Here is a 72,089-nt window from a genome sequence, read left to right on the forward strand (position 1 = left end):
CCCTTTGGCTTGTACCTCTTCTCCTTCAGTGCCCATGATTCTTATGTTTGGTCTTTGGAGACTGAATGCTCATAACTGCCACTGATTTGACCAAAGAGTCTTTGATTCTATATTTACTTGAGAGTTGTTCTTTGCTCCATTTTAGAAGTCTGAAGTCTGAGTACAAACTAGTGTTTTTGTGTAAAGATTAAGAGGAATTGTGCATACCTATATGTCAGGAATATACTCAGAGTTTATAGGGCCCCAGGCAAAATTTCATTTCATAAGATTCCTGTTTTGTAGCTAAGTTGGTTTTAAAATATATTATAGAATGCTTGTGCATATATAAGAATTTCTTGATGAAGTTTTAATGGATAGAGAAGTATTTTTATTTTTTGTTTGTTGTCTAATCAGTGCTTGCAAAGATTCTATGTCATGTCAGGAACCAAATGTTTTTGTACACATTCAGATGTCATCTCTTCATGGTCTTTATTGTCAACCACACCCTTCCAGGTTAATTTTATAGCCCCAAGATGAGTAAAAGATGGCACTACTCTTATCACTCATATTATCATAGCATTTAAAAACCCATTTGTAAGAAAGTACAATTGATCTTCCATTTGAATTCCTTAATATGATTTATTTAATGATGGTTACATCATTGTTTACATTGCTTCATCATCCTTGGTGTTGCTCATGATTATGACTTCTGGGGATCTGCAGGATTTACTAGGCTTTGTTGATGATCATCTTAGATGCAAATGATACACAAAGTATACCGGAAAGAGTAAGAAGTAATTACTTTTGTGGTTTTATTATGTTAACTGTTCAGCTTTTTATAACATAAAGTTTGAATAACACATCTTTCAACTACATCTTCTCTTGAACTCTTTAGTTAATAATCATTACTCATTTGAGAATGTAATATTTTATAATGCTGATCACATCCTTATCTTCCATACACTGCCACCAATGGGGAGAAAAGACATGAAGCCCATAAAGTACAAAGAATGTCATGGACTTGGTAATGTACTAGGTCATCACATTGACCCAAAGCAAGGGAAGGCTACAATCAGAAAGATCTATTGTCCCTGAAGAGCAGAATTCTCAATAGCTCTTGTAGGCAATAAGTTTAGCTATCTCAGTGATTTCTTGACACCTGGCACTGAACATGTGCACCGCAGGTGCACAAGGCAAAGGACAACTGCTGCCACACTCATTACCTTCAGGTGCTGTGCAGAGGTGGCATCATGGTGGGAATACAGGGGAATGATTATTAATGATGGACTCACTTATGAAGTTCAAATGCAAGTTGAAAGTGGACTTCAGTAGCCCATAGTCCCTAAATTAGTTAACTGAGAGTTATCCCAAACCAAATTGTTAGCACCACTTTGGTATTCCATTTCATGTGCACCATGAAAGACATACTATACCACCATGCCAGCCAATGGAATTATCTGCTTTCCAGGCTACCTTCATGTAACCAACTCCCAAAAACTAAGCTTTAGAGATTCTTAAGACATCTGGTCAACCCCATGTACAGAGCAGAGAGTTAGAGAACATCCTGAAGTGAAGGTTATTTAGAGGAAAGTACTCCAAAATTGAGGAGGGGAGGGTGGACAGACTGAGTAGTGCCCTGGGCAAGGACCTTACTTGCCTGAGTCTAAAGCCAGTAGTCTATTCATCAAAGCTCTTAGATTGACTAGCCCTTTGCATTAGGCAAGAAATTGAGACCTTAATTCTGAGTTTGTTCTTTGCCATATGTTGAAACCAATACCTCCCAGTGTTGAGCAGACTGGATTGAGCAAATGAACAGCCAACAGGGATTTGACAGGGAGGCTCATTAAGACATCTCTGATTATAAGAACAGATGAGTTTCTTGAGGTATAATGCTTATTAAGCCTTGATACACGGGTTTCAGTCTCAGGCTGTTATCATAGGTAAAAGAGCAAAGTCTGTGATACTAATTTTAAAAAATTCAAGCCTTTTTTTATTTTTCAAGTTTTTGTGATGTAAGAAATTTAATGAAACTCATCCTCACACTTGCTCAAATCTGATGCCTCATAAACTCACAATTTCCATCTTTCTATTACATCTGTCTTCCTCTTTCAATTTTGCTCAAGAAGGCATAGCAAAGGTGTTGACAGATGGAGCCCACCTTGGAATTTTGAGTGGAAAGGAGACTACAGTAAGTTGCATTAGTCAGAAAAGACCATGCAGTGAAAGAGAAAACTACAAAATCTCAGTGTCTTAGAACACTGAAGGCTAATTTTTCAATGTCAATGCCATTTGCAGGGGGATGGGGTGAAGGAGAGGCATACTGCTCCCCTCACAGGCACTCATGACCTTAGGTCCTTCCATCCTTCACCACCCTCTGAAGTATGAGTCCTCTACTTGTTCCTCTGCTCCTATGCAGCATAAAATGGAGGACTTGACCTCCCTGGGGATGGGAATCAATTCCACAGCTGAGGAAGAGTCACCCTAAAATAGAACTTTTTAGTATTTAGGCTTCTAGCTTTGTGGTAGTGGGCACCAATGCATATTGTTATTATTCTTCTATTTGTTTTTTTCTCCTTTCCCAATTTCAAAACCAAGTCTATGAAGCTAGGATTTGGTCCAGAGGAAATTATATTAGGTTCTAATACACTCAAAAGAAAGAAATGCAATAAAATGAAATATTTGTGATCTTTTGTGGAGGATAACACGTGTTATATAAGTCATGGGTATTTTAAAAGTTGAGGAAAAGTATGGTATGCAATGCTTTGTGAAGAGCATGCTGGATGGAGCTTCTGATGGCAATGGGTTTAGAAATCCTAATAATCCTACTTGGGATTCAGATGGAAGAATGAAATAAGGAAGAAGTGCTTAGCACTAGGCCCATAAAATCAGTCATGCATCACTGAACAATGGGGTTACATCCTGAGAAATGCACCATTAATTTATTTGTCATCAGATAAACATAGAATATACGTACACAAAGAAAGCCAGCTATAAGTCCTAGGTGAAATAATCTTATGGGACCATTGCTTATTATGTGGCCTGTTTTGACCAATATGTCATTAGGTGATACACTTCCAGATTTTCTGGAAACCTGCCTGATATTGATATTGATATCAATTCAGTGTTGTAGCTACCCCACAGTGCATATAGCATGACATGTGTTGAGGGTCCATTGAATGCAAAACTAACAGAACAAGAAAGAATGTAAGCCATGTCTCCCATCAGAAAATATCCTCAAGATTCAAGAAACTGGAAAGAGAAATTAGCATATTTTGTATTATAATTGGAAATTATGGGGAAGATCCAGGGCAGGTATGTGCCATTCTCTGCAATCCCACAAAATGCCCCCTTTTAGATAATATTTAATGATTTGGATGACAATTACAAAGACAAATGTAGTCTGCATCCAACCTATGAAATGCATAGTCTACAGTAATTAGTGTCTTGGTGGGATATTGTTCCTGATTTCGCTTTAAATTAGCTAAACAATTGGCAAGGACCGATAATCACTAGGGTGAAGTTAAGTCCACTAATTTTCTTCTCCTTTATGCTCTGTATCAAGAGATGGCCTGTTTTTATAAATACAGTTTTATTGGAACATAAGCACATCCATTTGTTTATATATTGTCTGTAGCAGCTTTCATACTATAATGACAGAATTGAGTAAATATAATGAAAACCAGATGTCCCCTGCAATGCTGAAACCTCTTTTATCTGTCCCTTTGCAAGCATGTGTACCAACCCCCAAACTATATCAATATGCAGAAAACACTGATTTTCTGTCATACTTTGTGACTACTAACTCTAATATTACTCTAGATTGTAACTTACTAGGCTTTGGAACACCATATTTTACTTGGAAATTATATTGTTTTGGATAGGGAAATTTTTTTTATTATACACTGTGGCAGTGGTAGTGTTTGATTACTCATTGTCAATATTGTATCTGCTTATTCTTATCCTGTTTCTTGTTTCTATTTTGGTTAGTTCCATGACCTATCATCAAGACCTCCTCATCCCATATTTTGTAAAACCAAGTATGAATCAGGATTTCTCCTTGGTAAATGCGGTATAGAGGAAGCAAATTAATTCCGTCACTCATGTAGGCAAAATGTACCATGATGGTGCAAATGGGATCTTCCCAGGTTTTACAAGGGTTTCCCTAGTAAATCAGAGCCTAAGCACCATCTTGATTAGGTAGCTACTGTGGCTTGCATATGTTTCTTTCTTTATCAGAAGGGGTTATTCGTACATTGTAGGATATTTATTTAGGATATTTTAGCAGCACCATTATTCTTGATTTCTACCTAATAGAGACTAGTATTGTAACCCATAGTCATGGCAATCAAAAATGTTTCTAGGCTTTAACTGACAAAAAATTAGGAGGCAAAAATAATTCCCAGCTGAGAATCACTACCCTAGAACACTGATATACAAGCTTGGCATCACATTAAAATCAGCTGTGGAAACTTTAAAAATTATTGATATCTAGATTCTAATACCAGGGGATTTCTTTTCATTCAACAAATGTTTATTATGCACATATTTTTGTTAATTATTTACTTTGAAATGATGCTAAATCAACAGGAGAATTGCATATGGTACTGTGTTCCTGGACTCTTTCCCTATCATTCTTCTGTTTGCTTCTTATAAAATGCAGGTATATTTATCAAAACTGAGATACTAACATCAGTGCAGTGTAGTTTGATTTATTCAAATTTACCTTTTTTCCCCCCAGAACCGAGCCCGGGATACCACATTGCTTTGTTATTTCTTTTTTGTCTCCTTCAGTTAGTATCTCAATTTTCCCTAATTTTTCATGACCTTGACAGTTATAAGAGTCAGATATCCCTGATAGTATTTTCCTAATACCTTCTGAATAGACTCAGGCTATATTTTGAGAATGAATAGCACAGGGATGATGGGCTCTTATCATTGGTATGGGATCTTTAATGTCCTAGCTACAGGAGGTATTCCTGCCTCATCTAGAGGCATATGTGTTCCCAAGAGCAATGGGTCTTGACAGATGTCTTCAAACGAACAAGCTTTGAACCCTTTTCCACAGTGCCTTAAGGTTTTGTTCTACAGAAGAATAGAATGATCCAGGCAGGGCTCCATGCCTTTCTCTGAGCTATTTTTTTTTTCTAAGCCTGCACCATAAGGGTTTCTTTACACACAATCTAACCACGTCCACACTTTCTGCAGGGACCTGCTGGCAGTCCCTGGAGGACAGCCTGGCAGTGGCTGCAAACACCCTTTGCTTTAGTGGCTGCAAGGAGCACTATACTTTTTTTTTTTTTTTGTCTTTTCTTTTTTGGTGCTGGGATCGAACCCAGGGCCTCACGCATGCTAGGCAAGCGCTGTACCACCGAGCTACATCCCAGCCCAGGAGCACTATACTTATATTGAATCACATGTAGCATTGGGTAAAATTTTTGCTGACTTCTCCTTACTGGTTTGCTTGTCATCTGGTGTTTGTCATAAGAATGTGCATATTTTTGCTTATTGGAGAGCCCTGTCTTTCCAGAGATTTAGCAGTGAGTATTTATCCTACAATCTCATCTTTTTGGTGGATTTGAGAAAAATTGTGCCTTAGGTTGGGCATGGTAGTTCACACGTGTAATCCCAGCTACTCAGAAGGTAGCTGGTTCAAGGTCAGCTAGGGAAAAACATTAGGGAAGCCCCATCTCAATCAATAAGCCTAGAGTGGTGGCACATGCCTGTTATCTGAGCTACATGGGAGGCATAAATAAGAGGATCATGGTCTAGACTGGCCCAGGCAAAAATGAAAGACCCTTTTCAAAAAATAATTAAAGTAAAAAAGGCTGGAGTGGGGGAATGGATGATTTAAGTTGTAGAGTGTTTGCCTAGAAAGTACAATGAATCCTTGAATTTAAACCCTAGTACTGACAAAAAATATTTACATCTTTACAAAGCATTTAGTTCTTTTACTTGTGAAAGTGAGAACTATGTTCTTTCCAATGTTCAACTTTCTATTTTAGTTGGGTAAAATGGCCATTTGCCTAATACATTTTATGAAGCCAGTATTACACTTATCCCCAAATCAGGCAAAGACACCTCCAAAAAGGAGAACTATAGGTCAATATCCTTAATGAACATTGATGCAAAAATCCTCAATAAAACAATGGCAAACCAAATTCAACAACACATTAAAAAGATTACTCACCACAACCAAGTTGGCTTCATCCCAGGAATGCAGGGGTGGCTCAACATACAAAAATCAATAAACGTAATAAACCACATTAACAGAAGCAAAGACAAAAACCACTTGATCATCTCAATAGATGCAGAAAAAGCCTTTGATAATATCCAACACCATTTCATGATAAAAGTTCTAAGAAAACTAGGAATAGAAGGAAAGTTCCTCAACATTATAAAAGCTATATATGACAAACCTACAGCCAGCATTATACTTAACGGAGAAAAACTGAAACCATTCCCTCTAAAATCAGGAACCAGACAAGGATGCCCACTATCTCCACTCCTATTCAACATAGTACTGGAATTCCTAGCCAGAGCAATTAGGCAAGAAGAAGGAATAAAAGGAATACAAATAGGTAAAGAAATTATCAAAATATCCCTATTTGCAGACGATATGATCCTATACCTTAAAGACCCAAAAAACTCTACTCAGAAGCTTCTAGACATCATCAATAACTATAGCAAGGTAGCAGGATATAAAATCAACATAGAAAAATCATTAGCATTTCTATACACTAAAATGAACAAACTGAGAAAGAATATATGAAAACAATTCCATTTACAATAGCCTCAAAAAAAATCAAATACCTAGGTGTAAACCTAACAAAAGATGTGAATGACCTCTACAAGGAAAACTATACACTTCTGAAGAAAGAGATTGAGGAAGACTATAGAAAGTGGAGAGATCTCCCATGCTCATGGGTTGGTAGAATAAATGTAGTAAAAATGTCGATACTCCCAAAAGTAATCTACATGTTTAATGCAATTCCCATCAAAATTCCAATGACATTCATTAAAGAGATTGAAAAATCTACCATGAAATTTATATGGAAACACAGGAAGCCACGAATAGCCAAGGCAATACTCAGTCAAAAGAACAATGCTGGAGGTATCACAATACCTGACTTCAAACTATATTACAAAGCAATAACAATAAAAACAAAGCATGGTACTGGCACAAAAACAGACATGAAGACCAGTGGAACAGAATAGAGGACTCAGATATGAAGCCACACAACTATAACCAACTTGTCTTTGACAAAGGCGCTAAAACTATACAATGGAGAAAAGACAGCCTCTTCAACAAAAACTGCTGGGAAAACTGGTTAGCAGTCTGCAAAAAACTGAAACTAGATCCATGTATATCACCCTATACCAAGATTAACTCAAAATGGATCAAGGATCTTAATATCAGACCACAAACTCTAAAGTTGATACAGGAAAGAGTAGGAAATACTCTGGAGTTAGTAGGTATAGGCAAGAACTTTCTCAACGGAACCCCAGCAGCTCAGCAACTAAGAGATAGCATAGATAAATGGGACCTCATAAAACTAAATAGCTTCTGCTCAACAAAAGAAATGGTCTCTAAACTGAAGAGAACACCCACAGAGTGGGAGAAAATATTTGCCAATTATACATCAGACAAAGGACTGATAACCAAAATATATAGGGAACTCAAAAAACTAAACTCTCCAAAAATTAATGAACCAATAAAGAAATGGGCAAGTGAACTAAACAGAACTTTCTCAAAAGAAGAAATTCAAATGGCCAAAAAACACATGAGAAAATGGTCACCATCTCTAGCAATAAAGGAAATACAAGTTAAAACCACACTAAGATTCCACCTCACCCCTGTTAGAATAGCCATCATCAGCAACACCACCAACAACAGGTGTTGGCGAGGATGTGGGGGAAAAAGGAACCCTCTTACACTGTTGGTGGGAATGTAAACTAGTACAACCACTCTGGAAAAAAAATTGGAGGCTACTTAAAAAGCTAAACGTTGATCTACCATTTGATCCAGCAATACCACTCTTGGGGATATACCCAAAGGAATGGGACACAGGTTACTCCAGAGGCACCTGCACATCCATGTTTATTGCAGCACTATTCACAATAGCCAAGTTATGGAAACAGCCAAGATGCCCCACTACTGATGAATGGATTAAGAAAATGTGATATTTATACACAATGGAATTTTATGCAGCCATGAAGAAGAAAGAAATGTTACCATTCGCAGGTAAATGGATGGAACTGGAGAACATCATTCTGAGTGAATTTTGGCCCAAAAGATCAAAAATCGTATGTTCTCCCTCATATGTGGACATTACATCAAGGGCAAACACAACAAGGTGATTGGACTTTGATCACATGATAAAGCGAGAGCACACGAGGAAGGTATGAGGATAGGTAAAACACCCAAAAAACTAGATAGCATTTGTTGCCCTCAATGCAGAGAAACTAAAGCAGATACTTTAAAGCAACTGAGGCCAATAGGAGAAGGGGACCAGGAACTAGAGAAAAGATTAGTTTGAGAAGAATTAACTTAGGAGGTAACACACATGCACAGGAAAGCAATGCGAGTCAACTCCCTGTTTAGCTATCCTTATCTCAACTAGCAAAAACCCTTAGTCCTTCCTATTATTGCTTATACTTTCTCTTCAGCAAAACTAGAGATAAGGGCAAAATAGTTTCTGCCTGGTAGCGAGGGGTTGGAGGGGTAAGGGAGAGAGTGGGGTAGGTGGGTGGCAAGGGAGGGGGCAGGGGGAAGTGGGGAGAAATGACCCAAACATTGTATGCACATATGAATATAATAAAAAAAAAGAAAAAATATATATTTCCAAGCATGGAAATCTGTATCTATTCTAATAGAGGCAGGACTTGTTTACTATTGTTAACATCTATGGTAGAGTTGCTATATAGTATTTTTGTCTGTACTTGAAAAATGCTTGCTAGAGAAAGTGAGCACTATTGATAATTTCCTTGGTTTTTTTAATTATCTTGCTGTATTTATTACTGTACACAAATGCACAAATGGATAAACTTTTACTTATAAAAAGCAAAAAAAATGGCCATTAAATATTGTTTGAGCTGGGGAGGTTATTACAATAATCTGGACAAAAGATGAGCAAATTTCAACTACAGAATAACCTGGGACAAAAAGATAAAGATATATTTGAGAAACTGAGATTCAGCAGGACTTCTGACAGGTTGCAGGAGTGGGTACATACATACATATTCACGCACTTGAATGTGCTGGCGTATGGTGCTACAAAAGGGAAGATTCACAAACCGTGCCCATGTTTCTAGACAACCAGGAAGAAGGTGGTAAAGGAGTCAAGATAACCCTAAGACTATATGCTAATCAGTGTGGAGAGTATGTGCAGGTGTGTGTGCTCAGACAACAGGTGGCCAGTTTACTGAAAATGGTGAACAGTCAAGACAGAGGACCTCAATGTTAATATTGGACATCTTTAAATGAATGACTGAGTGAGTGAGTGAATGAATGAATTAAATAAATAAATAATAAATCAATAAATCACAGCTTTGATTGGCACTGAACCTATTGAATATGGCTGATTTCTTTCTTATTTCAGCAAGCATGGTAGGCTTTGTGACATCTGAAAGTTCTGTGGGATTGACTTGTACAAATTTGAAAGTTCCCATACGGTGAGAGCTGAGCTACTGCCTCCTGTTTTTCGGCTGAGATGCTGAGGAACTGTCTCATAGCTCCCCCGTCGCTGGAATTCCCAAATACCATGTGTTAATTACATGGACCGATTAGGATAAAATTCAATTTGGTATAATCTGCTTGAAGCCACTTAATAAACTAGTATGTCACTCTCAGGTTTGGGGAGAGTTAAGAGAGATTCATAGTGTGAAAGCATTTAAGTGCTTATTAGGGCAGATGAGACATGTTTCATGCTCAATTCTCTTTTCCATCTTACAGAAACTAGAGAAGGGATCATTGGATCACAAACAGGTTAGCACAACAGTGATTGTATAGAAAAAGTAATTAAGGAAAATAGTCTTTATCATGGATTTTCTTCTTCTTCTCTCTCCTGTAAGCATCCATGGAGCCCTATTATATCAGGCCTCTCTTTCCTTGGTGTTTTGGAAGCAAAGATGAGAATTCTCCTCTCAAAGGATTTGTAGCCTGCTCAGAAGATGTCCACAATAATAATTGCTAACATAGAGGATGGGTGACAATCTCAGGGGACAGGAGGGAGAGGGAAGGAGAGATACTAACTTGTAGAATTATAGAACTTACTCAGATGAGTACTGTTCAAAAATCATTACTTTGAAAGAAGTATATACTACCCCATCATGTTCTAAGCTCTTAAAATATTGTAGAGTTACCTCTCTTGAAGTTATCTTCACAGATTATTTATGTTATATTTGATGATTGTCTTTCATTTGTATCAAATTTCAATAACTAGCCAAGTGCTTTCTAAAACCTAATTCCCAAGTCATTGCCTATATGAAGCATGCTTCTGTGGTCAAAGAAATTGATGAAATTCTATTCATACTCTTCTTTTATTGATATACATTAGCAGATCCAAATTGTAGGACTTTCATTCAGGCCACAAAGTTAACTTTGTAGGGCAGTGCTTTTCCAACTTGCCTTATCTCATAAATCTAAGATACTATCTATTATAAGATGCACCATTAGCTTTTGTATCTTTAAGAAAAGGCTCGGTGTGGTGGCTCACATCTGTCCTCCCAAGTGGGAGGCAGAGATGAGGACTGCAGTTCCAGGCCAGATCTCGCAAAAAGTTTGTAAGACCCCATCTCAGTGGAAAAAAGCTGAGTGTCGTGGTGCATGCCTGTCATTCTAGTTACTGTGGAAAATTTTAAATAGTAGGATCAGTGTTCAGGTTGGCCTGGGCAAAAAGTGAGCCATAACTACAAAATAACTAGAGCAAAAAAGGCTGTGAATGTGGTTCAAGTGGTAGAGCACCTGCTTAGCAAGAGCACAGGCTCTGAGTTCTAATATACATATATACATAATATACATATTTATATATATACATATATATGTACGCCTCAATTTAGCTAAGACTCAATGCTTTCTTAACTCCCAAAATAATTTTATATTATTTAAAGAAATCTTTTAGAATTATTTAGACAAATATATAGTATTCTTGAGGACCTATGTATATCCTCATTTAAGATGTTTCTAAAACTTCATAAACACTTTTCAACTCTTTTGAGTCACTTTTTGTCTTGGAGTTGCTGATCCTCATGCTTACTAATGATGCTGCTTTTTTGAAGTGTGTTCCATTGTTGTTGTCTCCAGGATTTTCATCCAAATGACTGAAGCCCATTCTGCAAGTGTAGATCTATTTGTGTAGGACAAACAAGTGTTTCAAACCTGCCACCTGACTGTGATTTTAGAGTACCTCTTAATTTTAGAGCTGTTAAAACTTGAAAGAAAAAAACACTGTGCTAAAGAATCAATGCAAAGCCTCCTTTGCTCACAGAGCTTTGTGAAGGTAGATCCAATGGCTTTGGAGAAGAGCCTTTGGGAAGAGCAATCTAGTTTCCTAAAAGTTAAACCAAAGATAACCATAGTCAATCTTATATAGAGTAATCATACAACTACTGTGTACCATAGCAGCATTACATGCAAGGAGTTGGGAAGGAAGTTTCTGAAAGACAGGATTAAACAATAGTTGTGAGTGAAGGACTTGCAGCTAGCTAGCTTCCATTTTTGTTTGTCCATTCATCAGCTGTCAGGTCAGGAATAAGTTGTTTGATCTCTCCAAGTGTCAGTTTCCTCATCTTTAAAATGCAGATAACAAGGTCACTTACCACATAGAGTTATTCTGGAGCTTACATAAAAAGCAAAGACAGAAAATCCCTCATTACTCTCAGAAATCAGCATGTTTTAGCTATTGTTATTTTTTCAATGTAGCTCTGAAAGAATGTTGGCTATTTCTGAAAATTAAAATGGCTCTTAGAGGATTAAAAATTGCTACAGGGTCTGATACTGATTACTAAAGTGAGGCAGACTAAAAAGTACTTTTGGCGATGACGGTATTATCGAAATAAGTGGCTGGCCTCCCACATGCCTATTATGAAAGCAGCTAGGCTTGTTTGACAAAAGCAGATCTGGTGTCATTACTACCATATCCCTCTGTGCCAAAAGTAAATTGGATAGAAAACTTATTTTATGTTTTCTGTGTTTCATCTCTCTCACCTCCCAGAACAATCAATTTGAAAATCTTACAGAAGGCAGCATGGCAAAATGTAAAGCATGGATTGTAAATTGTAAAGCATAAATTTTGTTTCCAAAATATGTACATGGTCAGTTTAATTAATGCTCCTAAGCCTTAGTTTTATCTGCAAAATAAAGTTGAAAACTGTTTATCTCATGGGGTTGTCAGGGCATCCTATAATACAAGGCCCATAAATCTCTACAACATATTTTCAGGCATGCAGTAAGCATTGAGTAAATGGTGATGTCACTTGTATTACTTCTGTCATGACCACGATTACCATTAGCACTGGTTTTATTATGACTGCATTTCATGATAATTTCCTATTGTGCTATAGCAAATTACAATGCCCTTAGTGTCTTAAAACAACACAAAGCACTACATTGCAGTTCTCAAGGTCAAAAGTCCAAAATCAAAGTGTCTGGACTAAAATCAAGGTGTCAGCAAGACTGGGTTCCTTCCAGATGCCCTAGGGAATCTCTGTTTCCTTGCCTTTTCCAGCCTTTCAAGGCTGCCTTCATTCTTTGGCTTGTAGATCCTTCCACCATCTTTAAAGCCAGCAATGCATCTCCCTGACTTTGTCTCTCCTGTCTCCTTCTTTTTTTATGATTACATTGGGCCCAGTGAAATAATCCCCCTGATTAGTAAATTCAATAACCCTTTACCACATAACAGCATAATTAAAAGTCCTAAGATTAAACAGTGCATATCATTAAGGGGCTATTAGTCTACCTTCCACAATCATTAGCTTTCTATCCACTATCTATCACTGCAAAACACTTTACACTTTACATTTGGTGATGACACTTATCACCCAATAGTTTATCTGGGTCAGGAATTTGGGTGTGACTCAATTAGGTGCTCTGATTCAGGATCTTTAATAAGTTGCTTCCAAGTTATCTACGAGGGCTGCAGTTATGTCACAGCTTCACAGGAGGCAAAGGGGCAGGATCTGCTCTCAGGCTTGCTCTCATAATTGTAGGTAGAATGCAGTTCCTGTGGGCCATTGGCCACAAGCCTCTGTTAGGGTTTAAACATGCAGTGCCTCTCCTTCTCCCCAACAGTTCATCTGTTAAAACCTTAGTTGCCCATTGATGGAGTTTGGGGAAGTGATTGGATCATGAAAGCTCTGACCTAATCAATGAATTAACGCATTGATGAATTCATAATTGAATGGACTATTGGGAGGTGGTGGAATCTGTGCAAGGTGGGGTCTCATTGGAGGAAGTGGGTTGCTGGTGGCACACCTTCAAAGAGTGTTATCTTATTCCCAGGCTCTTCTCCCTCAGTCTTTTTGCTCCTTGACTGCCTTGAAGTGTCACATGCTTCCACCACCATGATATTCTGCTTCACTTGAGGCCCAAAGCAATGGATACAGCCGTTTTTCTGAAACCTCTGAAATTATGAGCCAAAATAAATCATTCCTTTTTAAAATTGTTTATGTGAAGTATTTTGTCACAACAATGAACAGCTAACACACCTCTCTAATTCCTTATAACATGGGACCTTTCCAAAAGCAGGTTTCATCTGAGTGAGAACAAGTAAGGATGAGAAGAGAGAACAAGAGAGAAGGATTACAAGAAGTTACAATATTTTGTAATAAAACCTCAGAAGTAATGTATCATCACGATTGCTATACTTTATTCATTAAAAGCAAATCACTAGGTCCAGACTACAATCAGGAGGCGATTGCACAAGAACATGAATACCAAGAGGCAAAAATCATTTGAAGTCATCTTAGAAATCTGCCTCCCACGACCACTATCACTGTTTATCACATCCAGTCCATCCCCTTCCTGGTGACATTTTCTAGTAATTATGCCAAGGTATCTAGGGATAGAATCAATGAGTTTCTGAAGAGTTCTCTCTCTGTGATTTTATTGTGGGGCAATTTTTGAGAGTCACAGATCTCACTACAATAGTAATGTACTTAGTAATGTATAGTGAACCATGACTGAGTCATTCTCTATTCAAAAGCACTTCACAACATTTCTTATCATTTGCAGTAGAAAACATAAGCTGTGCACTTGCTTAGAAGGCCCTCCTTGACAAAGCTCTGTCTCTTCAATTATGCCTTAGCTACCTCACACACTATGCCCGTTTAACTCCTTTCAGCTTACACCTTACCCAACGCACTGTCTGCTTCACACCTCGGTGCCTTTGTCCATGCTCTTCCTTTAGTTCACCTAACCCAACAACTCCCAAGACACAGTCACTCTTTATATAATGTTCATAAGATGTTTATTAGTAACGGTGCAATTTATAACAATTAACAATAAAACAACCCTGAACACCCCAGTTACCTTAAGAAAACAATATTGTCTTTAACTGAAATTTCCTGTTTACCTGTTTGTGTCCCATCCTTTTTTCATGAAGGTAATCACAGTCCTATATTATAGTTTATGATTCACTTGCTTTTATCTAAAATTGAACATGCATACCTACATAATAATATTCTTCAGGTATGGATGTTGCATGGAATCATTCCAGATTGTTTTCCTGAGATTGATTCATTGTTTCCTTAACTGAAGTGCATGTTATCTTCGTCATATAGGAAGCAGTTTTGTTTTGTTTTGTGCTTTGTTTTTTGACACAGGGTCTCACTATGTAGCCCAGGCTGTCCTCCATCTTGTGATCCTCCTGAGTGCTGCAATTGCAGGTGTGCACCACCATGCCCAGCTTATAGCAAGTAGTATTATGAATACATCTCAATTATGAATACATCTCAATTGTATATACACTCCATGTTTGAATCTGGGCTACTGCTAGTATTTTTGCTATGAATGACATTGCTGCTATAAAATTATTGACCATGTCTATGGGTGGATATGTGAAGATGTGTCTCTGAGATGTTCACCTAGGAATGAGTTTGCTCATTCATTTGCTATGTGATGTGCAAATTTATTAGATGTTGCCAAAGAGTTCTCCAATATGTTTGTACCATTGATAGTATGTACCAGAGTGCTGAGGCTCTTGCAGCTCTGTATTCTCACCAGCACTTTATATTGTTAAACTTTTTAACTTTGGCAATGAAAAAATTTGCAGAGTGCAACATATTTTCATGTGTTTGTTCATCATTTAAGTTACATCTTCTACAAAATACTATCCAAGTCTGGGCCCATTCTAATATAGTGTGGGGTTTTTTATTTTATAGGAGATTTTATATATTTTGAATTCTAATTATACATTTTGTGGTTGTCTCTTCCTTGTGATGTTGTAATAAACAGATGCTGTTAAGGTAGTCAATTTGATTTATCTCTCAAATAATAACTTGCTTTTTATAACTTCATTAAGAAATTCTTCTATAAGAAAGAGTAATAGAGGGGGTTGACTGATTAAAGTACAATATATTTACAGGTAAAATACCAAGACAGAGCCCCACTGAACACTGAACAGACACTTAAACAATGAGGGACAGGAATGTAAAATAAGTCATGTTAAGGGGAGAATACTAGAAGGAGGAGGAGGGGAAATAAGAGGGTGAAGGAGGGTTAATGTGGTTGAGGCACTTTCTATACATGTATGAATATGGAAAAAATGAAACCTGTAGAAGTTATTTTGAGAAGAGGAAAATGTCACAATGAAAATCCCTATACAACTATCATACACTAATAAAAATGTTAAAAAGAAAAAAAGCTACATTGAGATTCCATCTTACCCCAGTCAGAATGGTTATATCAAGAAAAAAAAAGACAAGAAATGGTAGTGAGGATGCATTTTGGTGGACATGCAAATTATTTCATCCACTATAGAAATCAGTGTGGAGATTCCTCAAAAAGTAAAAAAATGTAATTTCCATATGATCCAGCTATACCACTTCTGATATATAACCCTCCCAAAAAAGTCAGCTTATTATAGATACCAGCACACTCAAGTTTATCACTGTATTTTTCATAGTAGTGAAGTTATGGAATCAGTCTAGGTGCCCATCAAATGGATGAATTGTAAAAAAAAATGTGGTGTTTCCACACAATGTAATTTTATTCAGCCATAAAAAAGAATGGAATTATGTCATTTTCAGGAAAATTGATGGAACTGGAGAGCATATTAAGTGAAATAAGCCAGACTCACAATGACATATAGTACATGTTTTCTCTCATATAGAATTTGGGGAGTGGGAAAAGACATGAAAGTAAAAAGTGGACCAGGGATGTGGAAGGGGTAAAGAGGGATGAGAACAGGGTTGAGGAAGGGTAATGGGGGGGGTGAATATGATCAAAGTATATTTCATGTACATATGGAAATGTCATAGCAAAGCCCCTTACTTTATATAATTAAAAAACAAAACATAAAATCACTGAAAACAACAAAAAAGAAATTTTTCCCTGTTCAAAGACACAAATATCTTAAACTGTATTCTGAAAGTTTTAAAATTTTGACTTTTCATTCAATGTTTTATCCATTTGGATTAATCCTTATGTATGATATGAGTTAAATATTAAATTTCATCAATTTTCTTATAGTAAATCAACATTTAGAACATTATCATCATATTACTTACATAGTCTGTCATTTCTATTTATAGCCACTGTTTCATAAATAAGGTGACAATTGCTATTTTTCTCTTTCTAGGCTCTTAATTCTCTTCCATTTGTCAAATTTTCTATCACTGCACTGCACTGTTTGTAACAATTATTGTACTTATATATGTTTTGTGTAACTATACTTTAATCTGTGTTTTTCCAAATTTTTAGAATAAACTAGTTTCAGTTGGGAGTTAAATTATGTTCTATTCTGAATAGTAGTTGAAGTTTTAGAATGTCAAAAGGTAGGTGGTACTAAGAGAAATTACTGACAAAGATCACATGTGCAGAGTGCAAATTTACATTTATTTCCTACAACAAACAGTTGGGAGCTGATTAATGCAGAAGGTGTGATGGTTTCAAGCCCTACTTAAGTGAGGTCAGCAAAGTCTCTGCCTCAGCTGCTGTCCACTCCCACCTGGGCTGCTTGGTGTCTTCTCTTGACAAGGTTTGCTTCTTTCAGACTGCACCAGGAGTCAGACTGCATGTGGACTTTGCAGTCATCTCACCAGCTATGTAGTTCTTCAGAGGAAGGGTTCAGCTTTCTCCAGAGAGACGTGGAGACATGGGCACTCCATTGTTAGCACCATGGCAGGCCATACTTTTAAAGACATAACTTTTGTTACGGAACTGGTTTACTACAGCCAGAGTGTGAGTATACACTCTTTTCTTTCAAATGTTGTTTATTGCACTTTATTTTTAGGTTTGAACATGTTTTCCTTTTTCATAAACTTGTCTCAGAAATATATTTTAAAAAACTTCATATTAGCATCTAAATTATGCTTACAGTTTGACAAAATGAGGTGAAAATGCTTTGTCAAAGTTTAACTTTTAAGGGGAAAAGGGACAGTTTTACAAATATTTATTAAAAGTACACATCACTTATTCTGAATTGAGTCTCACAATCCATGCATATAATATGTCTCTCTAGGTAATCTTTAATAGTCTTAATAAACTTTCATAATTTTTCTCCTTAAAGATGTCTTATGTATTTTAGTAAATTCATTCCTAGGTAGGTTGTATTTTTCTTGACTCTTTTGTAAATGATATTTTCTAACTGGTACTATTGTGTAGAGTAGTTATAGGTTCTATATTGGTTTTGTGTCTAGAAAACTCTGAATGCTCTTCTGATTGCAATAATTTTTCTATATAGCCTTTTTCATTTTCTACAGAGCCAATATTGTAAGAGAATAATGGGTTTATTTCTTCCTCTTCAAGTCTTATAAATTATGAATTATTCTGGCTGTACTACATTGGTCAGGGTTTCCAGGAAAATTTTAAATAGAAGGAGTAATTATAGCTCTACTTGTCTTATTCCTGATTTAAAGGAAATGATTTTAACTCTTCACCATTATTTATGATATTTTAAGTGTTCTTTTAAATACCATACATCAGTGTATTGAAAGGCCCTTCTATTCCTAACTTTTTAAAAAATGAATAAATATTGAATTATATCTAATGATTTTTCTATTTCTAATGATATGCCCTTGTAATTTATTTTTCTCCTGTAAGTTTTATATTGATTTCCTAATGTTAGTCCAACTTTATTCTTTGGAATTAGTCCATTTTGATCATGATTCATTTTCTCTTTAATGGGTTTCTTGATTCAGTTACTAATATTTTATTTATAATTTTGCATTTATGTTCAAGAGTTAGACTGACCTATAACTCTCCTTCATTATACTGCCTTTGTAAGGTTTGGGTATTAAAGTTGTGATAATTTCACTTAAATACAGTGAGTGGTATCCCTTCTTTTCTATGCTTAGAAATAGTTTACATATAAGATTGTAAAATTTTCATGAACATTTGGTAGATCTTTGTGGGACCATTTTAGCTAATTTTCAACAACTTTAATAGCTATATCACTATTCAAGTTTATTTCTTTATGAATCAGATTTAGTAGTAATATTTTCTAGGAATTTCTCGATTTCATCAAAGATTTCAAATGTATTATTACAAAGTTGTTCATAATATTTTAAAATATCTATGCCATCTTCGCTCATTACCTTCTGTATGTCACTCATGTTCTTACTCATGTTTGTTCCTCTCATGCTTTTTCAATGATTGATTTTGTTTTAAGTTTGTATGTCTCAATAGTTGTATTAGTTTCCAATGTCATATGTAACAAAATAACCACAAACATGGTAGCTTAAAAAGACACAAATTTATTCTCTTGCTTTTCTGTTTGTCAGTGTGATATGACTCTCACAGGGACAAAATGAAGGTGTCAGCAAGGCTGTGTTGCCTTGGGAGGCTCCATGGCAGAAATCATTCCTTACTTCTAGATTCCAGAATCTGCATAATTTTATAATGAAAGTTCTTTAGAAAAACAGAACCAACAAGAAGATGGCAGCTAAAGGGAGGAAGCAGAAAGTGTGCCTCCTAAAGTAAAATCTTGGAGAGACACTGGAGATACCCATTGCAGGAAAAACCACCGAGAAGAGGCAAAACTTTGACTCCTCCACACCCCCAGCCTACGCATAGCATCTCCACTTCATGTTAAACGGGGAAACCAAGAGGGCTACTATGCTGCTACCAGACGGCAGCACCCAGATGGCTTGGGAAGACGCAGACCACAAGGTGAACTAAGCGGCATGCAGTACTCCCACAGACAACCTTGGGCCAGATCAGCATAGCCCCCTGGACAGACCGACCCCCTCCCAGGGAAAAAAGAAAAAAAAAACTGAATAATAAGCAATAACAACAAAAAAGACATGTAGCAAAGAGGGTGGGGCACCCTGAGTGCTGAAGACAGGGGGAGGGGGAAACCCACAACAAGCCGGCCAGAGAAGGCAGGAGCAGCTGCACATGCCCAGCAATCAGGAGCGGGAAAGCTTGTAAAAGTGGTGGTGGGAGGAAAACTCCACAGGAGGGGGAGAAGACCCACTTCCCACATGAATTGTAAATAAACACGTGGGACTGAGAAAGCAGGTGCAGTGTCACCTCCCCCAGTGTGCTTGGAAAGGGGAAAGCTTGCAGCAGTTACAGTCACGACCAGGAGAACTCTAAGTAAAAAAAGCCTGAGGGGCCAGGTGAGTGTTAAGCTCACTCCTGAGATCTGCATAAATAATGCCTCCAGCAACAGCAGGCTGACAGCAGTGGGCAGGTGAGCCACAGCCACAGATAGCCATTCACAGAACTGTCTCCAGACTCTTTTATTTTCTTTCTTCCTTTGATGAAACAACAACCAAACTACACCTGTGTGCTGAAAAACTTACTGAAGCTGTATTGCATTTGAACTTGGGACACTTGTGGCGTTTTCTTGTTTTGTGTTGTTTTGTTTGGTTTGGTTTTTTCCCTTTGATGAGACAATGACAGAACTACTTTGAGACACCATCTCCAGGATTGGAGGCTGAGGGACTAACACCAAAATTACTAAGACTGAAACTTTATTGCATTTGAACTTTGAGATTTTTTTTCATTTATTTATTTTTTAGTTATTATTTTTTTCAATCCTGTCTCTGTCTCTCTAATGCCTGTTCAGCTTACTGTTGATTAGTACACTATCTCTCCCTGTTTATGTCTTTGAAACTTTTTTGTTTGTTTCTTTGTTTTGTTTTTTCCTACTTGTTTATTTGTTTTTCCTTTTTTCCTTAACTTCTTTGCTTTCCATCTCCTCTTACCCTTCCATTCTAAATATCACCATTGTTATTATTACAAGCTAGAAAATACTTAATTGCACACAGTACAGGGACAATAACAACACTAAGGGCAATGATAGGAAGACAAAAAAAACCAGGGAATCCAGTTTCCCCACAGCAAAATATTAGTACAGGAACCAGAGGGAAATGAAGAAAACAGATACTCAAATCCAGACTCCAACAAAATGAAGATAAACTATGCCAAAGAACCCAATGAAGCATACAAGAATAATCTAAAAGAAGAAATACTACAGGGACTCAATGAAAATTTTATAGAGATGATACTGGAAATGGTCAACCAAAATGTACAGGAGACACTCAAGAAATTCCAAGACAACAAAAATAGAGAAATTGAAAAAGCACAAGAAGAAATAAAAGATACCATAGAAGCACTGTACAAACACCAAAGTGAAACAAAGAACACTATTAATAAAGAGATAAATGAACTCAGAACAAAAATAGACAACATTAAAGAGGAAGAGATTCAGGATATGGAAAACCTCAGAAAAAAGAATGAAACAGAATTGCAAAACAATACAGAAGGCCAATCCAGCAGAATAGAACAAGCAGAAGACAGAATCTCAGAACTCAAAGATGAAATGGTAATTAAAGGAAAAACCAAAAAACTATTAGTTAAACAACTCAAGACCAGTGAAAAGAAAATGCAAGAACTCACTGACTCCATTAAAAGACCAAACCTGAGAATCATGGGCATCAAAGAAGGAGAAGAGGTGCAAGCAAAGGGAATGCATAATATATTCAACAAAATAATTACAGAAAATTTCCCAAATCTAGAGAAATCTATACCCATACAGATGCAAGAGGCCTCCAGAAAACCAAACAGACCAGACCAAAATAGATTTACCTGATGGCATATTGTTATTAAAACAACAAATACAGAGACCCAAGAAAGAATACTGAAGGCTGTAAGAGAGAAAAAACAAATAACATACAAAGGTAAATTCATCAAAATCACAGCAGACTTCTCAACAGAAACAATAAAAGCAACAAGAGGTTGGGGTGAGATCTTCTGGGTGCTGAATGAAAATAACTTCAACCCCAGGATACTCTACCCAGCAAAACTATCATTCAAAATAGATGGAGCAATAAAAGTCTTCCATGATAAACAGAAACTAAAACAATATGTGACCACAAAGCCACCACTACAAAGGATTCTTCAAGGGATTCTGCACACAGAAAGTGAAACCCAACTTAACCATGAAAGGACAGGCAGCACCAAACGAACAGGAAAAGAAAAAGCAAGACAGTAGACAGTAACCTCAATTTAGGGACACACAATCAAACCTTCAAACAACTAAGAAAACTAAATGACAGGAATCACCACATACCTATCAGTACTAACACTTAATGTTAATGGACTTAATTCCCCCATGAAATGGCACCATTTGATGAAATGGATTAAAAAGGAAGATCCAACAATTTGTTGCTTACAGGAGACCCATCTCACCAACAGAAATAAGCATAGGCTTAGGATGAAAGGCTGGAAGAAGATTTACCAAGCCAATAACTGGCAGGTGTAGCAATACTCATCTCTGATAAAGTAGACTTCAAACCTACATTGATCAAAAAAGATAAAGGACATTCCACACTAATAAAAGGGGAAACAGACCAAAAGGAAATAACAATTACCAACCTATATGCACCCAATGTCAACATACCCAATATCATCAAACATACCCTGAAGGACCTAAAAGCATATATTAACTCCAACACAGTGGTCGTGGGAGACTGTAACACCCCATTGTCATCAATAGATAGGTCATCCAAACAAAAAAACCAATAAAAGAATCCTAGATCTAAAATATACAATAGATCAAATGGACCTACTTGATGTCTGCAGAACATTTCATCCAACTTCTACACAATATACATTCTTCTCAGCACCCCATGGAACCTTCTCCAAAGTAGATCATATCCTAGGGCACAAAGCAAGCCTCAGCAAATATAAAAAAATAGAAATTATACCGTGCATTCTCTCTGATCACAATGCAATAAAACTAGAACTCAACAATAAAAGTAAAGACAAAAACATGGAAACAGCTGGAAACTGAATAACTCATTGCTTAATGAACAATGGATCATTAATGAAATAAAAGAGGAAATTAAAAAGTTCCTGGAAGTCAATGAAAATGAAAACACAACCTACCGGAACTTATGGGACACAGCAAAGGCAGTCCTGAGAGGAAAGTTTATAGCCATGAGTGCCTATATTAAAAAGACTGAAAGATCCCAAATCAATGACCTAATGATACATCTCAAACTCCTAGAAAAACAAGAACAAATAAATCCCAAAACAAATAGAAGGAGAGAAATAGTAAAAATAAGAGCTGAAATCAACGAAATAGAAACCAAAAAAACCATACAAAGAATTAATGAAACAAAAAGTTGGTTCTTTGATAAAATAAACAAGATCGATAGACCCCTGGCAAACCTGACTAAAATGAGGAGAGAAAAAAACCAAATTAGTAGAATCAGGAATGCAAAAAGGGAGATAACAACAAACACCATCAAAGTCCAAGAAATCATCAGAGATTGCTTCAAGAACCTATATTCAAATAAATTTGAAAATCTTAAAGAAATGGACAGATTTCTAGATACATATGATCATCCAAAACAGAACCAAGAGGAAATTAATCACCTGAATAGACCCATAACACAAAATGAAATTGAAGCAGCAATCAAGAGTCTCCCCAAAAAGAAAAGTCCAGGACCTTATGGATTCTCTGCTGAATTCTATCAGACCTTTAAAAAAGAACTGACACCAACCCTCCTAAACTGTTCTATGAAATAGAAAGGGAAGGAAAACTGCCTAACACATTTTATGAAGCCAGTATTACACTTATCCCAAAACCAGGCAAAGACAGCTCCAAATAGGAGAACTATAGGCCAATCTCCTTAATGAACACTGATGCAAAAATCCTCAACAAAATAATGGCAAACCGAATTCAACAACACATCAAAAAGATTATTCACCATGACCAAGTAGGCTTCATCCCAGGGATGCAAAGGTGGTTCAACATACGAAAATCAATAAATGTAATAAACCACATTAACAGAAGCAAAGACAAAAACCAGAGCGATTAGGCAAGAAGAAGGAATAAAAGGAATACAAATAGGTAAAGAAACTGTCAAAATATCCCTATTTGCAGATGACATGATCCTATACCATAAAGACCCAAAAAACTCTACTCAAAAGCTTCTAGACACCATCAATACCTATAGCAAGGTAGCAGGATATAAAATCAACATAGAAAAATCATCAGCATTTCTATACACTAACAATGAGCAAACTGAAAAAGAATGTATGAAAACAATTCCACTTACAAGAGCCTCAAAAAAAATCAAATACCTAGGTGTAAACCTAACAAAAGATGTGAACGACCTCTACAAGGAAAACTATACACTTCTGAAGAAAGAGATTGAGGAAGACTATAGAAAGTGGAGAGATCTCCCATGCTCATGGATTGGTAGAATCAACATAGTAAAAATGTCTATACTCCCAAAAGTATAGACATATGTTCTCCCTCATATGCGGACATTAGATCAAGGGCAAACACAACAAGGGGATTGGTCTTTGATCACATGATTAAGCGAGAGCACACAAAGGAGGTCTGAGGATAGGTAAGACACCTAAAAAACTAGATAGCATTTGTTGCCCTCAAGTAGGGAAACTAAATCAGATACTTTAAAGCAACTGAGGCCAATAGGAACTAGAGAAAAGGTTAGATCAAAAAGAATTGACCTAGAAGTTAACACACAAGCACAGGAAATTAATGTGAGTCAACTCCCTGTATAGCTATCCTTATCTCAACTAGCAAAAACCCTTGTTCCTTCTATTTTTGCTTTTACTCTCTCTTCTGCAAAATTAGAGATAAGGGCAAAATAGTTTCTGCCGGGTAGTGAGGGGGTGGGGGGGGAGAGGGAGGGGCTGGGGTGGGGGAAGGAAGGGAGTGTGTGGGGGAAGGGGGGAGAAATGACCCAAAGATTGTATGCACATATGAATAAAAAAATTAAAAAAAAAAGAAAAAGAGAACCAATAGGAGATGGTATTCAAATATATATGAAATTGTATATATTATATAAAATAGGTATGGTGATGGCTTACATGATGGTAGAAACTGAGTTGCCCAAGATTTACAGTCAACAAGCTGGAGACCCAGAAGAGCTTATGGTATAGTTGCAAACTGAGAGCAAAGGCCTGAGAATGAGGACGGTCAATGACATAAATTCTAGTCAGAAAGCCAGGAGTACCAAGATGCAGTAATAATCAACATCTCAGCACTAGATGGACAGCAGGAAAAGATCAATGTCCCAACTCAAAGAGAGAAAGTTGCCTCCTATTTGGACGTTGTGATCTATTCAGGTCTCCAATTAAGTACATGAAGTCCATGGATGTTAGGAGGGTAATCTGCATTACTCAGTCTACTGACTCCAATGTTAATCTCATTCAGAAATACCCTGATCCACCCAGATACATCCAGAATAACATTTGAGCAAATGTCTGGACATTGACTGCACAACCCAGTCAAGTTGACACAAAAAATTGAATATCACACTTGGCTTGTGGCTATAACATGGCAGTCTCTGTTACCTTCCTCAATTGCCTTCTGCCTTTGAATTTCCTACAACTTAAAGGGTCCTGTGACTGCATTTTGTGTATAATTAGATAATTTAGTATAACCTCTCAATTTTAAAATTTTTTGTGAACCTCAGTATCCTCATTTTATTTTTTTCCATTTTTACTAGGGTATGTTCCTTATGCAGGGGGGATTCGTTGTGACAATTCCAAATAGCCTTACATTGTACATTGGGTAGATTGCCCAGCTGCCAGCTCCTCCCCTCGAGCCCCTCCCTGCCCCACTTAAACCACTTGCCAGAGGTTTCGTTGTTCTGTTTTGCATGAATCTATGAAGTCCATCAACCATATTCCCTCACCTTCTTTTCCTCCATTCACCCTCCTCCTCCTACAGGTACCCCCTCACAGTACCATTTTATTGTCCTGTCTTTCATTATTAATTCCAAATTCAGTGTTCAAAGGGATTTCTTGATGTGTCCCTGATGTGGGTATACTTTACTTTGGTCCATTCAACTTCTTCCATTACTGTCCCTTACTCCTTCCCTGCCACCCCCCATTATTCAACAGCTTCTAATACATATCATTACCCTCTACCTGCACAGATGCAATGTATTTTGATATTGTTGACTATCATTCTCTTTTCCTTTTCCTCTTCCCCTGAGTTCCATAGAGTAGATTTTGTTTATGGTCATGTAAATTATTATTTTTTAAAATTTTCTTTATTTACTGGCTATACTAGTGTTTGAACTAGAGCCTTACATTTGCTAGGCAGGTGTTGGGCCACTTGAGCCACACTTCCATTCTCAAAATTCTTAATTTTCTCACATCAGAAAAAGTCTCTTTTGTCACATGTCTCAGGAATTAGGAAATGGATATACTTGGGAAGGGGGCATTATTTCACCTGCCACATTTAAGAGACACCTTTTGAGTCTGTTGATAATTTCTATTCTTATTTTTTACTTTTTAAATTTTTATTTTGCTTTCTTCCTGATGATATTGATTCCCTGTTTGCTTTAGTTGGATGCACATTTTTTCATTTCTAATACTAGAATTGAAAGATACATATTTTGCTCCAAACACTGTTTTAAGTGTATCTCACAAGTTTTGGTGTATACAATTTTCATTATTGTCTAATTCTAATTATTTCAAATTCCCTTTTTGACCCATGAGTCAATTACAAGTATGTTTCTTAATTTCCAATCAAGCATATGAGATTTTTCCAATTTTCTTTGGTACTGAGGCTAAACTAATTGCATCCTGTGATCGCTAGGATATTAATTCTTTAAACTTGGTTGTGCACTTCTCGGTGGCTCAGTATGTGACAAATTTTCACATAAAACCAGTGTGTTTTTGGAGAGCAGGTATTTCATAATTGGGTGCACTTTTCTGTACACACAGCTTTCTGTCTCTAATCCTAATCATTATTCCTGAGTTGGCTCAGATTTTATTCTTCTAAGAAGTTTTCCTTGAATACTGGGCTATGAGTCTCCTTCTGTGCTCCCACCCATGAATAACTAAATATAACTCTTTCAACAATACAGTATAAGTCTAGCACTTTCACAGAAGGCAGAAATATATCATCAATAGTGAATATAGAATAACAACTCAAGAAATGCAAAAAAAGCAGTAGAAAAGCATTATTTATAAGCATTATAAAATCAGAGAAAAATAAAGAGGAGAAAATATATAAATAAGTAATGATTAGGAATATCTCCAAGTTAAAGAAATACAATAGATTACATCGGCTTAGAGAGATTAGAAAACTAACAGCTATAACTACTTATGAAGATGAACCATATTCAAATTAAGGAGAAAATTTTCATAAGCAAAGGTAGATTACCAGAAAGAAAATGACAAGAACTGCATGCACCTGAGATGAAAGGCAATGAGTAATAATAACCAAGTGGTAAAAGAAAGAAATTATAAGTGTGGAATATTATAACTAGTTGAATTGTCACTTAAGTTAAATAAAACATTCTCAATAATGAATGCCTTAAAATTTTTTTTTACCACAACTAGGTCTTTCTGAAAGAAATCTTATAGTGCTCCAGAAATAAGGCAATACAATTAGTATGATGCTGGAAGCAAGTAACTTAATGACTAATCTTGCCACACAAAATTAGTGCATTCAAAGTGTATTTCTAAGTGGAGGACAAAGGAGAAAGATCAGAGGCAGGGCGGGCGGAGAGAGAGAGAGAACTGACAAACTTAAGAGACTGATTGGGAAAAGAAGTAAATAACTATAAGCTCCAAAGAGTAGGATAATCAATGAAATTAAAATAGAACATAAGATCTTTGAACTACCAAGATAAACTTTAGTCTATGGAAGTAGCAGAAGGGACAGATAAATGCAAAAAGTATGGCAAATAGAAAGCATTAAATGTGGTTTCTAATATAAGGAAAATTTATAATAAATTTGACTGGTTAAATATACCAATCAGAAGACAAGACTTCAACTGGGTAGTTTCACAGGGGCAATGCTAAGTGTTTACCACTGCCATCTCCTCTTCTTGGGCACACAGAAAAAAAGGCATATTCTACTCCTCTATAGTTAAGTTAGGGCCACATGCACCTGGACTGTGGTACTTGGTCAAACGTGATATAATACTCTCATTCTCCCTTCCTACCAGATTGACTTGAGTAGACCCATGCCAAAGAGTTTTGTGGTGCCATCAAACTATGATGGAAGTGAAAATAATAAATCATTATGGTGCTATTTTTGGTTCTTATATGTTAATGCCTATTAGCATAACCTTAACCTGACTAATATTAAGAAAGAACTCTTGCCATAAATGATTTCCAAGAGACAGGCTGAATAAGAGGAGATTCATCAGAACACTGTAAAGCTGAATATAAAGATGCAATTCAAGGGGATAAGCTTCTGCATTACAAAAGATCTAGCCTGTCTGGTGCTGAATTTAGTTCAAGAATCAAGAAAACTGTATGTTTGTATGTCTTCTCATAAACTAAGACAAAATGAATGCTTGTATAAGCTCCTGGAATTGCACTGTAGGCCTGCACTTAAAAATACAGAGGTTCAATAAAGTTTAGCATTTTACTCAATTCTGACAGGACAAAGACTTCAGGAAAAGTGTCTCTGGCAGCCATGCATCATAAAAAACTAAGCAATGAAATAGTCGTCATGCCAACGTATGTTGCTGCTGTTATTGGTTGCTTAACTACCTTGCTCCCATGAAGCACTAAGACTCATTAAATTCATCAGGAATTTATAAATTTATAAATCATAGATTTATAGCACTTATGTATGTATGTGTTCTTTTCCCACCAATCCATAACATATATGCAACACTGAACACACAGATTTCACAGGTAATGTATTACAGGGTCAGAGTCCCTGCAGGCAGCTCCTGAGATGGTGATGTATGAAGCTGTGAGGGTGATCCTAAGATGCATTGGTGACCTCAAGATGTTGGAGATGCCAGGAACTTAGAATGTCTGTCAAAGAACCACAGGTGACAAGTAGAGCTGGCCTAAGAAAGAAGCCATGTGAGCTGCACCCATCAAAGCCATAGGGAGTGTGTGTATGTTGGGGGAGTTGTTGCCCAAGCCCTTTGGAACTACATCACACACACATCCCAGTTGTCATACATGGAGCTACAAGATTTAGTGTTTGCACTGCTGGGTTTGGCTTGCTTTAATTTGAGTCTTCCTTATTCCTTTTCTTCCCTTTTGGAATGGGAGTGTTTACTTTGTGTCTCTCTCTTTCTCTCTCTCTCTCTCTGTATTTAAGTCACTCACATCTAAAAGTTTACCTTGAGTCTCAGAAGACACTTTGTACTTGGCCTTTCGAACAATTCTGGAATTAAGTCTATGGAAAGTCTTGGAGATGGACTGAATGTATTTGGCATTGTGAGATGGATGTAAGCTGTTTTGGGGTCAGGAGGAGAATATTACAGTTTGGATATGAAGTGTCTGTCGTAAGGATCACATATTGAATGCTTGGTCTCCATCTGGTGGTGGTGTTTTGGGAGGAAGTAGGTCACTGAAGAACATACCACTGGAGGATGTATCTTGTCCTGCACCCTTCTCTGTCCTTTTCTGTGCTTCCTATCTGCCATGAGGTGAACATCTCTTCCACATAGCTCTTCCACCATGTTGTTCTGCCTTATCACAGGCCCAGAATCAATGGAGCCAAGCACCATGGACTGAGATCTCTGAAAGAACAAGACAAAGTAAATAATTCATCCCTTTAACTTAGTTTTCTCAGGTTTTTGGTTGCAACAACAATAAAACTAATAAATAAAGCAAAAGCTGTTTTTTTTTTGGAAAAGACTAGTAAAGTAGGTAAACCTCCAGAAAGACAAGACTATGGGTCTCACAGGAGATCCAACAGGAAGCTTCTCAGCAAGTTCCCGGCATGCAGTTGCTTTTCTAAAAAGAATCACAGCTATTGTGGTGGGTGCTTCCTGGTGAGAAGCAAAGCTGGAGCAGGGAGGGTGGGAGTTAGGGAGGGTCTCAGAAAGCTACCTTTCTGCTAGCTTTGTTGACACCCCATTATCAGTTCTTCCAATTATCGGCCTGGACCTATGCGCTTAGGTAAACTTTTCCACTATCCAGAGGATGACAGTCACACCCTCCCAACCAGTCTATATCAGCCTGTGGTGATGGTGAAAGGGGCCCTCTTTCAAACTTTCCTCCCTTTGAAAATTTGCATCAGACCTAGAAGTCATGACTTTCCATACACAGGGTACATCTGTATTTCTTAGAATTGCCTAATTACTGTTTGATAATTCTTATTTCTCCTCCTGACTAGGTCTTAACTGATATAGTCCAAGACCCAGAGAGTTTTAAAAAGACATTCCACCAAATTTAAAGCACACATAAAATTAGTTTTATATATTATCTATAAAAAAGGAACAAAATACTCTAGTGAATCAACATTGTCAATCTGGATTAAGACAAGCTGCATGTCCTTCAATGGGTAAATCTATAAGCAGTGGTTCATCCATACTGAATATTATTCAGTGACAGAAAGAAATGAACTATCAAGCCACCCATTTAGGAGAAGGTATAGAGGGAAGCAGAGACAGAGCTCAGGAATTTTTAGCTCAGCAAAACCATTTTGTATGATGCTGTAGTGGTGGACACCATGCCAGACTACATTTGTGAAAACTCACAAAAAGTGTAACATAGTGAATCCCAACATAAACTATAAACTTTGCTTAATAATATTGTACCAATGAAACCTATTGAAACTATTCCAAGTATAAGAGGAGGGAGGACAAAGGAGAATGATGGAGAGGGTGAACTCAACTGTGATATATTATAAGAACTTTTGTAACTGTCACAATGTACCCTGAGTACAGCAATATTAAAAAAATAACAGCATATCAATATTAACTCCTCAATTATAATAAATGTACCAGGCTGATGAAATATTCACAATAAGGGAAACTGGGGTGAGCAGGAGTTATGAGAACTCAATGATTTTCGCTAAATTTTCTGAAACTTAAAACTGCTAAAAAAGTTTATAAAAAATAATTCAGACCTACCTGTTTTTATCAATATGAATACCAAAATATTAAGGCAGATATTAGATAAACAAACCCAGCTTTACTTAAATAATTATGCAATGATGAAATAAGGCTTACATCAGGAATAACATAAGGAAGTCACAGTAAAATGTCAATATAATTTAATATGTTAATAGATCAGAGAAAAAAATTGACTTAATCTTGGTATAGATTCAGAAACATATCAGATGAAATTTAGCACGCATTCATGACAAAAACGGTCACAAGCCAAGTAAAAGAGGCACTTTGCTAATGTGATAAAAACCATATACTAAAAATTGTACACATAATTGTAGGAAGAGAATATAAAAAAATGAAGAGATGTCAGAATTGTCTTTGTTTAGAGAAGATACAATAATTTTCATTGACTATCCCACAGAATCAACCAACTATAAGAATGGAAGTTCATTAAAATTTCTGGTCATAGAAAAACCAATAGCATCTATTTAATCAAGAAATAAGCAATTAGAATGAGCAGTAGAAAATAAGATACGTTTTAAAACTCATAAAGCAAATTGGAGTTAACATAATAAAATGCACAACACCTTTAAAGAGAGAACATTAAAATCCTCTTAAAAGTCATAAAAACAGACTTGAACAACTGGAGAGATGGCTACATTAATGCGTCTTAACATTATAAGGATGTCAATTCTCCCCAAAATTATTTTTTAAATTTCATTGGCACTGGCTGCTGGATCCTTCCTCTAAATTCTACCCTATGTGGATTATTAAAGAGACAGGGAGATATGGTTCTGAAGCTCTTACACCTAGAATAAACAAACAGAAAACTGAGAAATACATTGAGGGTGATTAATGATTTAATGTGGGTAGAAATTGACAATGTAAGATAGGTATATGCCAATATCACAGCCATAATAGAATAAGGGAAAGTATATTATTTTAAACTTTATGTTGTATAATAATCTAGACAAGAACAAAAATAGAGAGAACAGTATACAATGGGCCCTTATATCCATTAACAAATCACACGATTTTTCTGCTCATTGGAAAACTTTTCCCCTTGTACCTTTTCATTCCCCACTCACATGAATACTGTTGCCCAAATGACTTCAAAAGGTTGCTGTCCTGTTAATTTTCAAGCATTGACTTAGCAATGAAAGCAAACAATGATTATATTTCATGTGTGAGTATTATGTGAAATGTTAAATGGATTATTAAGTGATCACTTAAACAATTTTGTTTAAAAGAATATTTTTTAGAGATAAGAGCAAAACAGTATCTGCTTGGAAGCAAGGGGGTGGGGGCAGGAGGAAGAGGGTGGGGGAAAGGAAGGGGGTGGGGGGAAGGGGGGAGTAATGACCCAATCATTGTATGCACATATGAATAAAGGAAATAAAATAAAATAAAAAGAATATTTTTGAGGATATAAGAGGTTTCTTAGTGTGACATATCACCAATTTATGATACTGATGATCCTCTATCTTTATTTTATTTTCTTGGCTTGAAGGATACTGCTTTCTCTTGATTTTCCTCCTTCCTAAAGAAATTACTCGTTTCTGGTTTCTTGATTTTAGCAATAAATTTCACCAGCCTATGTTATCAGACTTCTCCTCTTCTCTATCTTGACTTCCTAGGTAATCCCAAACGTCTTGTGATTTGAAATGCCATGTGTTCACTGATGACTTCCAAATTTATATCTCGACCTTAGACTGGTCCATGAACTCAACTCATGTATGCAATTAGCTACTCTACATCTATACTTGAATATGCAATATAAATTGATTGATCCTAAATTATAATCTTGATCTTCCCTCTTCTACTTCTTACAACCCCTACAAACCCCTTCCTTTTACGTTTCATTAAATGTTGATTCCAACTATTTAGCTATTCAAGCATCATGGGATTCACCTATGATTCCTCTGTCTCTGAAATCTTATACCCAATCCATCATGAATCCTGTTTAACATGCCTTCAAATCTACCAGGAATTGAACCCATTGCCCAACCCCACAACTACCACTGATCCAAGACTAAATGTTTCTTCACTTGGACTGTTGCAAACCTCTTAACTAATCTCATTGAACCCCCATGACCCCTTAAACTTGTTCTCCTTATCACCACCAGGGAGAATATATTTTTTACATTTTTAATAAGCTTTATTTTTATAGTAGTTTTGTGTTCACAGCAAAACTAGGCAGAAAGTAGACAGTCCCCATATATTTCCTACCCCCTATACAAATATCATTCACCACTACCAATATCCCCCATCAAAACAGTGCATTTGTTAAAACTGATGATCCAATATTAACACATCAATACCACCCAAAGTCCATAGTATATGTTAGGGTTCACTCTAGGGAATTCTATGAGTTTGACAAATGTATGCAATAATATGTCTCCACTTGATAGTATCTTACAGAATAATTTCAATACTCCTAAAATCCTCTGTGCCCTACTTATATATCCTTCACTCCCCCAAAACCCAGATTATCTTTTTTGCCTAGTAATAAGTGTTTAAGGTTCCACCATGTCTTTTCATGTCTCAATAGTTCATTTCCTTTTAGTGCTGAATAACACTCCATGGTTTAGATGTCCCACAGTTCATTTTCCCATTCACCTACTAAAATACATCTCAGTTGCTTCCACATTTTATCAATTACGAATAAAGCTGCTATGAACATATGTGGTGTGTGTGTGTGTGTGTGTGTGTGCATAAGTTCTCAACTCATTGCGTAAAGACCAAGGAATATGATTGCTATGTATGTTTAGTTTTGTAAGAAACTACCAAATTATCTTTATGTGTCATTATTGTCATCTTGTATTTTCAACAGCTAAATGAGAGAATTCTTGTTCCACATTCTCACTAGGATTTCCTAATAGGCACATACGATGATGGATGATATGTCTGTTTAAATATTTTGCCTATTTTAAGAATATTTAGATCACATTGTTCATTTCCTCCCTTTCTTTCTCTCTCTCTTTCTCCTTCCTTCCTTCCTTCTTTCTTTCCTCTTTCACTCACCTTGAACCATGATCCTCCTAATCTCTATCTCTTAAGAAGCTGAAATTATAGGCACCAACGGTCTTAATGAAAACAAGAATGATTTTGTATTGGAAAATATAGACATAAACAACCATGACTGAAACAGTCCAGAAAAATCTAAATGTCACCAATTAGATATTTTATTCAATTCATGTAACTTTTATTTGAGACACTGAATAATGTAGAATTACTGTAAAACAATAAATGAACTAAACTAACCCTCACCAAAGCTAAAACCCAGAACTGTGAATCATCTCAGTGTACATTTATATCAAGCTGATCTGTCTCCATGCTGTCTGACTGCCAGATTAAAATATGAGTATCCTCTAGAAAAAAATAATATTGTCCATAATCTCTCCATTTTTAAACATACACATGTAGTATGAATAAAAAGTTACCAGGTTTGATAGCAGGAAGAAATAAATGCAGAAAATATCAGGTGATATAATTCTTGGGATAATCAAAGAAAAATTAAAGTCATGTCATAAAAATGCTCAAGAAAATAGACTCTTGTCTGAGAAATGAATCAGGACAATTCTGGGACTAAGAAAAACAATTATACTTTGGGAACTTAATATATAAGTAGAGATGAAAGAACTAAGAGAACTGTACTGAGCTTAGTAGAAAATATTTAGACCTATCTTATGGTTTAAGAGCACATGAAGCAAGTCCAGAGAGGTTGTTACTGTGTCAAATCATATCACTGTTTATACCACAGCTGAGCCTAGGGTAGAGTCCCCTGACTCCAAGCCTTGTACTGGTCCTCTGATTTCTCATACTTTGTAACATTTTCCTTACCACCTAAGAGACCAGAAAGTCTTGCCTCTATGCAGAGATACCATCTAGGGGAAGGAGAAGAAAGAAGACGTTTAGCAAGACCTCTGATTACTTGAGAGACAGGGAAAGAACCAAGAAGCATCCCGAGAATATACTAATTACTCCCTGGGGCATCACATCTGGATTAAAGTACAGTGAGTCTAATCAGCACCTTCTCTTTTTACATCCATTGCAGTTAGTGAAAAATGTAACATTTACACTGACTTTGAAGAAATAGCCTCTGTAGAAGAAGTCTAGATAGCTGCAGAAACCACAGACAAGCAGTTAGCTGGAGTTCATCTGCAACATGCCTCTCAGGAGAAAGGTACTTTTAGCCCAGAATTACAAGTGAGGTATTAACTCTAAAATAAACTTGTGAAATAAGCCAAGAAATTTTCAACCAGGAGTGGTTGGGAACCCCAGGTGTTATTTAGCAATGTATGGGGACTATTTAATTTTCGTGACAGGGAAGAGGCTCTTGCCATCTAGTGGATGGAAGCCAGAGGCACTGGAATACATTCCACAATGCACAGGACAGCCTGGACCCCTCAACAAAAAGTCATCTGATCCATAATTTCTACAGTGCCAAGTTAGAAAACTAAATTTAGACTAAAACACAGAAGAAAAAAAAAAGGTAACAAATCAATGAGAAAAAGAGGCTATTGGAGCACAGTTTAAAGGTCTAAAGTATGAATAATTTGAGTTTGATAAAGAAACAGTACAGGAATGAGATGGAAGCAGTAATATTCGGAGAGATTTTGGACAAGAATATTTCAGTAATCATAAATGCCCTCAAGCCACACACCCAATAGAGACTCACAACTTCAAACATAATGCTTACCCCATCACAGTAAAAGTATAGAAAAATCAATGACAAAGAAAACATATTAAAAGTGTTCAGAGGAGAAAGGGAGAAAGACCTTACTTGTGAAGGAGTAACAGGCTTACCACAGATATTTTGACAAACTCTGTAGAGGCCAGAAGATGACAGGAAGGCATCTTTAACATGTTGAAAGATAACTGTCAACCTAGAAGTTAGTACCTAGTAAAAATATCCTTTAAAGCTCAAGGTGAGAGAATATGGTTGATGGATTTCATGTACATACATGAAACAGAGCAATGAAACCTCTTGCAATTAGTTTAAGTGAGGAGGGGAGGGGTTTGCAGTGGTGAGAGAGTGGGGGTGATCTAACCAATGTATAATGTAAGACTATTCTGAATTGTCACAATGAATCCCCCCTGTACAATGAGTGTATCCTAATAAAATGGGGAAAAGGGAAAATATCATTTTAAAATGAAGGCAAAATAAAGATGTTTTTAGGTTTAATAAATTTACAAAAAAGCAATGGAGTCTATTTTTCAGGCAGAAGGAAAATGATTCCAGAAAGAAATAGAAATTCAGAGGAATTAAAGATCACCACCAACAGTAAACCTGTAAATAAGCCTAAAAGAATATGCACTGTACAAAACAATCATATTAATGTTCTTGAAGTGTATATTTAAAACTAATTTGCATAGAATTGATAGAAAAAGTAGTACAAAGGTTAAATTGATCTCAAATGCTATCAAGAGCTTGTATTGTTCAGAAAGTGGTAACATGCAAATTTATTTGAATTATATTTAATACCTTAAGCATAGACTTCAAAATATCTAGAATAACCATCAAAAGGTAATCATTCCTAACTTACTAGTTAATTGAAGAAAAGGAATTTAAAATATGTAAACTTGATTAATACCAAAGACGGGAAGAAAGAGGAAAGAAGTTGAAATAGATAAAAAACATATTTGTAAAGATTCAAATCAGCATTCTTCAAAATTATAAATGTAATTATTGATTTACATATTAAAATTTAAATAATACATACATAGACACTTCAATTGCAATTTAAGGGCAGAGATCATTAGATTGAATGAAACAAGGGAATACATACATAGGCTGCTTGCAAGGAAAACACTTTAAATAATATAAACCCACAGATTGGTTGAAAGTAAAAGAATGGAAAAACTATGTACTGTGTAATTACTAAGTAAATGTAGCTACTACTGTGACCATACTACAATCTAATCTGTCAAAGTGTAGTCAAAGGTAAGAAAAATTACTAGCAATAAGTAATAAGTAGGGCATTTTGCAATAAGTAATAGCTCAATTAAATAGGATGGCATAGTCCAAGTAATAAGTAGGGCATTTTGCAATAAGTAATAGCTCAATTAAATAGGATGGCATAGTCCTAAATTTGTACTCACCAAGTAACATAGTCCCAAAGTATATGAACACCGACAGAAATACAAGGAGAAATAAACATATCCACAGAATAGGGGACTTTAATAACCCCTTTTCAGTAACTAAAAGAGAATTTTTAAAATTAATAAACCTTTGGGTATTTTAGATACCTTGTATAAGTGCAATCCTATAGTACTTGTCTTTTTGTGACTAGCATATTCATTTAGCATAAGGTCCTCCAAGATAATAGTTGCTGCCACAAACGGCAAGATTTCTTTCTTTGTTAAGGCTGAATAGTGTCCAATGGAATTAATATATAACATTTTTCTTACTCATTCATATGTTAATGGACTCTTGGGTTGTTTCCATGTTTTGGCTACAGTGAAGAATGCTTCAATGAGCACAGGAGTGTGATAGCTCTTAGAGATTTTGACTTTAATTCCTTTGGATAAATACATCCAGAGAAGGATTGCTGGATCATATGGTAGTTCTATTTATAATTATTTGAGAACTCGTCATACGGAGTCAAGCTTATGGAAGGAGTATTTTTGTGTGTGTGTGTGGCACTGGGATTTGAACTCAGGGACCTCGCATGCTTGCTAGGCAGTTACTCTTACCCGTTGAGCCACTCCGCCAGCCCTAGAAGGAGAAAATAGAATGTTAATATCCAGGTACTGTGGGGTCAGGGACATGAGGAGTTGTTGCTCAATGGGTATAAATTTGCATCATGCAAGATGTACAAGTTCTAGAGGTCTACCATACAACAAAATACCTATAATTAACAATGTTATATTGTGCACTGAAAATTTTGCTAAGGGGGTTTATGTTAAGTAGTCTTACAACAACAAACAACTCCCACACACACACATAAAACAGAAGCACAGGAAACTTGAAGATGGTTAATATGACTGTTTACTGTGTTTATGGTTGCATGGGTATATTGGATGTCCAAACACATCCAATTTTATGCATTAAATATGTGCAAATTTTCAAATATTAATTATACTTTGATAAATCTGTTTTAAAACATTTTAGAAATTAATAAAACATTTAGTATTTGAATAGGGTATTTAGTAAACTTAGTCAAATTGATGAGTATAGAAACCTTCACCAATGGCAGAATGTACATTCTTATTGAGTGCAAATGAAATATTTACCAAAGTAGGTTATGCATAGGCCCTAAAACAAATCTAACTCTGAAAAACATAACATGTATCTGTTCAATTTTTTTGCATTTCTTAACTGTGCACTTCAGATGACCTTCTTTCTATGTTTCCTCTTGGTAACAGCTCAGACCTCATCTTTCAAGAGTGATTTTCAAAATGTGCTTATTGAGGCAAAGCCATTATTAAAATAGGTCCCAATGTGGATTTCAGAAAGACAAGGAGTGGCGATTGTGAGCTTTGGTCAACTTAAAGTCTTATGAATCAGCTCTACCTCTTTCCCTAACAAACACAGGCAAATAAGCTTAATATACAAGTAGAAAATAAAACAAGGAAACTATTTTATTATTAGGAAAAAAAGTGTATAATAAACCGCGGTACTGCCTCATACATTCAAGTTCAAGACAGTTTTCAAGTTACAAGTATTTTAAATTCTGCCCCTTCTTAGGAGGAAGGGCTTTATGCTAGCATTTTTAGGGGATGCTTTTTGGTTCTGTCCATTTTACAAGGACTATAAATTGAACTAAATGGTACACAATGGTTCACAATGAATCTAATCATTTATACCCATCAGTGCTGAAGAATATTTTCTGGATATGAGATTATCCTACACATTATTTCTAAGAATGTCAAAATCAGTGCAATCAGAAGAAAGACTTGAAAATGACAGCTCCATTTTCTAACAGATTTATTTGGGACTCACATGTAATTCTGGTCTTTTTCAGCCTATTTTCCAAAGGGCCAAGATGATACTTAAACAAAATATGTTATTTTATATTACATTATGAAGCACAGAAAAACAAGAAGAAAGGGACTTTTATAGAAACGCACACAAATGCATTTTTTGTAAGATCCCAGCCTGTTTAAATCAGAAAAATTTGAGGACCAACATCTTCATCATTTTTTACTTTGGAATGCCTCTTTAAGAAGAATTTCTTCTGAATGTTCACTCACTTCTCTGCACCTCCATGTGCCTCACTATATGACACACAAGTGGTCTATAGAAGCAGACACCTTTATTTCTTCCCAAATACAGAAGAAGCAGGAAAAGGCTAACTTAAACCATTTCCTCCAGGTTCTTCTAAACTGTCTCAGTCTGTTCTTGCTGCTACACAATACCACAGATTGGTTAATTTATAAAGAGAAGAAACTGATTTTTATTAATAGAACTAATTTATAAACTATAGAAATTCTCAGTCATATAGGTTGGGAAGACCTATATAATGATGTTGGCAGGTTTGGGATCTAATGGAAACTTAGTCTGTCAGTTCCTAAGATGGCACCTTATTTTTGCATCCTTACATAGAAGAGAGGGGAAGAAGAAAAACACTGTGTCCTTGCATGATAGGGATGATGGAAGGACAAAAGAAGCTAAGGTGTTTCCTTCCACCTCTATTATAAGAGCACCAGTCCATTCATGAAGATCACTTTCCATGGGTCCTCACCTCATATAATCACATTAGGGTTTAGATTCCAATATATTACTTTTGTATGGACATATGCATTCAAACCATTACATTATCCTGTGATGTCCACTAATATTTCAATATTTAAGGTAACGAATATAAACTAACATTGAAAAGTGGACCCTCTTATTGAGATTCCCCATACCTTGAAGGAAAGATGACCACCCATGTCATTGGAGGGCTGGAACTTTAATTTTTCCTCACCTTCAAGTTTGAGTTAATCACCAATAATTTAATCATGCTAATCACAATGATTTAATCAATTATGTGTACATGATGAAATTTCCTTTAAAAATTAAGAATTTTTTAACAAAGAGCTTCTGAATTGGTGAACATGTGGATGTCTTAGAAAGATGGTTCACCTGGAAAATATAAAAAAGCTCCATGTCTCACATCCCTTGCCTTTCTATACCCCTTCACCTGGCTGCTCATCTTCATCCTTTGTAACATCCTTCATAATAAATCCATGAATAAAAGTAAATGTTTCCTTGGATTCCATGACCCACTCTAACAAATGGTCAAACACAAGAGGAAGAGGACAATGGGAACCTCTGATTTATAGTTGGTTGGTCAAAGGCAGATGTGTCAGAAGTAGAGGAAAGTCTCATGGGTCTGAGTCCTACCCTGCAGGATCTGGTGCTATCTTAAGGCAGAAAGTCTCAGAATTTAGTCAAATTATAGGACACCAATTAATGACTGAGAATTGCTTGATATGGGAAAAAGAACTCCACAGAACTGGTGTTGTGAATGAAGTATTAAGGGTTGAGGGAGTATAGAAGAGAAAATAGTTGGTCTTTCCTGTTTATAGGAAAGAAGTATTTGAACAGGTCAACTAAACTGAGAAAGACTTCACACCTGGTAATCCAAAGACAGTCTAAGGGATCATGAAGTGATTTTGCAGTTGTCTGCCTGGTTAATAAAATGGATTTTGAGGCCTGATATTTTTCAGTTTCTTCTAAATTATGTAAAATCAAGGAATTAGAGTCTCTGCCTCTGCCAGAAACCCTGACCCTCAAGTGGCCAACTGTGCTGCCTATACAAGATAGAATTCTATGCCTGGGGAGCTTTGTTTGCTGTCCTTCTGGTGTGGAGTGCTGTAAATTGCAGAAAAAATAAGAACTATTGGGGTCCACTAAACCAGAATCCTCACTGTCATCTTATCTGCCTTTAAAACAAAAATCAGTATGTACTTTAAAACAAACACTACAGAATGCTGGTGGTATAAAGTAGATGTTTAAAGCTTTCTAAATTCTCCCATTACCAATAACTAAATGACAAGATCAACCCCATTTTCCAAACTTTCTTTTGCATTACCAGTGGAGTATATTCTCAGTGAGAATATAAAATATCTCTTTCATTCATACTCTCTCAAGGGAAGACATTTCAGGACTTCTTATTATCACTTTAAAGAAGATGTTCTGAGATCTAAGATGGTGGATAGGGTGGGGAATTAGAATTCCTAAGCTCTGTGATTCCAGAAACCATTTTGAGACATGGGAGCTACACTTGAGTAATTCTGACTGTTTCTAGACAAAATAATAACCACCAACACATTAGGTGCACATAAAATTCAAGAGCTGACCCTTAAAACAGCTTTTAATTGCACCTAACAGCTGAGAAAATCCTGGCATGGCACAGTCAATAGGGTGTGTCTGCCCTAGGCAAAAAGGACCTGGCCATTTCTCCTCTCTCTTCCTTCCTTCCTTTCCTTCTCTCTCTCTCTCTCTTCCTTTCTTTTTTCTTTTCAAAAAGCAGAATATAGAGCATCAAATAGAATTGAATGCTGCAATATCCTGGACTCCTAACCAGTGGAAAGCCTGCTTATGCCACAAAGCTGAACCCAGTCCCAGTAAGTGTCTGCCTTGAGAAAAGCAGCACACCATTTCTCCCTGCTGGCCAGTTTCAAAGCTGCCTGCATAAATCTGCAGACCCAACAGGTAAGCAACACGCATCACACATGACTCCCCTACTCACCCCCCAGGAACATAATCCAGCACAGCCCCTTGGTAGATTGAACCACCCTGAACAAAAGTGATATGGATAAACAGTGAACTGTAATCAACAAACGACAGTGGGGATGCAGTGGAATCTGACTCAGCCTCAGAGAATGGAGGTGGGGCAAGGAGCCAGACAATGAAGGTGGAAAAAGGAACAAAAGGGTGGGGTGAAAAGCCAATGTCCCAGAGGAGCTGAAATATCAGTGAGGAGAAGCAGGGTAAGGCACAAAAGCTGAGAACAGGGAGCTAGTCTCATGGGACTAAGTGTGGTACTCAAAACTGAATTACTCCACCTTGCTGGGGGAAGAGCTGATCAGAGTTGCAGCCTTAGGGCAACACAACTGCTGGTTGGTGAATTATACCACCTTGCGCAAACAGGTAGTGAGTTACCTCAGATCCAAATTGCAACCTTTCCTGTGGACTGAAGGAACCAAATACTGCTCACAAGCCAGTCATCTGGTGAGACCCCTTCAGAGCTCCCACTTCCAACAGATGGCCCATAAGACCAAGGAAAGTGGGAAAAAAACCAAAACTCTGCAGCCACCTGTCCCACAAGCTGTCTGAAAAGAGGGGCAGGCAGCACCCTTCCCCACAAAAGCCCAGAATACCAAGGAGCAATACCAGGATTAGATGCCAAAGGAATAAATCCAGAACTTTTGCCAAGCAGACCAAACTTTTTGTTGTACCTGTTTTTTTAATTATTAACTTTACCATTACTATTTCCTTATTCCTATTCTTACCCCCTTCACTTTCTCTTCTTTTCTTATGGTACAGTTTATTGTTCTCCCCAACAACTCTTTCTGCCCCTTCTCATCTACTCTCTCCCCTGTCTTTGCTTCCCTCTCCTATCCTTCCCCATCCTGTCACTACATTACCTCCCCTCCTATACATTCACCACCCACTGACTAGCTTATTCTAGCAACCATACACACCCTCACCCTCCTGCAATCCCTGACATGAGCACCCTCTACTACAACAGTGCAAATACACCTAAACACACACAATGGCCACAAAACCCAGCAGTCCCCATACTGCTTTCCCCACCCACCACACCCCTTCCTTTCTACCCTCCCCCTTCTAGCACCATCTCTACCAGTTACCCAAGTTTCTCTCTTCAAAGAACCATTACCCCCCCACAACTCCCACTGTTTATAGATATTATCACCAAGGGGGTTTCTATATAATATGTAAACAACTGGTCTGGCATTGAGCCTATGAATTTGATATTGCAACATTACACCTCCAGGATAGGGACAGAAAGAGCATATCAACCTAGCTAACAACCAAGTTAGTCACAACAGAAAAATTAAATCAAGGGAAGGAAAATAGGCAATTAAAATCACCAATTAGCCAATCAAGAACATAAATGCACAGCACCAATTAGTACAATGGGGAGAAGAAGACAAGGAAATGACACTCCTCAAAGAAACAATTCAATAGAGGACTTAGTGGGAAATGAAGAAAATGAATACTCAGTTCCAGACCCCAACAAAACAATGATAAATGAGTTCAGTGGGTGGTGCCCACATAAAAGCTCTCAAAGAGGAAATCATGGAAGACATCACTGAGAAACTCATGGAGAAGCTACAAGCCATGGATAACCAGAAAGTGCAACATGCACTCAAGAAGTTCAAGACACCACAAATGAAAAATGTGAGAAGATACAGAAACAACCAAGTGAACACAGAGAGGACTTCAGCAAACACCAAAGTGAAACAAAGGAGACTACAGAAAAAGAGATATATGAAATAAAGAAGACAACAGAGATATGAAAGAAGGGTTGAACAAAGATATGGAAAACCTCAGAAAAAAGAATCAAACAGAAATCCTAGAAATAAAAAGTACCTATAGTCAAATGAAAAACACAGTGGAAGGCCACTCCAGCAGATTAGAACAAGTGGAAGACAGAATTTAAGAGATTGAAGATAAAATAGAACTTAAAGAAAAAAATAGGCAAACTTTTTGTCAAACAACTCTAAAGCTGTGAAAGGAATATGCAAGAATTCAGTGACTCCATCAGAAGACCAAACCTGAGAACCATGGGCATTGAAGAAGAAGAGGTACAAGCCAAAAGGATACATAAGATATTCAACAAAATAATAACAGAAAATTTCCCAAATCTCAAGAAAGAATTGCCCATTTAGGTACAAGAAGCCTCCAGGACACCAAACAGACTTGACCAAAATAGAACAACTTCATGGCATATTAACATTAAAAAAACAAGCACAGAGAACAGAAGAAAGAATATTGAAGGCTATAAGAGAGAAAAAAATCAAATAACTTACAAAGATAAACCCATCAAAATAAGAGCAGATTTCTCAACAGAAACCATAAAAGTAAAAAAAGCATGGAGGGAGGTATTTAGAGAACTGAAAGAAAACAACTTCAGACCTAGGATAATCTACAGCAAAACTATCATTCAAAATTGATAAAGGAATAATAGTCTTCCATGATAAATAGAAGCTAAAACAATATATGAAAACCAAGTCACCACTACAGAAGATTCTACAAGGAATTCTGCACATAGAACAAACAAAATCCTGAGAGGATAGGAAATATCAAACCACAGGAAAAGAAGTAATCAGTGGACAAGTAATCAGTGAGTAGCACTGATTCTGCTGCACACAATCAAATCCTTAAACAACAAAAACAATGACATGGCAGAAATTGCCATTTATTGCTATCATATTAACACTGAATGTCAATGGACTCAACTCCCCCATCAAAAGACACCGTTTGGCAAACTGGATTAAAAAGGAAGATCTGCCAATCTGTTTTTTACAAGAGAACCACCTTACTGACAAAAATAAGCACTGGCTTAAGGTGTAAGGCTGGAAGAAGATTTACCGCAAATGGCCCCTGAAAACAGACAGGAGTAGTAATACTTATATCAAACAAAGTAGACTTCAAACTTACATTGGTCAAATGAGGTAAAGAAGGACAACTTCATACTAATAAAAGGGGCAATACATCAAAAGGATATAGCAATTATGAACCTATGTGCACCCAATGTCAGTGCACTCAATTTCATCAAACATACACTAAAGGACATAAAGCACGTATAGACTCTAAACAGTGGTAGTGGGAGACTTTAATATCCTTCTATCACAAATAGATAGGTCATCCAAATAAAATATCAACAAAGAAATTCTAGAACTAATGATACCATAGATTAAATGGACCTAACTAAAGCCTACAAAATATTTCATCCAACAACAGCACAATATACATTCTTCTCAGCAGCCCATGGAACTTTCTCCAAAACAGACCATATCTTAGGGCACAAAGAAAGTCTCAGCAAATATAAAAAAATTGAAATAACCCCCCTGCATTCTATCTGACCATAATGCAATAAAACTAGAACTCAGCAACAAAAGCAGCAGCAGAAAATCCACAAATAATTGAGGGCTGAATAGCACATTGCTCAACCATTGGTGGATCATAGAGAAAATCAAAAAGTTCCTGGAATTTAATGAGTGAAAATACAACCTGTCAGAACCTATGGGCACAGCAAAGGCAGTCCTAAGAGGAAAGTTTATAGCCATGAGTGCACATATTAAAGGGACAGAAACATCTCAAATAGATGACCTAATGTTACATCTCAGACTCCTCTAAAATAAGAACAAACAGAACCCAAAACAAGCAGAAGGAGATATATAACAAAAATATGGACAGAAATTAATGACATAGAGACCCAAAAAACCAAAAAAATACAAAAAAATCAATGAAATAAAAAGCTGCTTCTTTGAAAAGCTAAAGTGGCAAATCATACTAAAATGAGGAGAGAAAAGACCCAAACTAGTAAAATCAGAAACAAAAAAGGGGAGATAACAACCAAGGAAATCTAGGGAAACATCAGGGATAATTTTGAGAAACTATATTCAAATAAATTGGAAAATCTTGAAGAAATGGACAAAGTTCTAGGTACTCATGACCATCCAAAACTGAACCAAGAGGATATTAGCTACCTAAACAGATCTATAACATACAATGAAGTTGAAGCAGCAATAAAGAGTCTCCCCCCCCAAAAAAAAAAGTCCAGGACCTGATGTATTCTCCACTGAATTCTACTAGACCCCTTTATAGAAAATTAAAATCAACACTCTTTAAACTTTTCCACAAAAATTAAAAGGGAAGGAATACTGACTAACTCATTCTATGCAGCCAGTATTACATTCATCTCCAAACTGGACAAGATACCTCCAAAAAGGAGAACTACAGGCCAATCTCCTTAATGAACATTGATGCAAAAATCCTCAATAAAATAATGGCAAATCGTGTCCAGCAACACATCAGAAAGATCATTCACCATGACCAAATCAGCTTCACCAAGGGATGCAGGGAAGGTTCAACATATGCAAATCAATAAATGTAATACAACACATTAACAGAAGCAAAGATAAAAACCCTCGATCATCTAAATATGTGTAGAAAAGGCCTTTGATAAAATCCAGCACCACTTCATTATAAAAGCTCTGAGAAATCTAAGAATAGAAGGAATGCACCTCAACATTGTAAAGGCCATGTATGACAAATCTAGAGCCAACATCATACTTAACAGGGAAAAACTGAAACCATTTCCCCTAAAATCAAGAACAAGACAAGGGTGCACACTCTCCCCACTCCTGTTCAACATAGTCCTGGAATTCCTAGCCAGAGGAATAAAGCAAGAAGAAGAAATAAAATGAATACAAATAGGGAAAGAAGAAGTCAAACTACCCCTATTTGCAGATGACATGATCTTATACCTTAAAGACCTGAAAAACTCCACCCATAAGCTCATAGACACCATAAACAGCTTCAGCAATGTAGCAGGATACAAAATCAACTTACAAAAATCAGTAGCTTTTCTATACCCCAACAATGAACAGATTGAGAAAGAATACAGGAAAACAATTCCATTTACGACAAACTCAAAAAAATCAAATACTAGGAAAACTTAATAAAGGATGTGAATGACCTCAACAAGGAGAACTACAAACCATTGAAGAAAGAAATCAAAAGAAGATTATAGAAGTTGTAAAGATCTCCCACGCTCATGGAATGGCAGAATCATCATAGTAAAAATGGCTGTACTACCAAAAGCAATCTACATGTTCAAAGCAATTCTCATCAAAATCCAAACGACATTCATTACAGAGATTGAAAAGTCTACCCTAAACTTCATTTGGAAACACAAGAGATCATGTATAGCCAAGACAATACTGAGCAAAAAGAGCAGTACTGGAGGTATCACAATACTCACGTTCAAACTATACTACAGAGCCATAGCAATAAAAACAATATGGTACTGGTACAAAAATAGATATGAAGACCAGTGGAACAGAATAGAGGACCCGGATATGAATCCACGCAACTATGCTCAACTAAGCTTCAACAAAATTGCCAAAAACGCATGATGAAGAAAAGACAGCCTCTTCAACTAATGTTGCTGGGAAAAGTGGTTATCTGCCCACAGAAAACTGAAATTAGATCCATTCCAGTCACTCTGTACTAGTATCAACTATTATTAACAATCTTAATATCAGACCTGAAACCTTAAAGCTAGTACAGGAAAGAGCAAGGTATATGCTGGAAGTCATAGGTATAGGCAAGGACTTCCTCAGTAGAATACACATGGTTCAGCATCTAAGAGAAAGGATTGACAAATGGGACTACATGAAATTTGAAAGCTTCTGCACAACAAAAGAAATGGTCTCTAAACTGAAGAGACCACCCACAGAATGGGAGAAAATATTTTCTAGTTATATGTCAGACAAGGGATTGATAACCAGAATATACATTGAGCTCAAGAAACTAAACTCAAAAATCGATAAACCAATAAAGAAGTGAGCAACTAAACTAAACAGAACTTTTTGAAAAGAAGAAGTCCAAATGGCTAAAAAACACATGAAAAAAATGCTCACCATCCCTGGCCACAAAGGAAATGCAAATCAAAACCACACTAATATTCTAACTCACTCCTGTTAGAATAGCTATCATAAAAACCACCACCAACAGCAAATGTTGGTGAGGATGTAGGGAAAAAGTAATTCTCACACACTACTGGTGGGAATGTAAGCTAGTACAACCACTATGGAAAACAATATGGAGGCTTCTTGAAAAACTAAACGTAGATCTGCCATATGATCCAGCAATCCCACTCCCAGGGGTATACCTGAATGAATGTGACTCAAGTTATTACGAAGGCACCTGCACACCCATGTTTATTGTAGCACTGTCTATTCACACTAACCAAGCTATGGAAACAGCCAAGATGCCCTACTACTGACGAATGGATCAAGAAAATGTGGTATTTATACACAATGAAATTTTATTCAGCCACAAAAAAGAATGTAATTTTGTCATTCGCAAGTAAATGGATGGAACTGGAGAACTTCATCTTAAGCAAAGTTAGCCAGGCTCAGAAGGCCTAAAACAAATGCAGTAATGTTATTGGACATGGGTCACACATTAAGGGGAGAACACACATGGGAGGAATAGGGAAGGAAAGGAAACGTAAAACTTGAATGTGGTTGATATGCTCACTGTATAGGAATGAATATAAAAATCTTAAACTGGCAGAGGACACTATGGGAAGGGGACCCAGAAGTAGTGAAGAGATCTGGTAGAGATGAACCAATCTGTGTTGTAATATACATATGTATGGAAATAACAGAAGGAATCTTCCTGTATAGTTATTGTTGTCTCAAACTAGCAAAAATGCCACATTTTTCTTATTATTTTTCATGTTTTTACTTCTACAAAATTGGAGAACAAGAGGGCAGGACAGGTTCTGCCCAGAAGTGAGGGATACACATGTAAGTAAATGCAAAGATGATAAAATTAAAAAAAATAATAAAAATACCTTCAAATATAATTAGGTTTTAAGAAAAAAATAAAATGAAAATCAAGTAAAAAAAAAAAAAGATGTTCTAGGAAGTATTTAGCATTCAAAGGGAGAAGCTGTCTGTGTGCCTTGGGCCTTTGTTAATTTGGGGTATAGGGAGTTTGTGAAGCAAGGTTGTCAGAAAATCTGGCACTCAGTAGAAGTTTCTCTGTCTCCTTACTTGCCAGTTGTTACCTTTGGAAAAGAATTCTTCATGGCAGAATCAAACACCAGGTGCCAACTTGTTTAGAACTGGGCAGACATGCAAAGCCAGAATAATATCTTTTTGTTTCTTTTCCTATAAAGCAAGATTGTGGGCAGGAATTGGGAGTGAAAAACAGGAGGCCAAACCCCACAGTGTCCTGCTCGGCTGTACTGGAGTTTTGAACAGTATCGCTTTTTGTCTGTCATTTTTACTTCAACCTGGGGAAATTTTATAAACACTAGAGTGACACTGAGGATAGAATTGGAAAATTGTCTTTGGGAGAAAACCTAGAGATATTGAAGAGAGCTTATTATGGCTTAGGGAATGGGTGTTGTTTGTTGGGACTCATGAATTTGTCTTTTTAAATCTGATTTCAAAAGAAAAAAGTATGAACATTTTTTTTCTACTGCCTTTTTCACACAAAAACAAAGCAAAACAAAACACAAACATATAGAACTAAAACAAAAAATATCATATAATTCTTCATTCTCATATATTTTCTAAGAACTTTAATTGCTAACAGCTCCAATTCACATTTATTATTTAGGTGTTGACATAAATATTAATTGATGTCTCATACCAAATGCAAAGAAAATGGGACACAATAGTAGATACATTTCTATTTATACTACCATTTTCAAGGTGATTAGTTTTATTATTGATGCATTAGTTTTATTAAAACTTTATATCATAATTCAGATAGAAACTTATGTATGGCTCTTAATTATTCATCTTCTATATGTTGAAAATTTTCTAATTTTGAAAAATATGTTACTAATTTTATCTATTCATTTACTTGTGTAGCATTCTGTCCATATAACAAAGTTGGTTTGGGGAAGAGAAAAATAGAAACATTCTTCAAATTGGTTTTTTTAGAGAACAGGGTCTCACTATGTGGTCCAGACTGTCCTGGAACTCACGATCCTACTGCCTCAGCCCCCTAGTGTCGGTGTGTGACACCACATCCTTTGGCTTTTCCTATTTGTGTGATCCTGTGGAGTTACTGCCACACGCAAAATAAAACACCCACTATTTCAAATAGAAGGAGAAGCTCCGTGGGTGCTGTAGAGCAAGCAGCAACCTTATATTTTTGTCCAGTTTCATGTTTGCCTTGCTTTTCTCATGCTCTGGTTATTGCTGTTCCTTGTTGACCCCAAGATTAACTTATTTGCCTTTAAATGTCTGGCCTAGTTTTTGCAGGTGGAAGAGAATATGTTTTTAAACCCTCTTAACACTAGTAAGCATTTAATCAAATAATATTATTAATAGTAAGGCACTCATAAAGAAAGTGTGCAAATAAATCACAGTGAGTGTAAATATGGTCAAGGTAACTAAAGGTACACTCTTTATCCGTTTTGTTAAGATTGCTATATTTTACTTCCCAAAAGCAGTTCATAGTTACTGATTTGAATTCTTATTGGTCTGTGTGTGTTCTGTCACTTTTTATTCACTCCATTCACTTTGTGCCAAAGCTAAGGAAAAAAAGTAGTGAGTCCCGCCTCCTCTGTTCAGCCCCATTTACTGTCTATTTGTAAGATTCTCACCCTGCGCTGACTACTGTCGGTACTGGGCATTCAGCAGTAAATAGCATGTTGCATATGAAGGACCCTCACTCCTATGCAGCTGATAACTTAGTTGGAAGACAGGCGAAATCAAACATGAATAATTTCCAACAGTGATTCAAAATAGAAACAGAATGGTCGAATGAGAGGTCATTCGAATCTTGAGAAGGACATAGCCTTCACAACACTGTTCAAGGAAAGCTTCTTGGAGATGGCTGCATTTGAGTCACCATGGGAATGGGAGACAGCCAACCATGAGACAAACCAGAGACCAGCCAGCCAGGAGAAGGAACAGCAACTCTAAAAGAGTAAGAGTGGATGAGCTCAGAGTATTCAAGAACAGGAAAACCAGGGGGTTGCAGTATGGCATGGTTAGCACAAGACATTGCTAAGATGGAAAAGAGGTGGGGCCAGATTTGGTGAGCTTGGAGGTCATTGCAAGGAGTTCAGATTTTATTTAACCTGTCCCCAGAAGCACAAGGGAGGGGAGCACAATTTATAACATGCCTCCATCAAAATAGCCAACATCAATTACTCTTGGTTGAATTTTATTTCACACAACACTATACTTAACAGAATGATAAAATTTTCCACAGCAAATATGCTCAAGGGTTTTGAGAGAAATGGTTTATTCCAAGTGTGAGGGAAGGGGGATATAACAGGAGACTTGAGCATCCTATTATCCTGTAGCAATAAATATTCAGTTCTGACAGTGCAAAGCATGTGGAGGCCAGTGTGAAGGGACAGCAAATGGTTAAATGTTTAAAATGAAAGCAACAAAAATGAAAGGGAATGACATGTTGACTATTTTTTGGGTTTTTTTTTATTATGTTTTTTTAAAGTCTCTAGTGATAATCCAGAGAGGGAGGCTCATTAATCAATGAGAGAACTGGGCAGATATTATAAATGGTTCAAAGAAAAATCCAAGGAACAAAGAGGAGGAGGTGGAGAAGGGGGAAGAAGAAGGGGAAGAAGAGGAAGAGTAAGCAAGAAAGGGAAAGCTCTTTTTTAAAAATGTTGAATAAATGTAGAAGCAATTATATTTAAAAAATTGCAAACCTCCATCGTACAATAGTTTGTCCATATTCATGGAGGATTTGTTCCAATATCTCAAGTAGATGGCTAAAACCATGAAGAGTATTGAACCCAATACACTGCTCATTCTTGTACATACATACTTATGATAAAATGGACACAGTAAGAATTTAGCAAGAATAAATAATAAAATTAGGATATGTGAATTTGGACACCTCTCTCTCTCTCCATATACATACATACATATACACACATACACATAGTACATATATACATACATATATTTTTATATAATGAACACTTTTAAAAGTTTAAGTTAACTCATTAATCAGTGAGAGACCAGGCATTTTTATAACTGGTTCAAAGAAGAATACAAGGAACAAGGAGATTTATAGAACCGGATGACTGAATTGAATGTGTAAGTGGAGGAAAAACTAGTTTTCCCACTTGAGGATTTCAGTGAGGAGAGAAGGTTGTCAATTGAACTTCTGTGGTACAGGACAGAGTTTACAAGTCTATAGAATAAGAATTAGGTATAGTTGTCAGCAGGGAGTTGTACCACAGCGTCCACTGTATCAGTCACATAACATAGAAAGATTTTGCCGGACAATGCAATTTTCACTGAAGCAGGAAGTGTGAATGTGATGCAATATAAAATATGCAATATTAGTTATGGAATACTTTGCTGAAAACATTTCATCTGAACTTAACCAGGAAAATGAGAATATAGCACAATTATATGAAATATCTAGCCTGGACTCTCTTAATAAAGATGGTATTTTAAAAAAACTATAAAAAGGTGGGGAGAATGTCCTTATTATAATAGATAAAAACATAATAATTAAATATTGTGGGTAATTCTGAACTGAATCCTGATTTTAGCAAAAGATATTAAAGATATTTGTGAGGTTATTTGGGAAAATTAATATATGTATTACATATTAGTTGATATTATAGAATTGGTATTAATTTTCTTGGCTCTGATAATAGTTCTGTGGTGATGTAACTGAATGGAAGAAATTCTTTGTTCTTAGTAACACATGCTAACATATTTAGAGTTAACTTGTAATCATGTCTGCATGCTTCAAATATTTCCAAAAAAAGATTATGCACCCACAGAAAAAAACAACTCAATCAAAAAAGTGAATAATTGATGAATTCAGGGAGGAAGTTAATAGACCTTTATTAAACTGTTTTTTTCCAGATTTTTATAGTAGATTTTTAACAAAGTTGAGCAAAAGCTAAAAGCTTTTAGAACATAATAATGTTTATAAAATGAGTTTAAATAACATACATTAAAGTGTAGCTATAAATGTATAAATAAATGACAGTGATGTATAGAGAGAAACAGAGGGATTGAGAGATGATAGACAAAGGGAGAGAGATTTAATGCACGAGTTCTAACCACTAGGTAGTTTTTTAACATCCAAGAATAACCACTGTTTTGTTTTTATGCCAAACTTTCCCTATGTCACAGGGTCTCAATAGTTTATAATAAAAGATGTCTTTTGAATGTGACAAAAATTGTCAGTATTATGGTTGTTAGCTTTTAGTATGTATTGATAAAAAATACTTAATGACAAATACGCTCATAAATTCAAGAAACAATTTAAAATGAATTTCTATGTCATCAAGCACAAGAGCATTTACATAAATGTGTGAAATGGGAATTCAACTGTGGATTGACACAGTGTTTGCTTAGAGAGTGTTTAGAATATAGTACTATTTGGGTCCTTCATTAAAAAAGAAACCATTCTGCAGACACAGAAAAATTAATTCAAAATGAGAAAACTTTAGATGATAAAGAAGAGTTATTTTTATTCTTTCACCAGACATCTTCCTGGACTGGAAGATTAAATTTTGATTCACCTGTCCTGAAGACAGATGAAAGTTACCAAGGAAAGACCCAGGGGCTGAAGTCAGTCTGACACGGTGTTAACTTTGGTTCCATTCCTTTCTAGATGACAGACAATGGGAAAATTGCTTGGCTTCACTATTGTTGATTTCATGATCTGAGATTAAGTAATAATAAAAGAGATAATGACCCCAAATCTCTCTGGGGTAACTGTATTTGTCCTCATTCCTTTGAATTTGTGCATACATTTAATACTATATGATGTTCCCAAAGAATTTGATGCAACATGATGATGTTATGCAAACTACAAGAGAACATAATAGATGGACAACCACTTTAGTATCTTCTTCCTCCTCTCACTTCCTATTTTAAACTTTAGATATGTCTGTGATCTTGCATATTTAATATTAATTCAATACCTTGTTGTTATCATGTACAAAATGGAGATGAATTTCTTTGAAATCTTTGGATTATGGAGTGACAAGATATGTATCTGTGACATAATGCAAATCCTTATATTTCATCTTGCCCCAAATTCTCACTTATAAATTGAGAAAATATCTACCCTGACTATAACAGTCAAATGAAATATCATAGCTGTGAAGGTCTTTGCAAATACTGAAAGGTACCAGTAACTATCAATAAAGCTAAGAAAGGCAAAGGGTCAGGCAATACTGAATGCACAAAAATTCTTTAAAATTACACTTCTAAAAAGGCACTGTTTTGAAGTTGTAAAAATATTAGATACTTGGTAAGTAATAAATATGTCAACAGAATCCCTATAAAATATCTTTAATTTTTATTTGCATCTTACACCATCAAAATGGACAAAAGTTACAAAGAATATATGCAAAACCTTCTGGATTTCTACAGGAAAATATACCATGACACTTTAGATATTACCACTTTGTTATTATCATTTTATGATTAACATTATACCCTTCTCTTACTTGAAAATTAAATTAAATACATGGAAGGGGAGATAAGAGAAGGTAATGGAGAAGGGGTTATGATCAAAGTACATTTTATGCACATATGAAATGTCACAATGCAACATAAGCTGATAAAAATGTTTTAAAAATATTAAATACCTGGTGACTATAACTTATCCATCATTAAATGCTGTTATCCTCTGTCTTATCAAAGAGAAATACATACTTTATAAACAGAAGCAAAGAAAAAGGATCACACTGGTTCTCTTCTCTCCCTGGGAGAAGGTATTACATTACAGGTTCCCTGGTGCTTCAGGATGATTTAATATATGAATATCCCCTGGGAAGTATCTGTCAAGACTCCCTCAGCCTGCATGTATATTTCATTCCATCATTCAAAAGTCAGTGACCTATAGGTGGTCACTGAGGGTGCAGATTTTTGATTGAAGTAACTGCTGAACTTGTACCCTTAGAATGTCAAAAGACCTGGAAAGGGTTCTTGTTAAATTCTGTAGCTGCAACAGCAATGTCAAGAGCATGGAAAATTCAGTTCTCTTAAGGAGAAACCCACAAGCCATGCAATTTCCAGAGTGTGAGAGGCAGTGAGACCTGGAAGGCAGCACAGGAGGCAACAGGTGTTTGGCACTAACCAGCCCCTCAACTCAAGCTCATCTTCCCTTCAGGAGTGTCCAGGAGACCATCCCTTTTGACCTAGCAGGGTCATGTCCTAGACCCTGGAGATACCTTGACCCTCCAATGTTGCTCTGACATTGGCTATGACAGAATTGCTCTGTCCAAGGAGGGGACCTCCGTCAATGCCTTGGTCAGCAGTCCCAGGCTGGACTCTCTCAGGCTGACTTTCTCCTGGGCCCTGTGAGCAGCTCCCATAACAGATGCTATGGTGTACACAACCTCTCCTAAGAGTGGTAGGCTCCCAGTGACTCCCTGAACATCCTGATCACAGGTGAGGAGCCAACAGAATCAATCAGAGATCAGACTCTGCCTAGGCAGGGGGAGCCCCAGGATGTGGCCAGGATGAAGGGTGGAATTTAGGGAAGGACAGAGACAGAGAGATGGGAAAGGGACTGGGAGAGAAAACTGAGACAGACAGAGAGACCATGTTCTCAGGACAGTACTTTGTGAGCTCTCAATTTAGGACAAGGTGGGACAACCCCTCACCCTCCTTCTTCTCTGTAAGATAGCTACGTTAGAGATCCTCCCTCTCAGTGCAGCCGGGTCCCACAGTATCCTCAGGAGAAACTGTGACCCTGCTGTGTCAGTCACTGAGCCCAATGGACACTTTCCTTCTGTCCAAGGATGGGGCAGCCAATGCCCCCTGCATATCAGATCAACAGCACCAGGTATAACTCTCCATGACTGCTGTGACCTCAGCCCTCAGGGGAACCTTCAGGTACTAAGGGTCTGGAAACTCCTCCCCCTACCTACTGTCACAGCCCAGTGACCCTTTGGAGCTTGTGGATTCTGGTGAGTGGCCCCAGCCCCATTCTTTCTGAGCTATAGGGTCACTGTAATCTGTGCCTCTAGGAAGCTGTGGTCTGGGATAGCAATGTATAAGACACATTACACACACACACACACACACACACACACACACACACATACACACACACATATGTGTGTGTATATATATGAATGAACTAATATGTACATACATACTCATATGTAGTACTACTATATACAATCATCCCTGGATATCCCCAAGAGAATGGTTCCAGGAAGCCCTTCTGGATACCAAAATATATAAACTCTTAAGATTATATGGACTTTTGCATATAATCTGTCTATGTTCTCCTTTATACTTTAAATCATCTCTAGATTACTTACAATGCTTAATAAAATATAAATGCTATGTAAATAATTGTTATACTATATTGTTTCCTGTAGACTCCTAGGAAAGAAGGAGGCAGTATATTAATGCAAAGGGTAAATCTTATGAAATTAACCTGAGGTCAACATATTTATTTAGTACTATGAACACTCTATTGATCCAATAGCTTGTCGCTAACATTTCCTTTTTTCTTTTTCTATTATTGTTGTGCTGAGGGTACACTGGGACCCTTACAAAAGTTCTTACAATATATCATAGGTGAAGTCACCCCCTCCATCATTCTCCTCTCCCTCCTCCCATTTCTAGAATAGTTTCAATAGGTCTCATTTTTCCATTTTCATATATTAGTATGAAGTATTTCCACCATATTCACATTCCCATACCCTTTCCCCACATCCTCTCCCTCCCACTGGTACCAACACTTCAGACAGGACCTTCTGCCCTCCTGTTCTCTGATTTTGAAAAAAAAATGACAATTTTGTTTATTTAAGGTAGCTCTACATTGGTTTCCTTATGCATTTCCATATATATATATGTATAATATATATTTTATAATATGTAAGTATATATAATTATTACCTGAATTGGTTCATCTCTACTATTTTTCTCTTTCTACCTTAGTTCTGCTCTTATGGTGATTTCAACAGGTTTTAAAATTCTATGTTCAATTTGGCTTACATTCTTTTAGAATATCCCTAGCAGTGGTATTGCTGGGTCACATGGCAGTTATATTTTTAGTGTTTTGAGGAGCCTCCATACTGTTTTCCATAGTGGTTGTACTAAGTTACATTCTCACCAATAGTGTATGAGGGTTCCTTGTCCCCTGCATCCTTATCAACATTTGTTGTGGATTGTGTTCTTGGTAATAGTCATCATGACAAGAGTGAGGTGGAATCTTAACATGGTTTTGGTTTACATTTTCTTTATGGCCAGGGATTTTGAGCATTTCTTCATGTGCCTTTTGGTCATTTGGACTTCTTCCTTTGAAAAAGCTCTATCCAGTTCATTTGCCCATCTCTTCATTGGGTCACTGATTTTTTGGGGAGTTTAGATTTTTGAGCTCCTTGTATATTCTGGTTATTAGTCCCTTGTCAGAGGTATATCTGGCAAAGATTTTATCCCATTCTGTGAGCAGCCTCTTCCATCTGATGACCATTTCTTTTGTTGTTGCTAACATTTTCTATAACCCATCCTTTCACTGGAACAAATAGACATAGGCAATGAGCTCCTAAATAAGACAGAAATGGCTCAGCAACTAAGAGAAAGGATTGGTAAATAGGACTACATGAAACTAAAAAGCTTCTGCAGTATTGGCTAAAGTCTTATTCATCATTACAAAGTACTAACTTTTAGTTATATTAATTTCTATTTTTTTTCTTTTTTATTTATACATTTCCTTTTTTAAAGTTTTCTCTTTTTTTCCCTTTTCTACCTTCTTGATTTGAATGTTCTGCATATTTATTTTAAGCCTCAAATGTGCCCTAATAGATACATTGGAGATAAATTATTTTCTAAATATTACTTGTCCTGAGTCATCAGCTTGTGTATACCTTTAACTCTCAATTTTAAGCATTTCAAAATATCATTTGTGGGGAAAAGAATTATTTATGTCATATGTCATTTAAATTAGAAATATGTGGAAATTTTACCTATTTTATGGTACATTCCTAAACTTAAAAATTGATCAATTGTAATTTAATAGTGAAGCTTTCTTTTTAATCTAGCATATAATCTGTTTAAAAGTATATTCCAAGGCTGTAAATCTTCCTGAAGCCAGTAGAAGCTCCTAATACATAAAGAAGGAAAGCTTCTGTAGTGGAAGCAATCCAGAACCAGATAACTGACCCTTCTACAAGAGAGTCCAGCTAGTTTACTATGATCTTAATAATGCCATAGACCTGGCTGAGGGCCCAGTGCATTTGGGCAAATGCTGGGCTACTGAGCCATGCCTCCAGTATGGTGGTGAAAAAATAGCACCTCAACATTTCACTACATTATCCTGTCTGTACATTAAGAATATTTAAACTGAAAGACTACATGTGATTAAAACATTCTCTTTTTTTTGGTGTTGGGATTTGAAACCAGAGACTAAACCTTGAACCACTCTACCAGCCTCTTTTTTGTGAAGGGTTTTTTTCAAGATAGGGTCTTGAGAACAATTTGCCTGGCATTAGCTTCAAACTGTGTGATCCTGCAGATCTCTGTCTCCTGAATAACTAGGAGTATAGGCATGAGCCATCAGCACCTGTCTGTGATTAAAATTTTCAACCAACTACTTAGCCTCAACTAAGTTGTAGTAAATCCCAATGCATAAATACAAGAACTATTTAAAAAAAACAAGGCCATGTGACTCTAAAACTCAACAACTCCACAAAACAAACACTAATGATAATGAAGTGGATAAAATCTCAAAGAATTTTACAAAATAATTATAAGAAAGACTAAAATTAAAGAAATTAAAGAGGACACAAATAAAAACCTGAATTCCAAGAAAACTCAAATAAATAGCTGAATGAAATAAAGAAATGTAGAACATAAAAGAGGAATTCAATAAAGATATATAAATTCATAAAAAACAAATAGAAATTCTAGAAATGGAAAGTTCAATAAGTCAATTAAAAAACTCAGTCGAAAATCTCTTCAGCAGACTGGATCAAATTAAAGACAGAGTATTAAGCCTTGAAGACATTGTAGAATTACTATAATATGCAGAAAAAGCAAGAAAACCAAATCAAAGTAAATACAAACAAAACATGCAAGACATCTAAGATATCTACTAGTCATGGGCATGGAATGAGAAGGACAAGTTAAAGGCATAGAAAATATAGATAAAAGGAGGACATTTTCCAAATATTGAGCAATGATCATTGGATATAAGAGGCTTTTAATACTCCAAACAGACAAGACAGAAAAGAACCTCCTCAAATCATGTTATAATTAAAACATTATTAGGCATACAGAACAAGGAAAGAATATCGAAAGCTGTAAGACAGGAACACTGAGTCAGCTACAAAGACAAATAGCAGAACAGCAGCAGATTTATGAAAAAGAACTCTAACAGAAGGCATGGAATGATGTATTTCAATCCCTGAAAGAAAGTAACTGGCAACCTGGATTATTCTACTCATCAAAGCTATAATTCATAATTGAAGGAAAAATAAAAACCTTCCATTATAAACAAAAACTAAAGCAATTCACAATCATTAATCTAGTGCTACATAAGATACCTAAAGGGATCCTACACAAAGAAGTGGAAGATAAACACAATTATGGAAATAGGGGTAAGAATAAATCTCATTAGACGTGTAGGTAAGCAAATGAAGAGTGATAAAGGTCAAGCACTACAAAAACCAATAAAATGGCAGCAATTACCATATGCCTTTCGATAATAACTGTTAATGGTTTAAATTCTCCAATCAAAAGACATAGGCAGGCAGATTAGATTGAACAACAAGACCAGGCATTTGTTGACTACAAGAAATATACCTCTCTGGCAATGACAAAACATAGGGCTAGAGTGAAAGATTGGCTCCAAATGGAGCTTGAAAGCAAGCAGGAGTAGTTATACTCATACCTAGCAAATAAATATCAAATCAAAATTAGTCAGAAGACACAAATATGGTCACTTCATACGGATAAGTAACAATCAATCAGGAGACACAATCATAAGCCTGTGCACTGAACATCAAGGCACACATTTCTTAATGTAAGTACTAGTAGACACAAGAACACAGATAGACCACAACATAATAATAGTGGGTGACTCTAACACTCCACTTTCATCAATAAATAAGTCATTCACACAGAAAACCAAAAATGATAACTCAGAATTAAGTGCCACTATAGATTCAATGGATTTAATATACATATATAAGGACATAAATCAAGTCTCAAAAACACAAGAAAATTGAAATAACATGTTATCAGAAAATAATGGAATGGAACTAGAATTTAATAACAAGAGAAATTACATAAAGTATCCAAAGACATGGAGCATGAACAATTCATTCTTAAATGATCAAAGAAATAGGATAGAAATTTTAAAAATCCTAGGATAAAATGAAAATGAAAACAAAAAAATAAATAAATAATTAGACTGACTAGAAAAAAAAAAGAAAACACAACATGGCAGAACTTTTGGGACACAACAAAGGCAATGCTAAGAGTGAAGTTTATTTTTGAGTGCCTTCATTAAAAATTTAGAGAGACCTCAAAATAAATAACCTAATGATGCACCTCAGGCTCTCAGAAATATAAGAATGAGCCAAACCCAAAAGCTATAGACAGAAAGAAAAATAAAGATCAAGGCAGAAATAATTGAAATGGAGACTAAAAGAACATACAAATAATCAAAAACAAAAAGTGGGTTATTTGAAAAGATAAACAAGTTTGAAAAACCCTTAGCTATATAAACCAAAGCAAAGAGGGAGAAGAGCCAAATTAATAAAGTTAGAAATAAAAAAGAGGTTCACAACTAACACTAATGAAATTCAAAGGATCATTAGAGAACATAAAAAATTTTATATGGTAATAAACCAGAAAATCTAGAAAAACTGGATAAATTTCTAGATGCATATGACCTACCAAAATTGTACCATGAGGGCATAAATTACCTAAACAGACTTATAACAAGCAATGAAACTGAAGCAGTAATCATGTCCCCAAAATAATAGCCCAAGACCAGACTGAGTCACTGCTGAATTCTACCAGACCTTTAAAGAAGAACTAACACTGACACTCCTCAAACTATTCCATGAAATATAAAGAGGAGAGTTGCTACCAAACTCTTCTATAAGCCAGTATTACCCTGATACAAAAGCCAGATAAAGACACACAAAAAATAAATTACAGACCAATTTCCTTGATGAACATAGACACAAAAATTCTCACAAAATACTTGCAAACTGAATTTAATATCACATTAGAAAGATCATGTACCATGATCAAGCTGTTTTCCTTCCAGGGACACAAGGATGGTTCAACACATACAAGTCAGGAAAGAGACAAGGTTGGTCCACTCTTTCTACTCTTACTCAATATAGTGCTTGAATTCTTAGTCACAGCAATAAGACAAAAGAAAGAAATAAAAGAGACATAAATATGAAAGGAAGAAGTCAAATTATCCCTATTTGCAGACCTAAAGACTCCATCAAAACCCTCAGATCTGATAAACACATCTGGCAACATAGCAGGATACAAATTAGCACACAAAAATCAGTAGCTTTTCTGTGTGCTCGTAATGAACAGAGTGAGAAAAAAGTAAGGAAAACAATCCCATGTAAAGCAGTCTCAAAAAATTAAAAACCTAAGGAAAGACCTTTACAATGAAACTATAAAACCTCAAAGAAAGAAAGTGAACAAAACACTAGAAATGGAAAAATCTTTCATGTTCATGGATCAACAGAATTCATATTGTGAAAATGGTTATACTACTAAACTCAATCTACAGATTCAATGCAATTCCCACAAAAGGTCCAAAGTTATTTTTTATAGAAGTAGAAAATTCAACCTTAAAATTCATATGTAAGCACAAAAGATGCTGACTAGCCAAACCAATACTGAGAAAAAGGAGCAATGGTAGAGATATCACAATTCTGTGTTCCAGATTATACTACAGAGCCATAGTAACCAAAACAGCATGGTACTGGCACAAAAACAAATACATAGACTAATGGAATACTATAGAAGATCTAGAAATAAGTCAAAACAACTATAGCCATCTGATTTTTAACAAAGGTTCCAAAAACCTATATTGGAGAGAAGATAGCCTCTTTAACAAATGGTGTTGGGAAAACTAGATATCCACATGTAGAAGACTGAAGCCACACCTTTATTTCTCACTCTGCACATTAGTTCAAAATGGATGAAACATCTAAATGTCAAGCCTAAAGCTTTGAAACTAGTAGCAGAAAACATAGGGAGTTGAAAAGCATAGGTAATACCTTTCTAAATAAGATTCCAATTGCTTAGGAAATTAGAACAAAAATTGACAAATGAGATTGTATCAAATTAGAAGGTTTCTGCATGAAAAAAACAATTACAAGCACCAAGAGACAACCTACAGAATGGGAGAAAATGTTTGCCAGTTATTCATCAGATAAAAGATTAATATCCAGACTATATAAGGAGCTACAAAAATTCAGGACCAAAAGAACAAGCGATCCAATTAATAAACAGGAAATTAACTGAACAGTTCTCAAAAGCAGAAATGCAAATGGTCAATAAGTACATGAATAAAGCTCAACATCCTTCACCACGAATGGACTGCAAATCAAAACAGCATTCAGATTCCATTTCAACCCGGCAGGAATGGAAATTATTAAGGAAACAAACAGCAAATATTGGTGAGGATGGGGAGAAAAGGAACTCTTCTACACTGTTAGTGGGAATGTAAATTAGTGTGGCCACTATGGAAAACTGTATGAAGTTTCCTCACAAAACCTAAAAGTAGAACGGCCACATGATCCTGCTATCCCACTCTTGGACATATATCTGGTTTTGCGGGGGTGATATTGGGGTTTGAACTCAGGGCCTCACACTTGCTATGTTGAGCATATGTCTGAAGTAATGTAAGTTAATGTACAATAGAGACACTTGCACACCCATGCTTATAGCAGCGTTATTCATAATAGCTGATCTATGGACTAAGTCCAGGTGTCCATCAACTGATGAATAGATAAAAAGAGGGACATACCCAATGGGGTATTATTCAACCATAAAGAAGAATTAAGTTATTTTGCTTTCAGGAAAATGGATGGAATTGGAAATCAGTATGTTAAGTGCAGTAAGACAGACTGAAAAATATAAATATTGTGTGTTCTCTCATATATGAAATCTAAACATAAAAAACAACATGACTGTAAAATTGGGGGGACTGTTTGGAGATAGGAGGCAATGGAAAGAGGGAGCATAAAATGAAAGTGTGATGGGGGTAAATATGATCAAAGTACTTTATATGCATGAAAATAAAATAATGAAACCTGTTAAAAAGTGTTTGAAAGTGGGCAGAAAGAGTAATAAAATAGGTGAATTTGATCCAAGCGCAATATATGCCTATATGGAAAATCACAATGAAACCTCTTCATTACAACTAAGAGACACTAATAAAAAAAGAAACAATTAAATATATTCCATATTTTCTCAATAATAAAATACATTCTTTGTTGAGTAAAGAGTTTATTAAATATGGATAAATAATAGATGTTACAGATATTGGTAAAGAGATAGGTGCTGTACATAGATATATGAAACTCAGGTATATTTACGTCTTTGATATCTCTCTGTTTTTGTTTTCCTGTTGTGTTTTTGGATCTATCAGTTACTGAAAAGAGTATTTTACTGTTTGCAAGTGCCATTATTGGTTTCTCTATCCCTCCCTTCTGTTCTGCTGGTTTGGGCTTTTTGTATTATTAAAGCTATATTGGTTTTGATGTTATACCTTTTCCTTCTAAAGTTCCATTCACCAGGATACAATGTCGCTTGTTATTTTATTGTTTGACAGTCCTGGGATCAAACCCAGGGCCTTGAGAGTGCTAGGCAAGTGCTCAATCACTGAGCAATATTATCAGCTCTTAAAATATCCCTATATTCTGCTTTTTGAGGAGTTTCTTCAATCTATTTTCCTACTCATCAACTGATTCTTTAGCTTTTTATTCTCTGTATTATTTACATTTTCTGTACCTAATATTTCCACATTGTTGTTTTCAATAACCTTGAGTTATGACATTAGACCATCCATTATCTCTTTGTATTTATTTGAAAACTTTGAACCCTTTTTCCAATAATTCCTTTTAGTTGTGTGTATTTCCCAGTGTGCATATTTTTATGTTGTAGTGGTTATTCTTATGAAATGCTTTATTATTTCAGTCCATGACCTCATGCTCCCCTGAGTATTAGTAAGATCTACCATCTTATAAAGTGTACTGGGGGAGACCCAATGGATAAGTCCTGCTCCACATCCCATGTGAATTTAAGAAGTTGTAGGGGGTCCAGAGTGAGCCCAGCGCCTACAAGTTGGCCTCCCATTTGCCACCATTTTAAAACTCCTCTGTTCTGGGATTCATATGTAAATTTTAAGAAATATGTAGTCCTGGACTGATACAATTTCTAAAATTGCTGATCTCCAGACCTAGTCCCAGAAGTTTGGAGGAGAATGAGGTGAACAAGAAATTGCTCAAGTGTGACAAGTCAATTCCATTCTAGTAGCATCAGCTCTTTATCCTCTGTGGGTCTTGTTCACCCCGGCATCAAACCCACTGAGTTCAGGGGTCTGGATACTGACAACAATCTCTAGAGAAGGAGAGAGCAGCTAGTGCTCTGATCAATGACGCTTGTGTTTGGCAATGTAAAGCTTTTCCTCTCCCTCACCCACTTTAAGTCAGGCCACCTCACTCAGGCTGCTATACCCAGAAAGCCCTCAGTCTCCCAGAAAGTTTTATTAGGGGACTATTTTAAAATTTTTTTCCCTATAGTCTGTGCTTCTGTACTACTTCTTTAGTTCTTTTAGTGCTGATTTAGAATGTGATACAAACTGACCACATCCAAACAGTACTAAGCTTCCATGTTTGTTAGGAAAACTGCAGTCAAACCTGTAATAGAATAATCTCAAATTTAAAAAACTGCTAGGAGCATAAAACTGTCTAACAGCTGTGAAACAAGGGTATTTAAAGCTATGGAGTGTTGTCCAGTATTAGCCTGGACCTCCTCAGTCACGTGAGACCAACCATCATCATCACCAATGAGAATATTCTAAATTTTAAATATAGAATTGAGTTTGCTTCATTCTATTTTCCCCATTGGGATTTATGCTGTAGATTTGTCAGAGGTCAGAATGTGACTGTCATTTCAACGATCTACCAGTCTTGACTGTATCTATCCATCATGCTGAACACTATATCCATTTTAAATACACATTCCTGTCATTCACCAGAAAACTGACACCTGGGACCATTTTTGGACTAGCATTATATATCTGACTCCCTCCTTTATGCTTACTCTAGCTCTTCTCAAGCTATTTGGAGGCCTTTTCTTATGTAAATGCAGAATTTCTATCATCTTTTGTCACATAGACAACTCAGATACTTTTTTTTCTTTGTTCTCATCTTGCCCAAGTAGATGAAGCAAAGGACTAGCTTTTAAATAACCATTCCTATATTGGTATTGACTTGCTTAAAATACTAGTTATTTATTATATAAATAAATAAAGTTTATTAAATATTAAAATAAAACATTCCTCAGTAGAAGAATCTATGGTGTCTAGAAATGGTATTTCAGAGGCATCCAAATTTCTTAGAGGCATTTCAAGATCCTTGTCACTTCTAAATAGGGTATGTATAACTCCATCCAAATACCAAAAGGCTAAAGAAACTCTATGATAGTCAACTCTATGATGGCCAAACTGAGTTTAGATATTTTGCTTTATTTTTAAACAAGAGAACTCGAACTGACATTAAACCCAACCTCTTGATCTCAATCCAATAGAATCATAAAATTTTTGACTGTTTTTACACATACTTTCTAAGATTTTATTTAAGAAAAGATGTAAGTCAGTTCCTCAAATATTTTTGTTAAAAATATTGTACCTAGTGCAAATACTGTGTATACATATATGTAAATGGAAAAATGATACCTGTTAAAACTGTTCCAGGAATGGGGGAAAGGGTGAATTCAAGTATGATATATTTGATATATAGTAAGAACTGCTGTAAATGCCACAATGTACCCCCACCCAGCACAATAAAAAATTTTTAAAAATAAAAATAAAACACCCCATCAGCTAGCAAGTAGTGTTCAAATATCCAACTCTATCATGAATTCCACATAAATATAAATTTATATGTATTCATTTGTTATTTCTTCATGTGATTCAAGATCTAAATAAATTCAAGACATCATGGTTTACAGATAACATAAAAAATGTTGTATCTGTAGACAAGCATTATCTGTTTTCACTCTTTCCTTTTCAAACTTAGCAAGGACAATTTCATTTTCAAGGAAAAGAGACTCTATTTCTTTTCTTAGTAGTCTCAGGTCTCCAGTGAAAATGCTAATGGGTCCAACCAACTGAGCCCAAAGGAAGCAGGGGTGCCTCAGCATACAGCTTCCAGGCATCCAAGTTAATAAACCATGGCTAAGGTTAATGCCTGCTCTTACATGGTCATCAATCCTCTTTAGAAAGGGCTGACTCAATGGGATTGCCACACTTGTCAGTCACCTAGATTCAAGACACCAACAAGAGGCAAGAACAAAAGCTAAGAGCAGAGAGAAAATAAAGGTCAAAGAAGTCTGACAGTTTGATGTACATGAATCAGAATTTTGTATTAGCTCAAACTAAGTTGCTGCTACCTTTTCTGTCCATTCCTCTTGCATATGTCAAATGGAAGTATAATTCTTCATGCCTTATATCAGGTTTGAATGAATTTTCTGTTACTAAAAATCTATGGTACTGCCTTTATAGGGTATTTACACCTATTAGTAATATTGTTAAACAATTAGTGCATATGAAAACTCATATAGCAACGTATTTCCCCTTGCAATATCATGTTTTCAATATAATGACCACTTTTAACATCATTACCTTCTTATTTTGTATCTGACTCATCTTCAAATCAACCCCCTTTTCTCATTTCATTCAATCAGCATTTAGTGAGAGCCTATTATGTGTGTAACACTATGCTAAGTTCTGATTCAAGATTGATTTTGTCCCTTAGGAAACTTGAAATAGTGGAAAGTGAGCCCTAGAAAGTATTCTTCCATTTTCCAGTTTTAGTATTACTCTGCTTTAATAATTGAGGTATTCAGCATTAATTTCACATTGCAATAAGAATCGTGAAAAGTTTTGAAGTAATGAAAAATATTTCTGTGTATCTTCAGTACAAAGTTAAGCATAGTCTGAGCTTACTTTACTTTTCTAAGTTATTTAATTTTATGGAGTTTCTGAAACTTGTATAGTCTTTGAGTCATCTTACAACTCTAATCTGTTTATAACTGATATTAATGCAAATGATTCTTGTACATACACTCCCCCATTTTCCAACATAAGCTTACTTTGCATACATTATTAAATTAATTCAGCATTATGGTTCTTTCAATTATTCTTTTGAATCACTTATAAATCAGATCCCTTCATTAATTGATGAGCTCAATCAAGTCTTTGACACATGTGTATTTGTATGAGAGCCACCTTTGAAAAAAGACCCTTTAGCAATGTGCATGGTATTTGTTTTGTTGGGTCTGGCTACATAGATGAGATTGGTCTTAAACTCATAATTGGCCTACCTTAGATTTCCCAGTGCTGGGATGCTGGGATTGCAGCCATGCACCATTGTTCAAAATATTTTAAAGTAGGCAACAAACTTTCAAATAAGCCTCATCATTTACAATAGCTCCTCATTTCCAATATTCTCTGTATACACACTCACACACCTTTAATGTCTTTTAATTAATATATATTCACCAAGTACATAAAAATCTTTCTTGAATTATTATCATTCATTCTATTGTATTGTACATCACACAAATTGTTTCTACTTCTTCATGTTAATTTTTTTACTCATGTATCAAAATTTAGTTTAAAAATCATCTCTTCTAGAAACACTATTCCCCTAATTCCCTTGAACTAAATTTTCTTTCCTCTGTGAGTCCCTCAGCACCCTGTCAACCCCACTTGTCTTGTACCCATCATTTTTGCATCCATATCAGTTGGTCAGAACCAGGCACAGAGTCAGGCCTCACATTTATGGAGTGAATGAATAATTGAATGATCAAATGATTGAACCATTAAAATTCTCAGCATTTAGTTCAATTAGTGCATTGGGATAGAACATCTCTATGGGAAGCTCCACATAAGCAAATTAAAGAAAGTGCATTTATGAGCATCAGCATACAGATTGGCAGCCAACACAAAATGAAAAAAAAAAATAAAGTAATGATCAAGGGAAAGGAATAAACACAAAATCCCAAATTCATAAATATGTTTTGGCCTCAACATTAATTTGCAATTTGATTGATTAGAACTTTGGGCAAGTAACAATGTGGTACAATGTGTGTTTAGTTTCTCAACCAAGCCAGCTAAAGCCTCCTCTCACTGACATATTTGAGAATATGTCTGTGTTCAACAAAATAGTAGGAAAGAAGACTGCAGGTATAAGAGACCCTAGCATAGTGTCCCAACACAGTATATTCTTTCTAATACTCGATGTTTAAATAAAATAATCTGATTAACTGAAATATCACTTATCCATTATTGTGAACATGGTATTTGCAGGGAGAAGGTGGTTTCAACAGGGCACATTCTCATTATGACTGATTTCAAAATAATAACATGACATAGCTGAATGTGAAGTTGGAAGGAGAAGTGCCCAATTGGCTCCACAAAGCTATAGGAGCTTTGTAAGTCTGCTCCTGAATGAGAGAGAGAGAGAGAGAGAGAAAGACAGAGACAGAGAGAGAGAAGAGGGAGGAAAGGGGAGGGAGAGGGAAAAGAGAAGGAAGAAGAACAAGAAGAGGAGGAGGAAGAGGAGAGGAAGAGGAGAAGAAGAAAAAGAAGAAGAAGAAGGAGAAGAAGAAGAAGAAGAAGAGGAGGAGGAGGAGGAGGAGGAGGAAAGAGCATAAGGAAAATTTGAATGAATTTTAATGTGTTCTATGGTTATCAGGCTAGTAGAAGAATAACCCAGGTATGATAAAGATTCCCTTTCTTAGAGTCCAGAATCACAGCAACTTTGACCTATGATTCGGTAGGAATGAGTTTTCCCAGAGAGCTGTGGTTGCTACTAGATACACAGTTCCCACAAGATAGCTGTTAAGTCACATTCTGGAGCTGCCTTTCTCTCTTACGTGGTACTCCTCAAGAAAACCCATGGAAAGAGAGATGCATGAGTTCCTTTGAAGCAGCTGTTCTTATAATTTAATATACATAAAAATCTCTCAGAGATCTTGATAAAATGAAGATTCTGACTCAGAAAGTCTGGGATCAGCCTGAGATTCTGCATTTTGAAGCTCCAAGTGGTGCTGATGCTGAAGGTGTATTGACAACAATTTGAGTCCCCACCTCTACTGACCATGTGCTCCTTTCTATGACAGATGCAAATCTACTGTGTTTTGTGAGCAAATCCTGCTCTTTATGAAGTGCCACATCCTTTTCTTGTACTCCAAAAGTAACAGCCTAATCTAGATTCTGATTAGAAAAAGTTAATAGCAATAGTTATCATCTTTATTCCTAAGACCCAATTATGGCACATAAAAGAGAACAAATGTTCTCTTGCTTTACATTATCACAAATACAGGTAATTATACAAAGACTCTCTTTTTTTTTATCTTCTTTGACAACTGGACCATTTTATCTAGCAAGTTTCATTTACAGTTGTTCTTTTCATCCTTTTTTTAGGCCAATTTCCTTCAAGGATAATCATGGTCTGGACATCAAATTCTTGTCTTTAGTCAGGCATGGTGGTGCATACCTGTAATCCCAGTTACATGAGGGGTGGATCCAGGAGGATATTGGAGGAGGCCAGGCCAAAGTGTGAGACCATATCTGAAACAAACTAATAAAGAAAAAGTACTGGGGTTGTGTCTTAGTTGAATACAGGAAGTGTGAGGCCCTGAGTTTAATCACTAGAAAAGAGAGAGAGGGAGAGAGAGAGAGAGAAGAAAGAAAGAAAGAAAAAAAGGAAGGAAGGAAGGAAGGAAGGAAGAGGGAGGAGGGGAGGGGAGGGGGGAAGGGAAGGGAAGGGAAAATTTTCTGACTTCTGGAAGCTGGTAAGGTATTCAGCAAAAATCATTCTTTTCTGAAAAAGCTTCCTTTGGCTGTTTTCTTCCACAGACCCTCAAATCCAGCCTTAATTCTATAATTGCCAGTCCATTTAAAAAGTATTCCTCATTTACAATCATCTCTTATTCCCCACCATGGAGAAAGACAGATTATTGGAAGCAGACTACACTATAATCAATGTAAGTCAAGCCTGAGTGAGATCATAAACACCCCGAAGGAAGGAGGAAAGATGAGGTTGAAAAGTAATGTTAGTTTTGCCCATTTCTTTGCTTTATCCACTAGGTTACATTATCATCTACAGACTAAAAGAAATCGCTTTGGGGCCACCATGGGAAATGTGTGGGCTTTACTGGGATTCCCACATGCTATGTGCTTATAAGAGAGTGGTAGTAAGTCAACAAATGCTTATATTTCCACTTTAAGAAAAAGATTCCTAATATAGCAGCCTTAAAATCAAAGTCACTGATATAAAAAAAAAGGAAACAAAAAAATGAACATGGGATTTTAAGTTGGATATATCTGGCTAAGTATGAAATCCATCACTAACTGACTGACTATGTCCATGGGTTAATGACTTAAACATTTTGTCTTCATTGTCTAATCTGTAAACTGATGACAAAAGTCTTGTATCATAAAATACTTTTCAAGATTCAATTACATAACAGTTAAGTAGCATTTAGCACTTAAGGGCATTTCTTTGATACTAGGCATTTTTCCCCACTTTCCTTTTTAAAAACAAAATGACTTTCAAGAGCCAGAAATTTCAATTCCTGATGAAATATTTAGATAAATAGCTAACTTTTTAGGAAGAGTGATAATTCCTAAAAGAATTAAATCAACCATCAGAAATCATTTATTAGGACACACATAGTGCCTTCACAAATATATTCATTTTAATGTTTATGTTATTAGGTAAAATTTTGTTTGAAGAGCTCATTTTAATCAACATTATTGCTCTCTTTTATCCATCCTAGTAGAGTTCATTTAGCATTTCTTGCTATTATTGTCTTTTTAATTAACAATGGTAGTATTTATTACTTATAAATATCTAATATCTACTAATATCTTTGGTTGGATTTTTTTTCATTCAAATATGCAACAATCCCAGCAAGATACCAGATCAGATATCATTATTTCTATTGCACACATGAGGGAATAGAGTGCATGTAAGTTAACAGTGATCATACAGAAAAGCAAGATGAGAGATTAGTAAGGCAGTGAATCATTCAAGATGGATTCAATTATCCTTATGTTTAGATTAAGACTGAGCTTCAGAGGAGTTAGGGAACCCACCAAAAGTCACACAACTAATAAGTGAATATGGCTGGAATTTGAATCCAGCCCTTCCTGGTTCCACAGATCATACCTTGCTTACTTTCCAACTATATCACTTCACTTCCATCAGTGATTACCTTGAACAACACTTTCTATTAATGGTACATTTACATGCATTATCTTATGCTGAACTCTACTTTTTGAACAGTTGTATGAAATTAGGGAAAACATGTCATTTTAATTTTAGAAATTGCAAATGGATGTTCAGTTAGAAAATATGTTCTAGAAACTAAGTCATAAGCACTGTGGTTGAAGGTTTGGTTGGAGAAGAAGAAGAAAGCATCTTTGTGGGTAATGAAGTGTCTACCTGGGTTAAAGGTTTAATATAACTCACAAAGCTTGAGAAAATGGGCAAGCTACTCACCTTTGGGAAGATGCTGTCTTGGAACTCAAGAGCTGTGGCATCCAGAACTGTGATCAGATTTTTAAAAAGATTACCTATGATACACACCACTTGTTTTTCTTGGCAAAGCTCTTTTTATTTCCCAAGGAAGCAAAATTCAGGATAAGATAAAGAAGTGCATTAACATCAGAGTCTGAAAGCCTGCACCTGCCTAAAACAGGCAGCTTGCAAATTAGTCCCTATCGATTGGACTTCCAGAGAGAGAGGGAATAAAAACACAATCAAGTCAACCCCCTGCCCCTGTCCAGCCAGTGGGACACATCTTTCATGTCTCAAGCTCAGTGTGTACTGTTTATAAATAGTTCCAGACCCCATGATGCCAAATAAGCCTTGTACTATTTTTATAACATGTGAGGAGAAGCAAGACAAGCTTCAAGCCTAATGACTGTACTTGGCGTTTCCAGAAATTCTCTGAACTTCATTCTTCAGCCTTCTAATCTTCTGGTTGACTTAAAATTTTATTAGGACATGCTGTATAAATGGCAAAGGCTGGCTGAAGGCAAGGGATATAAGGAATATGAACTCCTTAATGAATGTGTGCAAAGTCCAGCTGCCCAGTTTTACAACTTCACGCTTGTAGCCCACAACAAAATGGGTTTTGCTGAATCATAGGTGAGGAGCACAGTCCTACCTGACAAACTGCCCATGTGTTTTCAGGTGGCTAAAAAGTCAGATAAGAGAAGGTCTTAGTTTCAGTTTATATCTTCCAAAACAGGCATCAAGGTATGGTTAGATGTTCAAAGGACTTATTAGGGAGAGTACCAGGGAAGTGCAAAGCAGGAACGGGCAGAAGGTCATACAGATCTGACACCTATAAACAGAAGACTGGATAGGAAGAGCCTTAGGTCACAGCTCAGTTCTGACTCATTACAGGAGTCTGGAATGAGTCGTGATTGATCTGGATCTAGGTCTCCTGTATGTGCAGTCATTGTTTGGGAGAAGTCTGGGAGAAACACGGGTTTGTCCAACCCCAAATAAATCTATGAAGTTGTGAAGCAGCTGTGACCAGGTCAATTAATGTTACTCTTGTAATTAGGGAACATGTAAGGAACAGGCTCTCATAGCTTTCACAGTGAGAAAACCAACAGATTAGTAATGGCAAGAGCCACTATC

The sequence above is a fragment of the Castor canadensis genome, chromosome 3, assembly GCF_047511655.1.
Source record: "Castor canadensis chromosome 3, mCasCan1.hap1v2, whole genome shotgun sequence".
Lineage (NCBI taxonomy): Eukaryota > Metazoa > Chordata > Mammalia > Rodentia > Castoridae > Castor > Castor canadensis.